Below are 62,922 nucleotides of genomic sequence, written 5' to 3' on the forward strand. Positions count from 1 at the left end.
CTTGATATTTTTCCAAAAAAGCTATCATATTTTAATTAATATATAAAATTATTATTTTTATTGATATTAAAGGCAAAAAGTTGCCCTGCTAGAAACGCTTTAAATATTGCATGGTTCCATCTGTGGAATTAATTAAGGTTTATGGCCACTACACCCCGAAAACAACATAGAAATAACTACCAAAAAGAACTCTTTTTGTTATGAGCTCATCCCCCGTATGGGAGCTCCAATGCTAACAGATGTAAAAAAGTGTAAAACCATTAGAACAAAAGCCAAGAAGATGATGAGAACTTGCCATGACCTGAGATCAGATCATTCTTTATCATGGGAAATCCAAACACCTTGAAGTTGAGAAGACGGATCAAGTCTAATCTGAAATTAAGCCATTATTATAATCTGAAACAAGAAAGAAATGAAAAGAAAAACTTCATGAACAAAAACGCGTCTAATGCTGTCACACTTGCGCCATCATCAAAAGCCCAGAAGCACTATCATTCCTTTTTCCCAATCCCATGAGACATATTGTATATCCCTCGTCCCTGGGCAAAGCACAATACTTAATGTAAGCATCACAAGAAATAACTCGTACGTAAATAATGGGAACTTCGATTTTTTGCCACGAGAACAGAAAAACTCACAATGAGAGCTAAAGATGAAGCTGCCAATGCAAGAGGAATGGCAACTGAGGTGATCCTGTCATATGGTCCTTTCAAATGAGTATATTTTTGTATGTTTTGAAAGTATTGCTGCTTCTTAAGGAGCCTCTCCCTGGGAACGAAAGGTGGTTCTGTCATCCTGCAATGCCCATTTAAAAGATACTAAATGAAAATCCCATCTAAAATGCCCCAGAAGAAGAACTGGATCTTCTCATAAATGCAACTTCCCCTACAAAACCTCCAATCCTCTTGCACACACACTCCACAATTTGGATTGCTCCAATTATTCCTGATTTCCTATGTTGAGGTCACTGGACGTTGAGGGCCTTTTGAAAATTGTGGATCAAGAATCAATTCATTCTCCATAAGCTTGGGTACACCATAACTTTTAGCCCCATTGAGATCCCTTCATTTGGTGCAAGAAGCGGTAAGGAGTAACCTTTATATATCTGTTAGCCTCCATATTGGCATAAGAGGGAACCATATGCAAATTTAAGGAGAAAAAACAAATCCCAAAAGTAATATGGCTATATTGTCAAGTCAATACCTAGAAGGTTACTTTCTTTTTGTAACTATCCACAGGAGAAAAAATGGAGAGAAAATTAAACTGTGATCCATCAAAACAGTCTTCACTGCAAAGGTGGTTTTTTTAGCATCTATCTGCTAAAAAGATAAAATTCAAAAGACTTTTAAACCACACACACTAATGTATAGGGGTGAGTTTGCACATGCATGCCTGTAAGATACAAAAGCTTGTGATGTTAAACCAAAAAAGTTTCTACTCCACACCCAGTTGGCAGCATAATGACATCAATACAGAAAACCAAGTTATCAGCAAAGCAAACTGAAACTGACGAAAGAGTTTTAATCTGGTACCAAAAAATTAAAAAAGAAATAACAAATAAAACAAGCAGAAGGCTTTTGGTTGGGGATATACACAATCAAGCACAATTATGACTTGTAACCAGCATGTCCTAATTCCAGATGATGATGCAACATTGTTAAGGATCAAGAAAAAAAAAATGCTAAAATTGTTTTCACTACCCTAACTGAATAAAATGACATTCTTTCAAATGTCAAGGCTTTTGGTTGGAGATGTACACACTCAAGCCCAATTATGAGTTGTAACTTGTAACCAGGATGTCCTAATTCCAGATGATTATGCAACATTATTAATGATCAAGAAAAAAAATGTTTAAACTGTTTTCACTATCCAAACTTCATAAAATTATATTCTTTCAAATGTCAAATGGATTCAAGAGAGGGTAATGTTTGCCAAGAAGCATTGAATAGAAAATGTAACACTTCATGAATTAGTCCTAAATTATTATTTGCCATTCATTTCTTAGCTGAATTAGTGCTTAGCAACTAATAAAATAGTGTGCTTCACATCCCTTGACATATGCTTCATTTCATGTTCTAGCCTTAGTTCTTTTTTTTTTGAAAGAAGGTAAAGTATGATTATATTAATAACTGGTCCTGTGTACAATGAGTAACTGTACAAAAAAGGACCTCAAAAAAAGTCCACTCTCAAAAAAATATGATCAGAAGTAACATCTTTGAATTCAGTATGCATGCATGAACATGTGTGTTTGGCATTGATAAAGAATTCTCCGTAAATATCAGAACTCCTTGTTTTCCACTGCATGGGCATCATATAGGTAATGGCTCATTTCTGGAGGCAAAAACACATAAGCACCCAATAACTGCCTTACCTATGTTGATACAGATACAAAGCATCACACATCTTGAGAAAGAACATAGATGGTGTATAACCTGACAAATGGATATTGTTAAAAGACTGGTTAAAGTTGTTTTTTCTTTGTGTTTTTATTTCTATTAGTGTTGCAGGGGTACTATTGTAATTCCCCTTGTCTTTATGTTATGTTTGGTCACCCTAATATAAATACTAAAAAGCTGGCGCCGCCAGCATCTTTTGAGGTGCTCTCAAATCTCTCTCCTCTCCTCTTCAGTTCTGGACAAGATGGTATCAGAGCGGGTTCATCTGATCTGAAAGGAGATCGCGTCCTCTATCTTCTTCCCTTCCTCATCGTGCTACTGATATTTTTTTTTTCTGAAGAACCAAGGTATTTTCTTTCGCACTGATCTCAGAAGCTTCGTTCTCCTCCTTTTATTTTTTTCCTGATCGTGTATCAGGACAGATAAAAAAAAAAAGGGAAAAACCACTCAGATGTGAGGTGATCAGCACCTATACCTTCCTTTTTGTAGGATCGAGTGATCCTTGTGGTGTTTGTAGGTCAGGGGTAACCTGTATGTGCTGCGACAGCAGCTTTGTGAAGTGTATGTAGGTCAGAGATGGCATGTGTGTGCAGTAACAGGAGTGCAGTAGGGTAGTTCGTAGGTCGGTGATGACCTGTAGGTGCTGCAACAGCAGAAAAAAAAATTATGGTGACTGAAGTACTGTAGTTGATCTAGAAGGTGGCTGCCTGTGTTTTTTTATTATTCTTGGTGCAGATTTTTTCTTTTAAATAACACAGTGTGCAAAAGGGAAAATAAGTTGGACAGACCAGTTATTTTTTGTTTGGTGAAGATTCAACCTCTTCTAGTGTGATCTAAACCAGCTATCATGAATAGTGAAGACTCAGCCACCTCCAGTGTTTCATCAATGCAGAATGGACTGAGTGGGGGGTATGGATTTATCCCTCCCTATGGCTGTCATACCTCTTGATGGTCTGAATTATTTAGAGTGGTCAAAGGGGATCAAACTATACATTACTGCAAGGGGAAAATAGGCTATATAAATGAAGAATTAAAGAACCTAATCCTGGGAGTGTTGAGCATGACAAATGGAACCAGGAGAATAGCATGACAATGTCATGGCTCTTAGTGTATATGCAACCTCAAGTGAGAAGAAATTTTACATGGGCTAAAACAGCTTATGAGATTTGGGAACAAGCCAAGTCAACCTATTCTGAATTGAGACACCATGCAAAGATCTATCAGTTACAGGCAGAATCCTCTACTTGTAAACAAGGGGAGAGGAGTCTCTCTGTGTACTACTCAAACTTGTCTTCCATCTGGAAAGAGTTGGATCACAATCAGAGTGTAGATTGGAAGTGTGATGAAGATGTGAAAGCATATAAGTCTCTTGTTTCTCAACAGAGGGTCTTTGCCCTTCTCCTTGGCTTGAACCCTATATATGAATCCATTAGAGTGCAGATCCTTGGAAGCAAGGATCTCCCTTCTGTTCAAGAGGTATATGCCCTAGTACAGTCAGAGGAAAATAGAAGGAATCTGATGAATAATTCCGGGGGAGATGTAGTTGTGTTGGCAACAAAAGGAAGTGTTGTTACAAGTAGGGGAAATCCTTTTAAGAAGGGAGACTCTTAGAAAAGAGTGGATGACAAAGAAAAAGTATGGTGCATCCATTGCCAGAAGCCTCGACACACTCGTGACACATGTTGGGACCTTCATGGGAAGCCGAAATGGGCACAGGAATTGAGTAAGAAACAAAGTTCAGATCTGAACAAGAAATTCGGTCAGCAAGGTTCAAGAAAATTCACTACAACACACATGGCTACTCAAGAGAACCAGCCCCCTACTACTAATGCAGTTCAGACATACACCACTGGTTCTGACCCTAGGGAGGATATCATTAATTCCTTTCGTGATCATTTAGAACTTTATGGTAGGGCAATTTTCCAGATGGATGCCCCTCCCCCATCAACTTCATATGCGTCTACATCAGGTAATTCTACCACAACTCTCCATGTATGGTCTCGTTCCTCTAACTCTCCTTGGATTGGCCTGTAAGCGGTATTCGAAAATCCAAATTCAAATCCGAGATTCAGCATAATCGAATTGAATTCGAATATGCATCGATCCGATCCAATAAATATCCGAACCGATTATATATATATATATATATATATATATAATATAATATAAAGATTACATATATTAATATATTATATTATTATATAATATAAAGATTAAAAAAAAGAAAATAAAAAATAACTAATGACTTAATGAATAATAAGTTCAAAAATCTGAAAATCGAACTCTTTCGTTCGAATGAATCCGAACCTCCTTATCACCTCTCTCTCATCTTCTCAAAACCCTAAAGTAAATGTGTAAAACCCTAACACTTCGACCTCCGTCACTCCCTTCGCCGTCACCGGACGCCGCCCGAGCAACCACTGTCAGTCCGTCACCGATCATCACCCTCCACCGTCGTCGCTCATCTCGTCACCTCTATCTCTCTTTTCTCAGTCTCAGTCTCAGTGACAGTGAGAGTGAATCGCCATCAGGAACCCATCACTATTCACCTTCTTTTCCAGTCTCAGTGACAGTGAGACAGTGAATCATCACCAGCATCACCTTCTTGTGCTGCAACCCATGATTGCCGTCGGGAACCCATCATCTTCTTTTCTCAATCTCAGTGTGAATCGCCAACATCACCTTTTCTCAGTCTCAGTGTGAATCGCCAGCATCACCTTCTTGTGCTACAACCCACACCTACCGTCGAGAACCCACGCCTACTGCCGTCTCCTGCCTCTTTTCCCAAGGTAATTTTCAAATCACAATTTTTTTATAGTGATTTAGATAATGATTTACTGGTTTTTTGGTTTTTGGTTATGATGTAGATTCACACCTTAATTGCAAAATGTATACAATGTCTATTTGAACAGAATCGGATTCGAATTCACATTCAAAAAGTCAATCGGTCGAATTCGAATCAAATCGGATATTCGATTTGATAATCGAAATCGAATTCGAATTCAAAGATTTGACATCCATCGGATATAGTCGGTTTCAAATTCGAATCTAGCCTAATTCGATTCGAATTCAATCCGTTTACATGCCTATCCTTGGATAATTAATTCTGGAGCATCAAAACATATGACCAGTAAGTCTACCTACTTTCAGACCTATCATATTCTCTCTAGAAGAGACAAAATCAGATTGGCTGATAGTTCATTCTCTACCATAGCTAGTCAAGGGACTATTTCTCTTCCCTTTGGTCTTACACATTCTAATGTTTTACATGTTCCTCAATTTCCTATTAATTTGTTTTCTGTTAGTAGTATAACCATTTCTTTAAACTGTTCAGTAACCTTTTTCCCTTCTTATTATGTAATTAAGGATTTGAACTTGGGGAAGATGATTGGTAGAGGGCATATGGTGGATGGTGTCTAATTGCTAGAGAATAAGGCTGGCCTTGCAGTCACAAAGTCTAAGAGTCAGTCTATTAAGAGTCAAGCCTATTTATGGCATTGTCGTCTTGGTCATTTATCCTTTGATTCCTTAAAGATTGTGTTTCTAGAGTTGTTTATGTCAGTGCTAGTGCCTGAGTTGATATGTCAAACTTGTCAATTGAATAAACATTGTAGAACTCAATTTTCTTCAAAGAATAATAAATTTGAATTTCCTTTTCATATTGTTCACTATGATGTTTGGGGCCCAATTATCTGAAGGTGGCTACAAGTATTTTATTACCTTTATTAATGATTATTCCCGGTATACATGGGTATATCCCATGCGAGCTAGGGATGAAGTACAAAAAATTATCCAAGATTTCCAAAGAATGACTTCCATAATGATCTTACGAAGTTCTTTGCTTCAAGTGGATCATTGCACCGTAGCTCCTGTGCCCGAACACCACAACAAAATGGTGTTGCTGAAAGAAAGAACCACCATCTTCTTGAAGTAGCTCAGGGACTACTGATTCATATGAATGTCCCCAAGCGTTTTTAGCTTGAAACTATCCTTTGCGCTGCCTATCACATTAACTGCATGCCCTCTCGGTGATTAGAGTACAAAGGCCCACATTAGCTTCTGTTTCCCAAGGCTCCTCTTCTGTCTATTCCTCTCTGTGTTTTTGGTTGTCGTTGCTTTGTTCAAAACATGTTACCCACTCGTGGGAAGTTGGATCCTCGTGCTATTCCTTACATATTCTTGGGGTATCCTACAAATCAGAAGGGGTACCGGTGATTTGATCCCATCTCTCAAAAATATCATGTTTCCTTGGATGTCTCTTTTTTTTTAGAGTGACCATTTCTTCCCTGTTTCTCCTCAAGGGGACTATAGGCATGAGGACAAACAAGTTCAGAATCCTCCTCTACCTAATCATCCTCCCTTTTGTGTTTTCTATTGTCGTCATAAAGGCCAACCAAGTTCAAGAGCTATGGAGCATCGAGAAGTTGTACCACTAATGTCATCAAATTCTCTGGGGGCGGATCCTACCCAACCAGGTAACTTAGTTCCCATTGATATTTTTTACCCTATTGCTATTGATACCTCAAGTGTTGATGATCTTAACCTTCCTATTGCTCTCTGGAAGTGTGTTAGATCTTGCACCACCAAGCACCCCATTTCCCATTTTATTTCCTATGAAAACATTTCACCTTCCTTTTGGGCATTCCTCTCTTCCATTGACAATGTTCCTACTCCTAAGAATGTGGCAAAAGCTCTCTCAGTGCCTGAATGGACATATGCAATGAAAGAAGAGATTAATGCATTATATAAAAATGGTACATGAGAATTAGTGGATTTTCCTGAGGGAAAAGAACTAGTTGGATGTAAATAGGTATTTACAATGAAACATAGGGCTGATGGCACAGTGGAAAGGTATAAAACTCATCTAGTGGCAAGAGTTCACTCAAGTGTATGGGGTGGATTATGCAGAAACTTTTGCACCAATTGCTAAGATGAATTCCATTAGGGTTCTCTTCTCTTTAGCTGCTAACTTCGATTGGGACCTTCACCAATTGGACATCAAGAATGCATTTCTAAATGGTGATCTAGAAGAAGTGTACATGGTACAACCTCCTGGTTTTCGGGCTCAAAGTAACGAACATAAGGTATGCAGGTTAAAAAAAGTCTTTATATGGCCTGAAACAATCACCAAGAGCTTGGTTCAACAGATCCCAGGTAGTTGTACAACAAAAGGGCTACAAGCAATGCCAATCTGCTCATACATTGTTTGTTAAAAGAGGGGAAGGGAAAATTGCATCTCTAATAGTGTATGTTGATGATATAGTTATCACTAGTCAATGGAAAGATGAAATTCAAAGGTTGAAGGGATTTCTTGCTACTCGGTTTGAGGTGAAAGATCTGGGCCCTTTGAAATACTTTCTTGGAATTGAAGTTGCCCGCTCACAAAAGGGTATCTTCATTTCTCAGAGAAAGTATGTCCTAGATCTGTTACAGGTTACAAAAAAGTTGAGAGTGAAACCAATTGATTCTCCTATTGGTCCTCATCACAAATTAAGTGATTGCCCAGGTGAATCCATCAAAGATGTGAAACAATTTCAGAGGCTTGTAGGAAGACTACTATATCACTCCATGAATCGGCCATACATTGCTTATGCAGTGGGTGTTCTTAGTCAATTCATGCATGCCCCTAAGACCACACACCTTGAAGCAACTAAAAGAATTCTCAGATACCTTAAGAAATTCCTAGGTGCAGGTTTATTGTTCCAAAAGCACGAACATCTAAAGTTTGAAGTGTATACTGATGCAAATTGGGCAGGATCGCTAGATGATAAGAAGTCTACCAGTGGCAATTATACCTTTGTGGGAGGAAACCTAGTCACTTAGAGAAGAAAAAAGCAGAATGTGGTAGCTAAATCTAGTGCTAAAGCTGAATATAGAGCAATGTCTCATGGAGTGGTTGAAATAATGTGGTTAAAAAATCTATTGAGTGAATTGGGATTTACAATTGATGGACCTATGACTTTACATTGCGACAACAAAGTAGCCATAAACATTGCCACTAACCCAATACTGTATGATAGAACCAAGCACATTGAGGTAGACAAGCATTTTATCAAAGAAAAGGTTGTCAAAGGGGAAGTGTGCACCCCCCATGTCAGGTCTAAAGATCAACTTCCAGACATCTTCACAAAAGGGCTACATCATTTGCAGCACAATGATCTATGTGACAAGTTGGGCATGATTGACATCCATGTCCCGGCATGAGGGGGAGTGTTAAAAGACTAGTTAAAGTTGTTTTTTCATTGTGTTTTTATTTCTGTTAGTGTCACGGGGGGACTACTGTAATTCCCCTTGTCTTTATGTTATGTTTGGTCGCCCTAATTTAAATACTAAAAAGTTGGCACCGCCAACATCTTTTGAGGTGCTCACAAATCTCTCTTCTCTTCTCCCTTCTTTTCTCTTCAGTTCTGGCAAGAGATATATAATAACTGTCCCCCCCCCATTTTCTGGGCTTTTGGGGAGGGTGCTTCTCTACCAATAATGAGACCTTAACCGTGAAAATCCAACTAAGATCTGCGCCCAACAATTTAATATCTTCATTCCTGATAGAGATCTTAGTATCACACAGATAAGTCAAGAAATCAATAGAGGGAGTTCCATGTCACTTCATTAGCCATCTCATAGAACTCCTATATCCCTAATTCCTCTTTAATGCTGTTGTGAAGTTCACTTGTAATGGATGGCTCCGGATCTGCTACCAACATCTCTCCCCACATTACGCCCAACTGCCACCTGTCCATTAACACAAGAGCCCAACCTCCATGTGTGAAACTAAATGTCCATTCCATTACTTCTTAAACTGAAAACCCAAAACCTCTCTTCTCCTAATTTTCCCCATTCGAACAAGAAACCCTAACATCTTAGGTGTTCTGAAATTGCTTGAAGAAATAGCTATCTCTTCGAATCTGAATCCAAGCTACAGCAGTCAAATTCGCGTTCCCCTTGAAAGTTCAATTTGAGATGCACAGGTAGTGCCTTTTTTAGGCACTGAGAAGACTTTCCGACTTTCAGTATCACTTTGCGGAGCACCGGTTGTTTACTCAACACAATATTTGTTTCCATGGCCTGTTGATGATATGATGAAAAGATTCTCTACCAAGAATCAGAATACATAAGCTGCTACTGTTAACCTAAACCGATGAATATTGAAATCTTGCCAGTGCATTGTTTTTTTGGTAAAAATATTTTTCAATTGCAAACAAAAAAAAAAGAACACCCATTACAGTGGATACAAAAAAAAAAAAAAAAACATTAGTCTGCTTGAAGAAAGGGCAAAGCTCGGCCTAATTGGTGATGACTATGGTCGGATAGTAGTGCAGCTTGGCTGCAATAGCATGAACCACTATATTGGCCTCTCACTAAGTGTGCAAGAAGCAAGATGGAGAGCAATGGTGGCATCAGAGATTGATGTCCGTAGGGCACTGCCCAATGGAGAGGAATTATGCTTTTGTGGATCGTTAATTGCAGCAATGACATCTGGAAATAATCCGCCCATGCAGTTTTGATGTTATCATGAGAGGTGAGGTTTTTGTTTATTCTTCTAATGCCTTTTTACCATAGTTTATATTTTTAGAAACAAGCAAATGGTGGATGTATCAAACACCAGTGAATAGACCTTCAAACGTTGGTGAATGTGTTGTGAGTTGTGAGTTCTAGGGAAGTGCAGGGTGAACAGAGGTTAGGGTTTCTAGTTTGAATGAGACAAACGGGCTATTGTGTTGGTGGAGAGGTGGCAACCGGGTGTAATGTGGTGAGAGAAGTGGGTAGCAGATCTGAAGCCTTAATGGGCAGCTACAACCACAAAATATTCCCAAAATAATAAAATTGGGACGAAATAGAATGGAATGGCAAAACAGAATTCATGTAGCTTCCCATATAGTTGGGAAGGCTTAGGATGATATGTGGTTGTGCATAGTGACCTCCAAAATACATGATGATCAGTGTTGAAGCCCATGGGGCACTTGAAGGACTATGTGTACAAGGTTTGAAGAATTTTTAAATTGTAGGATCCTAACATATCCAACCAGGCATGAAGTTGATGCCAGTTCAAAAACCTTGACGAGAAACTGTAGATTGTCAAGTAGGAGTGGCACCCTAAGAGACCTTACCTTCAGTATCACGGTAGAGAAAAGAAAAGATCTAAAAGTTTTAAAAAGTTATTTTTGGTTTCCAATCTTAAAGGAACATAAAATGGAAAATAGGTGCCAAGGTTATGTTCGTTGATAAAGAGGTCATTGCTTGGTGCCAAGGTAAAATCTCAGGGTGATAAAAGTGAGAGTTTGGTTTCAAGTATGAGAATGGCCACTTCCTATAGAATTGCCGAAAGTGGCCAGAATCCAGTTCACCCCATCCAATGACGCGACCCAGATAACTAGGACCAGCATTGGGTAATGGCTTTTTTATGTGAGCTGAAATTTTATTTAAATGGAAAAGAAAATAAGGGGAAAAAACACATTATATTTCGAATCCAAGAGTATACAATACCAAAGCTTCCTAAAAATGAAAATTTTTGTCAATTATATGGTACAAGATAAGGAAAGGAAAAAGAACCAATCAGTGAGGAATTATAACTAAATAAAAACTGAATGAACAGTAATAGCAGAACGAAAACTATGAAAGGGTAAAATGGATCCAAAATCAACCAGAGTGAACAATGGAAAGACACAAAAGAAACATTCAAGTAAGGATGACTCTGCAAGTTTAGGTAGCTTCATGGATATAAAACCCTAGATTTACAAATCTAACAACTATAAGTCTAATTTTCTGAAAAATATTAAATATATTCTATTCGATAATCTAAGCGAGCGAATTCAGCAGATAAAGAAAACAACCTAAACGACAAAATTAAGATCGGAAAGAGGAGGAAATATACCTGAGATGAATAGAAGAGACCGACTATAAACCGACTGACTGCGAAATTGGGCAACGAGGTTTCGTCAAAGCATCGCGATTTTAGTTGATGGAGGGAACTCAATTATAAGGGTGGGAGCGGGTTTGCAAGTCAACTATTCTACGGGCCAAAGTTACGGCCCTGGACCAACTGGTTATCGCCACGTCACTTGGTCTTCACGCGATGAAAGGAGAAGGGAAAGCGAGGGCACATCTGCTGCGACGAGCGACTCCAGGCTGGGTTTTGCTTTGCACCTGTGACTGTGAGTCTGTGACAAGGGCAATAGCTTGGGCCCCTGGATGGGCCGGGCCGGGCCTGATCTGGGCTTAAAGATTGAAACTTGAAAGTGAGTCCATATCTGTTGATGGGCGTGTGGAAATAGAGAAACATCTGGAAATAGAGAAACAGAATGGTCTTTGAGAAAATAGAGATTAACCCCTCCTTCACCATCGTGGAGGCTAAGAAAGCACAAATCTCTGAACTGAATAAGTGCCAGTGGACTGCCCAGGAGACGAATGGGGAATTCCCACAAGCTGCCAGCAGCCCCGGAAATGGAGAAAGCCCCAACCCCATCAGATGTTCCGAAGAAAGATTACAGACGAGGTGATTCAATGTTGCTATCGTTTTTCCAACCATTAAACAAGTATGGCCAACTGAGTGGTGGCTCGATTGGCACATAAACTGGATAGTCCCAGGCGAGATATGGTTTCGAGCCCCGTTATCGGGGCTCACCGATTACCATCTTTGAGAAGAACTGTTAATGTTGCAAGAAAAAGTGTTGTACTATAGAAAGGAAAATTGAAATACGACTCAGGGCAAGTAATTCAATAAAAAAATAAATATGTATTCTCAGTTTCTCATCCAATTCGTCCACTCTACCACTTAAAAGTACGTCTAAACCATGCACACCTAGCTTGGTCAAAGATAAAAAGAGTATCTATTATAATTTCTAACTTCCTTACAAACGGGGCACCATCTGATTTATGAACTCCAACCTTTTTATGGCCTTTTTCCTTCTTTTTCCTGTCAATGTGAAATGGAGTACATTAGCAGTACACATTTAAGACTGTGCACTGTGCACTCGCATTTAATGGTGGTTCTCAACTCTCAATCCTCCAATTAATGAATTAAGCATCCAAAGTAAATAAAAAACATTCAAGAAAAAACTCTTGATCCTCCGAGCATGACAGCATGGGATATGGAATCTGGAAATTTCAACAGTCTCGTGTTGAGAAGTAGAAACCCAACCTTTAGCATTGTTTTCGCTTCATCTTTTCATTTTTCTTTTTTCAGATTTTGAGGGGAAAAGTTGATCAATAAGATTTTGATTCTCATGGACCAAACAAGGTTCAAAGTATTGACCCGTATCAACCGATACATATTGTGTCGATTGACTTCCCGATATTTCCCTCCAGGAGTTGTATCAGGTCAGACCATGGTTCAAAGGGTAGCCGGACCTTAAACCGACCCCTCTGAACTGGTTTTGAAAAAAAATAAATAAATAAAACTTAAAAACCATGGTTCAGAGGATAGCCAGGCCTTAAACCAACCCCTCTGATCTGATTCAAAGCATCGGCCTATGTCGATACTTTGAACCTTGTGACCAAAAAACCCATATCCTTTTTTAAAATTTATGTGGGTACCAGGAAAAATTTACTTTTCTGGATATCACTTACCACATAAGTGATACCCATCTCCAAAGTGCACAAATAACTTTTCCACCTGGGAGAAAAGTTATTGATACTTGAATGGGGCAAAAATGCCCCTTTTAATATTAGATTTTTATGACTAAAATAATCATTGCCCCTTTTAATATTAAATTTGTATGGCTAAAATAGTCATTACCCCTTTAATATTAACAAAAAACTTGACCAGATAAGTGAATTTACCGGAATAAATAACTTACCGAAAAACGAACTTGGGATCCCCCAATAAAACAAGGACAGGACAACAGTTAGTCAATTACTATAAATTCAATTTTTGAAATTATTTTTTTTCTTTTTGATTTGATCGCTGCGTTCCTGTTAATTGAGTGGTAAAGAATTAATGCTACTCATTTGAACATGTCAATTTCAAGTAATGATCTGTAACACGTTAGTATGCCTATACGAATTTCTATCGTTAAAATACATGGAAAATTTCCAAAAACGTTTTGCGTCGGGAAGAATTCAACTCTGTTAAATCACTACTAGACTGGCTAATGGAGGATCTGACTCTGAGCAAAAAGCCAGAACTAGATAAAGAACGGGACAATGCATAGAAACATTTCTTCAAGCTCCATTCTGCTCAAAGCTACCAATTTGTAAAAAAGAAATAATGTCAATATCAATTTGCCTCCTGAGCCTTGACCCTCTATGCACGTAATAGGCGTTTCTCACCCATCAGGATCTTCCAACTTGCATGTGGACCCTCAGATGTGTCGCGTAATGTCGTATGCCATCCCATGGCTTTGGATACCTCCTGAACTTCATTTATAATGGACAGGGCATCACGGATGTATATACGTCCCCCTGGTCTCAGAATCCGATCCATCTCAAGCATGATTGTAGAGATATTGCATCTGAAACAAAGATCAATAGAATACAAAATGTTATAGTTCTCCCAAGGTTTAAAGTATTGATACTCCCTCATACATAGTTTCCACATATCATACTATTTCAAAAATCAATACTTTTAATTTTTAGTGTTCAACCCATCACCTATTCTAAAAATTGATATTCCCTAAGGAAGACCAAGGTTCAAAGGTTTAGATACTCTCTAATTTGAAGTATTTCATGTATCGCCTATTATAAAAATGATTAAATATCATACCATACAGTATGATATGTATTGATAGTTGATACTTTGAACCTTGAATTTTCCAAGAAAGAATATCAGTGGATAAAATCACAAGAGATCATGCTGTTACTTTCCTCGAGCAAGTAACTAAGAAAAAGAAAAAAGAGGTGTATAATCTATTAATCTTGTTATTATAACTATTTTAGTTTGAAACAATGGTGTACTGGGAACCAGACCTTTTTTGTTCAGTAGAGAAGAGGCCAGATGCATGCAGCAAATCATAAGTTCTTGGATATGTATCAAACGGTTCACACCTGGGATAGAAGTCAGGAATAAGGTTATTTTTCAACCTATCGTTCTAAAGAACAAAACAGACCAAATGGAGTAACATATAAAAGCTAAATAACATGCTTAGTGGGGACATATGATTAACATTCTAAAGAACAAAACATACTCCTGAACCAGTAGACTGGATAGTGAGACATATGATTTAGTTGCTTTCGGCATGGGAAGCTCTTAGATTCAGTTAGATTGCCAAGAAAATGTAATAAATTAAAAGAAAGTTATGTAAAAGATTTCCTGGGTTTTCCTTTTACTCCCAAAAGAAAAAGAAAACCGCATGATGAAAAAAGAAAAATGATAAAAAAATATATATAATCGTTATTTTCTTAAACATGCTTAGTTAGCAAGAGAAAGTAAATATTTTCTTTAAATAGCAGTTAGCATTCCACATAGGGTTGTCTGTGTGCTGGTAAGCATGAAAATATGGGTTTGAATCTGAGAGATGCCACTTCGTGGAAAAAAAAGTGCTGGAGATTAGGTTCTTATCCTACCCCTCCCAAGATCCCAGATACCTGGGACCAACATAGGGTAATGACCCTTTTGTCTGTAACTGTGCCCCATCCACCAATTTTTGCACCTTGCATCAACTTTCTTTTTATTTTCTTAAACAGTAAAATTATCAAACAGACTTTGTTGATAACAAGATTTGAAGTAATCGCCCTGACATTTCCCAGTATGTTGGTATGTATTGAACAGGTACGACAGCAATAAGCTGACTCTAAACATCTCGATCACACAAATAGAAGGAAACATAGATGAGAGTCCCTAGGTTAGTTCCCCCCAAACCAAACAAGTCCCTCCCTCCCTCCCTCCTCCTCTCTCTCTCTCTCTCTCTCTCTCTCTCTCTCTCTCTCTCTCTCTTTCACACACACACACACACGCGCGCGCGCACATCATGTGTTAAACTGTCTAGTTAATAGACCATCTTTATAGTCTAATAGACAGGTTAACATTACCTCCTTTCTGCAGTCACATAGAACTGGATATGTCTGAAGTAAAAAACCAGATTTCAGCACATGCATTCATGTATTGATGTGAAATAGATGATTGACCCCACCAACACAAATCCTTTGTCAATATTTGAGAGCATCACTTTAAGACAATTTTTTATAGTAATAAAAAAGCCATATAACAAAGAAGGCAACAGTTGCCTTGGTATTTTACGTCACTCCTAATTCAACATTGACAGCCTACAAAAAGACAAATTTGGAAATAAAAAGATACAAAGTGCATACACCATACCAATCATGCATAACCCCTATAAGTCCGCGGTCAAATATAACAGGCAAGGTGTTTGGCCCACTAACAGGAACAACATTCAGTACCCAGCAATCAATCTGTTGATCAATTAATGCTGCTGCAAATCTGCCGAAGTTATCAGGTCAGAAAATAATAAAAAGATAAACTCATAAAGATGGTATCAACTGTGAAATTAAAAAGAAAAAAAAGAGCATATATGTATGCAATGAAAAGCTCTTTTTGATAGTAAAGAAAAAAAAAATCACTGAAAAGGAGAGTTAATATACCCTCCAAATCCAGCTCTCATGTCCAGAACATTTCGTAACTTCAATTTTTTCCAGCGGAAGGCACGAACATAACTTCCTATTATCTCATTCCAATATTTCCATTCTGCTTTGAAAAGCTCTTTTCTAGATATGTAGGCATCCATTTGTATGCTCTGGAGCCTATCTGGTGGGTCATGCAGGCGTGCAGGCCACATCGCAACATTTGCTCCATAGCCATTCTCAGGTAGTCGAGTGATGCATGCCTTCAAATCAACATACCTGCAGAGAAAGCATAGTACATAATATAGTTAATATTTTTTCTTTATGCAAACTGCAATATCATGGCATTTTGATGGACATTCTCTAAGTACAAATTTAAAGCAATACCTTAACCATAATTATTGTTAGTTCATAGGGTGACAACTAAGGAGAACAACAAGAGGTGGATCAGATAGCTAGGGGTATCAACCAGTCAGGTTTGGTATAGTGCTGCTCAAGCTCAACCCGAACTTGGCCCAATTAAATGAATTAGGATAACAAACCCAACCTGCTCTGCCACACGCACAGTACACCTATAGTCAATTAAGGCTATATTTACAAATGTTTTAATGCTACAATATAAACGGGCCCAGTTTGGCACAGGTCAGCCTTGACTCAAACTTGACCCATGACCCAATTAAAGCTGACCCAACCCTAACCCAACAGGTTCGGCTAAATGCGGGTTTACTACTTAACCCAACCTATTGTCATCCCTAGGGATAGCAACTTAAAAGCTCCTCATAAAATGCAAATGAACCTATAATATGTATCAGATTAGACTACCTTTACATCTGATTCTGTGAACAAGATAGAATTTCTCATTGGCTTTGTTACCAATAAAGAATGCCTCTAAACTATTTGGGTCAGGGATTACCAAAAAAAACTATTTGGGTAAGTAAAACATGATTCTGGAGTTTAAATGTTACCAAAGCAATATCGATCATTACACATTTCACTTCAAGATTATTCTTCACTACAACAGAGTTCGTGACTTTTGGATCCCCCTAGCACTTTTAGTGCCTTTAACTGCACCAAACCCTCATAGTTCATGCCATCATTAGTCTTTTTGTATAATTTATTTTATTTACATATACATAAGATGTCAAGGAAGATTAGATAAGGAAAAGAAGTTTGAGAAAGTATTCTAAGAAGCATAGTTTTACACCATGGAAAGAGAACTTTACTGTTTTATACTTGTATGTATTTGGCATCCCTGGTGGGACCACAGTAGAGTCCCATCAAGGTTTAAAGTATCAATAAGTATCACATTGTATCATGCATATCATATCGGTATTGAAAGTCACCAAAACTCAAAATACTAAGAGTCTGAAAGTAAGGGACCGTTAATATTCATCCTAACAAACCCATCCGTAAATATCAAACTGAAAAAAGGTTAAAAAAGGAGTATTGGCCAATCGAAACACACGATATGCTTTTTTTTGTATTGTGTGTGCTGATATTTTAAACCCTGGTCCCAACATATAACAAACAGATAAATTTGGTTTTCTTAAGACATGCATTGGAAAAATGGAATTACCAGACATTGTCTGGGTCATCATCTGGATCACATAATGGAGGTTTTGTTCCAGCATCACGATTCACATAGCAGCTGTTGTTTAGAGGTTTTTTCCAAATGGCAATATATCCCTCCTTCTTCACAAGCTCCCAGCAAAGGCGGTCAGTAAGATATACCATCTCTGTCAAAAACAAAGCCCATGCAAGATTGCTAAGCAGAAGGACAATACTCATCCAAGACATTAAGTAATGAAGATTGGAAATTGAATGGTATTTTGCCATTTTGGTTATTTGGCCATGCAAATCAATGTTTTATAGAACCAAGACCCACTTAACAGAGGAACCAGATGCCTTTTTTAAAAGCATTAGCTGCCAGCCTGCCACACCCAAAGTGCCAAAGTCACTCAAAATGATTGCCCATGGGGTTCATTGCTGGACTGTGCAACCCATGCAGATCAAAAGAAATAGATGGGGTTGATGATTTGTCAAAAAGCAAATAAAAATGAAAAAAAAAATCAATTTGCTCTCCTTGAAGATTTTCACAAAACCAACTACTTCTGCTATGATCTCAGAGGCTTCAATTTCTTGTAAGCTTGAGGTTAAAATTCAAGAGCTCAGGGAAAAGATTATAAACTTCTCAAATTACCATTATAAGTTGAAGCCTTGAAAGCTCAGAACTAAGAAGTGGATACCAAAGAAGCATTGGAAATGCACCACATGTTCAACACTGAATTAGTGTTTATTATTGAATAACCAAACCCAATAATGACCAAACCCTTACCCACAAAACAAAATGATGAAGAGGAAGACTGGGGAAGGGAATCAGATAACAATGTTATCACTAAGTAGTTAACAAGGAAAAGGAAACTTCTAAACATGAACGTTTTGACATATAACAAAGTAGTGAATGAACCAGGGAGGGCAAATAGGATACTTGTTGAAGTAGTGAACAAGGGACTTAGAACTCATAATTAAACAGAAGATATGACTCTTGATAGAGTTGAATAATGAAGCAGGATCTCAGTGCTGAGTTAAGGCTTTGTTCAATTGAGTTGGGCATGTATGTAGGTATGCAGGTTAGCTAACAGGGAACTGTATATTGTGCCTGGGATACTTTGGTTGTATATGGGTTAAAAAGATGTATATTCTCTTTTTTGTTTCATTATAAGGCAATACTTTACCTTTTCTTCAAAAAGAAAATGTCAGTTGATAACCTAAAAGGGCTCCATGTGTCACCATCCCAGCGGGGCAACTCTCAGACTAGCAGCCTTGCCATGTGAACAAACTTACGTCCTTTTCTGGGCACTTGTGAAAGTTAAAGTAGAAGCTATGCTAAGGTCAGGTAGGAAAATGTCCAATAAATGATGGGTTAGAATGCTCACACGGACCACAATTTGCATTTATAGCCAATTTACCCACCCCCTACTTGAGAGATGACCTGGTTGACCTCATCATCTCTCCACATGACTGAACTAGTGATTGTATGCTGTGTTTAATGTCTTTCTGACATCATCATCTAAAATGGTCGAACTAAACACTGGGTCAGACTCCCAGAGGCATTGCTGAAGTTACAAGGACCTTGCTTAGCCATGAACAGAGAAAGTATTGATACTGATGAGGGTGTGGATACTGTCAAAATAGTTTATGTTATATAAAGAAAAAAAAAACTTCCAAATTGCAGTTTTGCAATCATAACATGAAAAATAACAACTAAAACTTCAAAATGTTTTTTCTTTATTTGAATTCATGCAGTAATACCTTTCCATTGTTCTTCTAGAATCTCTTCATGTTTGTAAACTGGTTGTGCTGCCCAAGCAAAGTATCCTCCAGCTCTGAGCATCCTGTTGACCTCAAGAAGCAAAATTCCATCTTCATCACAAATAAAGAAGGAATGCAATCAGAATTACAATTCTAAGCAAGTTAACATTTTATAACCAAGCATTGGAAATATTACTATCCATTTCCATCCCACAACACAATTTTGAAGGAAAACAAAATCCATCACATGATAACAATGTTTAGCAACATATAAGGGTGTAAACAGTATCTAGAAGACTGAATTCATATTCAACATCTGAAGTAATAGATTGAACTCGAATAATTCAATTAAAATCATCGGTCAAATTCAAATACAATATTGGTACCAATTATTATTTTATTGAATCAAATTCAAATATGGCCATTTTTTATTCAATAAATGTCTGAACCACTAATAAATATATAAACCTATAAACCATATATTTATATAAATTAATATTTATACTATTACACACACGTAGAGGGAGAAAGAGAGCGAGAAGCCGAGAAAGCAGCTGTCATTCCTCACCCCTGATTTATCCCCCTTGAAACCCTCATCATGTCCTCTACTAATGAATAACACTTCTAGGCCGAATCCATCTTCAACCTATGCAAAGAAGTGAGAAAAGGATGGCTCTCCAACCACAACCTCATCTGGCTTTCTCTCTTGCCAGTTCATATCTCTTTCTCCACATACCATTTCCAATTTCTACCTAGGGTTTATATGAACCCATTTGCATGTTGATTCCTTCCTTCCTGCTAAGTGCTAACTTGTTCAACCGTTTCAGGGGCTTGGTTTTAATGTCAGCATAATGCTTCTTTGTAATTTACCACTGCATCTGAAGAGCTAATAAACCCTTTTTGATCTTCTAAATGTAATCTTTTGGGGATTTTGTACTGGTTATGTTATCTGTATTTTCTTTGGCAGAAAGAACACGTGAGCTTTTTTTCCCTTAGCATCCTATCAATGAAAGGCAGTTTCTGACTGATGCATTGCTTGGTTTCTTGCTCTGAAAAACCCTAACTGCTTGCTCATTTTTTAATCAAATATTAAAATAAATAATCAGTCTAATTCGAATCGAATCAAATATTCAATTAATTAATCGAATTCAATTTTGTTTTTTTTTTTTCAATATCCATCAGATATTGAATCAAATTTGAATCTCAAATTCACTAATTGAAATCAAATTTGAATATTGCTTTATTCAATTTGAATTCACTCTATTTACACCCCTAGTAAAACTTCCCAATTTATCAAAAATTCTTAATCCACCTTAAAAAGGCCAGGCTTTTTTTAACTAGATTAGAGATATGAAAGAAAAAAGCATACCATCACGGGTCCAATTAATTCTGCATCTTGAACAATGTATCAAATCAAAAGCCTGACTTGGATACAATAAACGGTGTGTTGCAAAAGCTGCCACCATGGCAGGGACGCCACGCTCAAGAGCAAACTGAATCTGATTCTCATGAACATCTTTTGGTGCTATGGAGAGAGTGATTACATTGCGGGTAAGCAAGTAGGCACCAAAGCTTGCTACCCCACATCCAACATCCAAAACAACTCGTGTATGATGACCAAATGCAATATCAGGGACCATCTGTATATTTGGGTGTGAAAATGAGAATCAACCTTAGGAAGGGAAAAACAGAGATTTAAAATGACAGATATGCATATCATTAACAACTTTTTTCTATAATTGAATAAAAGGTATTTATTCAATGCTTGATTTGACAACTTTTTTCATATAGATACTTATTTGAAAATAATTACAGTTTTCTTGAAAAAAAAAATACATAAGTAAAAAAGAAAGAACTTTATTCATTGGAAAATTTAACCAAATAACGGTCTTAGTAAGAGAAGTAACTATTAAAGGCATTATCTACAAGTGGTATTTAACAATATAACATTACAGGTTTCTTTAACACTATAAAGCTGCTATTGCATGTTAATTTGTTCCTCTAAAAAACATGAAAGTTTGGCAAAATTGGTTACTTCTTTTTTGTCCATGTTAGCATAAAACAAACCTGTGAAATTTGATCCAAGTATTGATCTGCCCCATGTATAAACTGGGTACCACCTCCAGGGAATTTAAATTTATCCTTGTCTCTTGAAATCCAGTTCTGACCACCTTTATCTTCAACCAAACGTGTATGGGGTACATTATTGAACCATACCTGTGATGACATCTCAGAGCTTAATAAAGCAATTGAGTTTGTACATATGCAAAATTCATTCATCAAATTAAAAGGTTTTAGAGAAGCAGAAGGAAGAAAGGAAACTAACTAGATCCATATTTGTTCACCAAGACCATGCTATCAAATGATACAATGAGCAACAGTTTTAAAATACTCAAAATGTACCATGATATACTTATACGGGGAAAGAAAAGATTTGTCTACCAGCAACCTAACATAGCATTAGTGCTAATATTCTTGCTTCCTTTTGTTCATAATGTAAACTCGAGTTCCACCATAAACTCAAGTATAGCAATTCCAACATAGCATAAGTGCTAATATTCTTGCGTCCTTTTGATCCATTTACTTGTATACCAACCATAAACTCAAGTTCCAATCATAACTGGAATACTTTTCAAGTGGAATCAACGGGTCAACATAAAGAACCATTCTGCAATGTAGGCCATAACCGGATAGAACTGACTAGCTACTGGAACTGTTTTTACGTAAGAACTAAGAAGAGCCTCCAATGTAATTTGCGGGTTTTGGCTCTGCTTCATTACTACCAAATACAATTAAAAGAACTGAATTCCAAATAATTCGTTCAGTTGCTTAAATAATTAAGAACTATCATGTAGTCCACTGATTCCCACAGATAAAGTACATCAATTCTAACCGAGAATTCATACCTAAAAGAAAAGATGAAACTTGGTGATGCAATATAATAAGAACAACGAAATTACCTCATCCCTGCTTTTCGGCCAGGGGATAGGTAGCCTGTAGCCCTTTGGTGCTGGAACCAAACAATTCAAACCCCGACCTTCCCCAGGACAATGCCGCTCATACTTCTCTCCCTTTTCCATCGAATTCAACTTCTGAATCGCCTCCACATTGTCCAAACAAGGTATATACTCTCTCATACGCTCTGAACAAAGAGAAAATCTCTTAACCCTAACCCTAGAACTCTGACTCTGTTCCCCTTCCTCTGTCTCAGTTCCGTTCCCCCAATTCTCAACCAATTCAGGATCAAATTCACCGACCTCGAATTCCTCTGCCATGGTGCCATTCTCATCGATGATTCCAAATCTCTCCACCGACGCCGGTGGCGGAGACGGCGAAGGTGGAGGGGGTGACGGGAGCGCATCGGGAGGTGGAGAATTATCTAGAGGAGGAGTTGTGGATGAAAGATTCAAGAGCGATGTTAGATCCGGAACATTGTCAGTCTTGTTAGCTGTGATGGATGATAGATCGAAGGTCTTGTTAGCGTTGGGAGAGATTGCGACAGAACTGGATTTATCATCGCCGGCGGATTGTCGGCTGTTGTAGAAAATGAGCTGTTGGTAACCGTCGGACCAGTGCTTGCCGAGGTGGAAGAAAGCGAAGGAAATGAGAAAGAAAGCTAAGATCTTTACGACCAATGGAGCTTTGAATAAATCACCACTGCTCAAGGATTTCATGATTTGCGGTGTTTTGAGAACCACTGTGGCATTCTATGACAAAGCTCACATGAGTCCGGAGGCTTAAGATCTCTTTCCAACCGTAAATGAAGCCGAAGAACGGAAACTATGGCCGTCGACTCACGCGACACGTGTCCTAAATATATTTTTTATTGTGTGAGTGAAATATCGAATTCAAACCAATCGAGGGCTGGCTCGTTGGTGTATTAGCTGATCTCGCAATCAACACTTCCGGAAAAAAAAAAAAGGAGTGAAAAGAAAGTTATTAATGCTACATGGCACCGAATAACAAAGAAATAGTATCGAATTCAAATAATACACTTACCACTTAGCGGTCGCCGCACGTCGCTCTCTTTGCTCTTGTTGTGCGCTGAATAGTTTGTCTTTACTCGCATTATTTGACTAGTGTAGGACATCATCAGGAAATGTTACTGACACACGGTTGGGGATGTAGTGTGAGACGTTGTGGAGTGGAGATGTGATATCGTGAAAAGTTTCTTATCGAATCATCAACATCGGGTATTGACGTATTGTATAGGATAATTTATATATGGATACGGATTCTCTTTCTATATGCATGGATATTAAATTAAATATTTAAATACATTGGTGAAATGTATATAATTTTTTGTAAACATACTAATAATATTAAATTTAATCTTAGAGTATTATAAATAATATATAAATATATAAGAAATATATATTTTAATAGTATATATAAAGAAATATATTATAATTAATATAATGGAACACATAAATATTATAAAACTTTATTGAAAAATTAATCAATTAAGAGTTCAAAGGACATATTTTATAGATTTTTATAAATTAATATATGCACAAAATCATTATTATTTTATTTTCTATTAAGTCCAAGGCATGAAACATATACAACTATTATATTTGAATTATTATATTAATTTTTTATTTTCAACATTACAAAAGTAAAAATAAAAAAATAATTATCAAATGTTTGGTAAACAATATTTTCATTTTTTTTTGTAAAAAAAATAATTATGTTGTTATAAAATGTAATAATTTATAAAATATATAATCTCAACTTAAAATATATTTTTATTAAAATTTTAAAGATACATGTCATATGAAAAATCATAAAATTAACTACTAAAATAATGATTCCATTATTAAATAATTTTATTTTTAAACTTTCTAAAATAAAAAATCAATTTTTTGATATCGATGTAGATTACTAGATTTGATAGATTAAATTTATAATATATTCTTGAGTATTTTGTAAACAATACTTTTATTTTTGTAAATGATAAATATGTTACTATTTAATGCAAATTAAAAATATTAATTAATAATTTATAAAATATTTTCATCCAATTGTGTATTAATCCTTTTCCACATATGAGAATAAAATTGTTCCACACAAAATAAGCCCTTTCGAGAAACCCAGTAAAATGAAATTATCACGAGCAGTGAACGGCGATATCCCAACTTAAGGTTCTTAAAATTTGGAGTTTTTTTTTTTTTGTGGGCTTGACATTTAAATAAATAAATAAGTTGGTTTCATAGGTAAAAACCTTATGTGTTACTCAATTGAAATATATGGAGCAACGGGATGTTAAAAAGATAAATGTTTGTTTGTCAACAAGATTTTTTCTGTTGAATATATTATTAAATTATAAAGAAAGACTTAGGCTGTAACCAATTCAATTGTGGGATCATTTAACAACCAATCTGATTCTTTACATGTGCTTTGAATTCATACTTTTAGCTCCTATTACTAATAGAGTTGGTTTGTTGTTGGCATTTTTAATTCTATTTATAATGTTGTTAATTTTTTTAAGCCTAATTAGTGTAAAGACATGTGTATGCTTAAAAAACATGGGTAATAGCATATAAGGGTAACTTTTGGGGTTTAATATCCGTAAAAGTAATATATTTAAAAAAAATTAAAAATAGGTTAACTTTTTAAAAATAATATCAATAAAGGGCCGAAAACACTGTTCATCTTTTTATTCTTGCCATTTGTTCACCAAAGCCACCATCCGCTGCCGCCTCCACCTCCGGCAACATTGTCGGAGGTGGCCGAAGGCAGAGGTGGCAGCGGCGGCGCTGGTGGTTTCTCTGTCCAACGTCACCACCTCCGCCTCCAGCAACATTGCCAAAGGTGGCGGCAACGGCGTTGGTCGTCATTCCTCTACCTGCCACCGCCGCCACCTCTGTCTCCACCCATCTCCGGCAGCGTTGCTAGAGGCGGAGGCGGAGGTGGGTGGAGGTGGCGGCATTAGAAAGAGAAACCATCAGCGCCGTCGCCGTCACCACCTTGCTGGAGGTGGGCGATGGCAGCTCTAATGAACAAAGGGCAAGAAGAAGATGATGAACAATATTTTTGCCCTTTATTGATATTATTTTTAAAGAATTAGCCTATTTTTAAAATTTTTGTAATTATATTACTTTTATTGATATTAAACCGCAAAAGTTGTCCTTATATAATAGAAACCCTAAAAAAACACATGCATATTATACATGTGAGTAAATAAATTGTAAAGATATAAGCTGACATTATATAATCAAGTTTAATTTTTATGACATTCACTAAAAGTAAGACAAGTAACCACTTTATAACAATTTGGATGATACAAATTCTTTGAATAATGTTCAAAATACAAACAACATAACAACAATTGATACTAGAAAAAACAAACAACAATGATGAATAATAACTTAATCGTAAACCTACTTAATTAATAAACAATAAATAAACATGAGCACTATGAATGAACATCAAACAAGCCCTCAACAAAGTCACACCAACAATGAAGGACAAATGGCTTCAACTAGTGGCAAATCCAAGACATTTGATTAATGGGGATAGGGCTGTAAATGGTCCAAGTCTGGTTTGGGATAGGGTAGAATTGTTCAAAACCGATTGTTAAAATCAATAGTACCAAAACCAAACTAGACCGAATCAGTTTTATTATTTTAAACCCAATATATCAATATGGTGAGGGGGTTTACTTCACCCATTCGTCACAACCTTGTGGCAAGATACGCACAGGCGGTGCTTACAAAATCATATTAGTGGTGTAAAATTTGGCGTACATCCATTTCCCCTTCCCACTTAATTCGAGTCATCTGTTTGGATACGCCTCTAATGCTTTCGATAAAATATTAGGATGGTGAGGGGGTTTAATTGACTCATTCGTCGCAACCTCAATGGCGGGATTCACACACACGGCTTGGAAGACACTTACAAAATCAAATTGGTAGTGCAAAATTTGACGTACATCCAGTTCCCCTTTTCCACTTAATCTAATCCCTCTATCATTGATTCACCTCAAAATTTTCCAAGAAGATATAGGGATGGCAGGAGTTTTCTTTGACCCATTCGTCACAACCCCATGATGAGATATGCACGTACGATGGCTAACGACACTCACAAAATCAGATTTACCAATGCAAAAGTTTATGTATATCCAGTTCCCCTTTTCTAATTAATTCGATTGCTCTGGCATGAATATCAGGATGGTAAGGGGGATTACTTGTCTCATTCATCATAACTCTATGGTGGAATACATGTGAACGGTGGCAGACAATGTTCACAAAATCAAATTAACGGTATAAAATTTAACATACATTCAATTCTCCTTTCCACATAATCTAATTATCATGACACGGATTAGCCTCCGATGCTTTGAGAAGATAACGGAAGAGTATGGAGGCTTTACTTGACCCATTCGTCATAACCCTGTGATGCTATACGCATGGACAATGGTGGATGATGCTTACAAAATCAAATTCACAGTGCAAAAGTGTACATACTTCCCGTTACCCTTTCCACTAGGAATGGCAATGGGGCGGGGTGGGGATGGAGAGCCTCTCCCCATCCCCGTACCTGTCCCCATCCCTGCTAACAGGAACAGGGTTATTCCCATCCCCACAGGGATCCCCATTCCTCATATTTTTTTTATAATGTTAACAATTTTTTTTTGTTTTTTATTTTATTTAAAAAATAAAAATAAAATCATTAAAATTTACAATCCTATTAGAAAAGATTTAAAACATATCCAACCATATTTTTAAAAATATTTTATTTAGATGTATGTGTACATATATACATATATATTAATGGGGATCTCATGGGGTGGGGAGTGCTCTCCCCATCCTTGCTAACGGAGATGAAAATTTCCCCATCCTCGTCCCCATGGGGGGAAATCATCCCCATCTCTGCCCCATTCGAGGCAAATCCCCACAGGGATTGAGGAAATGGAGAAAGTTGCCATCCCTACTTTCCACTTAAATTGATTCATTTGGCATGGATTCACCTTAAACACTTTTGAGAGGATATCAGGATGGTATGTAGGGTTTACATTACTAGTTCGTCACAACCCCGCGGCAGATGCATGAACGGTGGCTAACAATGCTCACAGAATCATATTAACGGTGCAAAAGTTTATGTACATCTAATTCCCTTTCCACTTAATTGGATTCCTCTGACATGGATTCCCTTCTAATGCTTTCGAAAAAATTTCAGGATAGTAAGGGGTTTTTTTGACCCGTTTGTCACAATCTCACGTCGCAATATGCACAAACGATGGCGAATGATGCTCACAAAATAAAATTAGCGGTGCAAAATACATATGGTTCCCCTTTCCACTTAATTTGATTCATCTAGCATGGATTCCCCTCTAATGCTTCCAAGAGGATATCAAGATTGTAAGGGGGTTTATTTAACCCATTCTAAACAATCCCACAATGGGATACATGCAGACGATAGTACACTCACAAAATCATATTAGCAATTACATCATATTCCTCTTTCTAATTAATCGCATTCCTCTAACATGGATTTACATCAAATGCTTTTGAGCGGATATCGATTCATCTCCAATGATTCCAAAAAAATATTGGGAGGGCATGGGGGCTTTACTTAACCCATTCATCACAATCCCGCAACACGATACATATGAATGGAGGTGGATGACAATTACAAAATCAAATTAGCAGTGCAAAAAAGAATTATATACTTCTAGATTTCCTTTTCACTTAATATGTTTCCCCTGCTACGAATTTTCTTCCAACACTTCCGAAATGATATCGGAATGGTAAATGGGGTTTACGTGACTCGTTCTCCATAATCCCATGATAAGATACGCACGAACAACACATATAACACTTGCAAAATCATATTAGCGGTGCAAATTTTGGCATACATTCAATTTCTTTATCCATATGATATGATTTATTTGCCATGGATTCATCTCCAATGCTTTCAAGAAGATATGAGGGTAATATTGATAAGTGGGGCTTATGTGACCCTTTCGTCACAATCTCATGGCGGCGGATGACGCTGATAAAATCATATTAGTAGTACATAAGTATATAAACATTCATTTCCCCTTTCCACTTAATATGATTGCTCTTGGCACGGATTCACGTCAAACGCTTCCAAGAGGATATCAGGATGATTAAGGGTTTACTTGACTCATTCATCACAACCCACGATGGGATACATAAGTACGGTGGCAGACAACACTCGCAAAATCATATCAATGGTGTAAAATTCGGCGTACATCCAGTTTTTACTTATTTTTATCATCTACAACGGATTCACCTCTAATGCTTTTGAGAGGATATCAAGGCAATTTCATTTTCCACTCGATTTGATTCCTTTGCCACAGATTCAACTCTAATGCTTTTAAGAGGATATCGAGATAGTAATTGGATTTACATGAACCATCCGCCACAAAACTAAGAACATGTCTCATCATTTCCACTTGTGTTGTCATCCCAACCATTTGGACTCAAGACTAAGAAAACTAATGGTTGACATTGACTCAAATTCTCTTAAATTACATCATTTAGACTCACGAATGGTTCGTGTAGACATATAAAGCGTTTTCATCTCAATGGGGGCAATTGCCCACATTGGCTTCTACATAGATCTTGTCTTCAACAAATAACATATCTCATCCAATACAACTCCTATAGCAATGAAATTTATAATAAAAACCAATGAAATGCTTTTGACTATACCATTGAGACTCAAAACTAAGAAAACCAATGGAAAGATGGACATAAATTGGAGAAGAACCAATAACATATCTTTGAACTTCAGAACTATTGGAGTCCTGCCCATCCCATAATAGTTCTAAACCATAAATTTCAATGAGTAACGCGAGGCAGCTTGAAGCCCACCACCTCTATCCTTTTGGTGATAGTAATATTAAGAATTTGTATTTGCTCCTCACATATCTATCATCAAAACCAACCTCACAACACTTTCATCCATGCATTGGAAACATCATTCATAGGAAATATTTTCAATACACTGATGTGCTGTGATATTGGTGTGCTAGGAGCATTATGCTAGAAGCAGATCCGGTTTCTAATACAAATCTCATCAGTTCCTGCACAGAGTTGCATTCTATTTGTTATCTGGAATATTAAGAGAAGATAATAGGTTTGCCTCGTCATGTTTTACTCTTAATAAGTGAGTTGGTTGAGGGTCCATTGTGGATATTTGTCATGGATAGTGGGCGAGACCGCAAGAGTCCCATTTAGTCCCATTTCAAAATAACTGTTAGTTATGTTTTTTATTTTTTTTTATTTTTTGAGAGTACTATTAGTTATGCTTTAATCTAATTAAAACCATAACCAATATATTTGAAGTGAAAAAAAAAACACTTAACCAATATATATAGTGCATAGCATAGATGTATTCAAAACTTTTTATACACATTTATCATATTTTACTTGTAATAATTCCATATTAGCCATCTAGAAATTTAATTGTAAGGGATTATAAAAGATGGCATCTAAAAAAACTTAGAACCAATCCACTAGTATCATAAAAATAGTAACCAATCCACTGGTATTCATCAAAATTCATAGCAGCTTTTGATATCATACATTTTCAGTATCATAAATTACCCTATAAATTAATAATTTTATGTCAATTTACTAGCTAAAGGCCTAATAGTTATAATAAGATCTTATTGGGTCAAACCTAATAAGGCTGATCGATAATAAGTTGGTTTGGGATCTATTATATTATTTACAAACTCAATGTAGTTTGTTTGAAACTTGGCCTGGTATTTCTTATTGCTTTGAGTTTTTTTTTCCTTATAGCTTTAGTGGGTGTTTGGCATTGATGTCGTTTTTTGAGAAAATGACGCCACATATGCACCACATTAGAAAAAGCGGTGATTCAGAAAATGACTTCTTATTTGATACTGTTTTTTTCAAGAAAAACAAAACATTTCTTCAAACCATGCTTTGGAAATCGGGAAAGTGTGGTCTGAAACAACACGAAATTTAATGTTTTCTCATAAAATAATTCGTTGCTGCCAATGGTGCAAATGATGTGGCATCATCTTGGGCGTTGGATAATATGACCAATGCTGAAAACGGTTCTACATCACTGGTACCAAACAAAACCAATGTTGTTTTCCCAGAAAACAGCCTATGTGGCAGCACCACTTCAAAAATAAAAATAAAAAAAATCACTATTTTCCGAGAAAACGGTGCTTACAACTCACACATGCCCATCACCGATGCCAAGCACCTACCTAATTAATTTGAGATTAGATTTTCTATTCTCACCTGGTTCATACTTTATCATTGATATACAATTAGAGATAATTGAAAAATAATAATCTGCTATATGTGTATTAAAAACCTAGCTCGAGGTAGTGGCTTTAATAGTTAAGAAAAGAGAAGCCAATAATTGCACTTTCATTAAGCTATGAGAACAAGTGAAAAAAAAGGCTGCAATATTTTTGTTGTTTGAATTTATGAGATAATAACAGGGTGTTTGGCACCATAGTGTTCCCCAAGCATTCTATTTCAAATGTGTTTTTTATTTACATTTATTTCACCGGCTTTTATAAGGACAGTCGTATGACATCTCAAAACATATTGCTAGCTTTTACAAATTTTAATGTGCCATATCACCTTGGTGATTCAAGATAACCTAGGTGATTAAGAATCCTAAATTTTGATGATTCAAAAAAATGTCTCCCTTCCCAAATTCCAAAGATAATCGTTCCATCAATGTTTTTTATTCAAAAAGCAATATGCTAACTGTGATCTTTTAGTGTTTTCATTTATTCTTTTATGATGTGGCAAGTTCATGATATGAAACACTTGTAAAGTGATACAATGCAAAACAATCACTAGACGAACACATTAGAAGACTTCGGATCTTATTAGGGGGTGGGGTTGGGCATGGGGAATGGGCCACCCCCATTTGTGTAATGCTACTAAACCTAAAAAAGAAAAGGAAATTGAAAAAAAAGTGAACATATCAATGTTATCATCATATATGATTGCAAAAATTACCCTGCTTACATCATAGCCCTAAAAAATTAAAATCATAGTCGTAAAAAGAAATATAAGACCCCCACATGGTTTAACGAACCTTTTTTTGGGGGGGGGGTGTTCAATGAACCTATTTGATATTATGAATAGAAAAAAGCCACCCCCTCAAGTGTACAAGTCATGTTTGGTGAAAACCTTGAAAAGCCCAAAATGACTATCTAAATGTATGGGTGTTCTGGTCTAATTTGGTTCAATTTGGAGCGGATTTGATATCAAACCGATAAATTATAGTTTAATAAATTCTCATACTAAGACAAACCATTTTATTATGGTGGTTGGGATGACAATTTCCACCCCCAAATATGGTGGTTGGGATGACAATTTCCACCCTACTTTGTTTTTCTTTGAAAACAAATATATGGTGGGAATAGGTTTTGGAATTTTTACAACACATACAAGTAGGAATAAGAGTATAGTACTAGACTAAATTGGTTCATCTCCAACTCATATATTGAATTTATTAAAATACCTATAGTAATTATAATCGAGTTGCAACTATGCTAGGGGATATAAGTGCATTTTAAATTAATAATTTATACATTTTCTATTTGTTTCAATCAAATAATTGAAAATTTTGGCGATTGTTCATGTGCGAATTTTGCGTGGTGTTAAAAAGTTTTTAAAAAGGCGATAAGGGTAAATTTACAAAACACTCACACATAGGGGTGTCAATGGACCAGTTTTGGGTTGGACTTTGTCCAAATCAAAATCCATTTTGACGGATTAGACGAACCAATAAGACATTGAATTTGAATGGATTGGACAGACCAATATGACATATTGGATTGGACCTGATCAATCCATAATGAATTTATATTGGATTGAGCCAATATCTAGTTCATTGATAGAAGATAAGAAAATGGATGTCAATGGACTTGGTTTGAGTTGAAACCAGTTTAAATTAACATGAATTTGAACCAAGGTTTTAAACTTTGATACAATATGCCTGATATGGGATATGGGCATATCTTTGAAAAACAGATATGGGATATGCATGGAAATTGGGCATCTCCTCTTTTTTTTTTCATACGTATTGGACTCTACTGGGGCATATCGGAGGTGTATTGGAGCGTATTAGTAGCGTATGGACGAAAAAGATATGACAAAAAATTGAAAAAAAGGGGGAAAAACAAGCTTCTTTTCCTTGAAATAAGCCTTCTTTCACCCCCAAGTGACTATAAAACTCCAACCTCATTCATAAAGTGATAGATTTGCAAAAAAATTGTAAGAAACAAGTGTGAATCATTATTATTTTTTAAATGTTTCAAATTTTGAAAGAATATGGCAAAAATAGGTAAATTTGTTCAATTTTTTATAATATATTGTTATTTTTTTTCTTGAATCTTTAAATTATGTTAATCTACATTTCTTACATTCAAAAGCATACTTTTTTTGTGTTATTAATAAATTCATGAAAACTTCATGAAGATATTTGGGGAAAATATAAATTAATAAAAAAAATAAAAATGTAATTTTCTTAGTCTATAAAGACTAAATATGTTTTAGATCTATGGATTTATCTATCATATCCATAGAGCAATTGGAATTTCTTATTTAATTTTTTTTATATTTTTAGAATTAAAAACATAAATAATAATTAATTATATTTTATCATTTAATCACAACAATTGAATATATTATAATTCTATGGATGATCTTTCATATCCACAGACCAATTGAAATTTCTTATTTAATAAATACATTGTTGTATTTTTAGAATAAATAAATAAATAAATAAATAATTATATTTTATCATTTGATCACAATGATTAAATATATTATAATTCTATGGATGATCTATCATATCCACAAAGCAATTGAAATTTCTTCTTTAATAATTATTTTTTGAATATATTATATAATGTTTATTTATTTTTATAGTTTTTTAAATAAATAATAAACAATTATTGATTATATTTTTACTTAGAATTTGTGCCAATGCATGTTTTATGGTTGGATAGGAGAATTGAGTTTTTCCCATTTCATAAAACATTAAAACTTAAGAATTATAATTTATAAATTATTGTTAAGCATATGATTTTTAATGAAATTATAATTACCTACAATATATTTCTTCATAAAATCATTAAAATATATTAATTTAATGTATATACACATCATTGAGGTCTTACATTTAGTGTTATTGATGTATTTTTATGATTTATTAAAGTATTTATAGTGTTTCCAAGTTTATCTACGTGTATCTTAATTTTTCTCTGATATACATGAGTATGTAAGTCGTATCCCGATACATCTCTTAAAATTGCTTTTCTGATACCCTTGATGTTTCCAATACTTTAAACCTTAATTTGAACAAATTGAACAATCTCTGAACCGGTTCAAAATATTCATTGAACTGGATTGGACCAAGTCCATTTGTAATGGACTCACATTGTATTCGACCGGATTTGATCAAATCCAATCCAATTGACACCAGTTCTGACACATGACACATCCGGACATCCCCCTCTCATTGTCACCAACGTTACTGAACACATACGAGCTGCAATTAGTTGGTTGGTAGTGGATATTGCCTAAAATAAAACCTAGGTAATACCTTTTAACCGGTTCAGTTAACTCAGAACTCAATCCCTCGCATTAGCAAATTATGGTGAATTCAGTACAGAATTAAGCATATAGATGCACGAATTGCACGAAGAATTCTCTAGTTCCATCGTTACTGTTTTCCAGTATTTCAGAACATGTAAAGAGGCTAGTGCCTAGGGGTTTTTTGATACGATTGACATGAACAGGATCTGCTCCTCACACAGGCATATCCACCATGTTATTCACGGAAGGTGTTCCATGGTAGAATGTACGTGTGAGGTGTTCTGTGTGAGGAGCAGATCCGGTCTTCTATTGACAAACAGTTTGCCAGTGTTGCATAGGTATTAATTTAGTGATTTTGTATAAATGGTGCTCTCTTCTGTTTGCTACACCATTGTTCTGAAAGCGATAAAAATACATACCTTTGAACCAAGATTTAAAAAATTGATATGGAATTGGAACTGTTTTGGCCACCAATTTATCATATGGTTTGAATGAATGGCTTATTCCAACTTAAAAAAACAAAAAAAATAAAAACAACCAAAAATTGTTGTTTGAATTAAATGGATCGATACTAAGTCAATAGGTCATTAATCAAGTCAACCGTTTTTGGCCAATAAACGGATTAAAGATGAAATAAAATCGATTACTGATTCTCAGACAGAATGATCCGACTGTCTAAGAACTTGAAAACACTGCTTTAAGATGAAAAAGATTTACATCGGAGGTTTTCTCAAAAAAAAAAAGAAAACGTTTATTAGAAAACGACAATAATACCAAACACCACGTCTCGGAGATGGCTGACTGGGGCGCTTTACGAGGTAGAAATCCGAATTCTTGACACGTAACGCCTTCGGCTTTGGCGCGGGGGCCGAAAGGCCCACGGCCTTCTATCCATTCCTTACAAAGGTCCTAAAGCCTCAGACCAGAGAGTCTAAAGACGTCTTCAATCATTTACGACGCATTTTTTTCACAGTGTATATATAGAGAAGATCGAATCATTGGACAGAGCCTTACAGTAAAGTGACGCAATAAATAGTGCATACAGTGACGTCGTTCCCCATTCTTGTATCCGTCGGTCGAACACGGTTCAACTGCGCCGAAGCTTCTCGAATTTCCCACTTTGCGCTTCCAATTTTCCAGTCAGAGTTTGCCCTGCACTTTCTTTCTTCTGTTTGAAATAAATTTAGGTCACTGACCATTCTTTCTGCCTCAAGATTCAAGTTCTATAATTTTCTTTTATTTTCTTTTTTCCTGAAACATTTCATTCCTGATTATGTTGCAGCAGAAGTGGGATTAGTCGAGAAATGGTCGATTTTGATACCAGTTCGAAGATTTTTTTAGCAAATTCGAGCTTTCTGTGCTGAGAATTACATGCTAGGGTTTGACCTTGCTGTGCAAAAGTTTAGGAGAAAAAGAAGAAGAAGAAGAGTACAAGAAGAAGGTCGGTTAAGTCGATGAAATCATGACTAAATTCGACGGTGATCTTGTTGAGAATAAGCGGCGATCGTCCACTACCCACCCATTGCAGGATTCGTCTTCTAAGTCCATTAACGAAACGGTGAATGGATCCCATCATTACACAATTAAGGGTTATTCTCTAGCGAAGGGGATGGGTGCCGGAAAATACATATCGAGTGATGTTTTCTCGGTCGGAGGGTATCAATGGGCTATTTACTTCTATCCCGACGGCAAGAATCCAGAGGATAATTCGACGTATGTGTCAGTGTTTATTGCATTGGCGAGCGAGGGAACGGACGTCAGGGCGTTGTTTGAGTTGACATTGTTGGACCAGAGTGGGAAGGGCAAACACAAGGTTCATAGTCACTTTGATCGTGCATTAGAGAGTGGTCCTTATACTTTGAAATACAGAGGGAGCATGTGGTACGCCTCTTATTATACCCCTTCCCCCTTTCATGCAATATCGTCTATCTTTCTTCAATGAATTAAGGTTTAGGATTCGGAGCCTTGTACATGCTCTGGTTCTTCTTTTAGTGGTATTCCTAAGGGAACTTACTGCTCTTAATAAATTTTAAGTGTTCTAAATAACAAGAACGCTCAGGGCTGTGTAAACCTTGGCTCTGTTTTCATTCTTAGGAAGCATTATTTTCTAGATTCTATATAAAGTGCTGTTCTAAAGTAACTTAGCCAATAGAAGACTAACGAAGCTGGAACCTGAATCATGACACGCAGATAAAGAAACTAACCATTAAAAGAATTAAGAAGAATCCAGTGAAACCTCATCATAGGGGCATAAAAGAACAAGAAAATCACAAAAAAATAATCCGAGCTGTTCTACATCAAAGTTGCTTATTTCAAAATTTGTTTATTATGCTAATTTTATTGATTGCTATTAGTTAGTACACATGAAGGACACACAACTCTGGTAGATATTTATGTTAGAATTGCTTATCTGCATATGCTTCAGGGGTTACAAGCGTTTCTTTAGAAGAACAACTTTAGAAACATCAGATTTCCTCAAGGATGACTGCCTTATTATGCATTGCACTGTGGGAGTGGTTAGAACTCGCATGGAGGGGCATAAACAATATAATATTCCCATACCACCATCAGACATGGGTCAGAGACTCAAAGAGCTTCTGGAAACAGGTCTTGGTTCTGATATTGTTTTTGAGGTTGGTGATGACATATTTAAGGCTCATAAATTGATACTTGCTGCACGCTCTCCGGTATTTCGTGCTCAATTCTTTGGACTGATTGGAAACCCAAACACAGATAGAGTAGTAGTTGAGGATGTTGAACCTTCCATATTCAAGGTACCTATTCTGTATCTATTGGTTTCACTGACAAATTTCCCTGCTTTTAGATATGCTTTCTATTCACTGAGATTGCATTGGTTCCCATCTAACCAGAAACCCGCTTGTTGAAATGCTTATGGTTAGTTATAGTCTTCACTTAAGGAAAACTGAATTAAAATCCACTATACTGTGATTTATGCTTTCATACCAATACCATTTCATCATATTTCACGCTGTGAAGTCTTTGATTTGATAGCTAATGAGTTTTCTTATTCATTTAATATGGATTATAGTTAATTGATTCAAGTAAATTTTCTTATTATCTCACTATGATGACACTTTCCTAATGTTAAAACTACTTAATAATGTCAATCACATCATATGGCTTTAGAAAGCTTGCTTTAAGTGGCTATCAGGTAAACCATGTTTACATATTTAAATGTGGTTTAAGAGAGTTATGGTGAAAGTACGGTAAGATTTGTGTGTGCATTAAACTATCATTGGTTCTTCAATTGTGCTTAGATTTGAAGTAGTTTAGCTTGATTCTCAATTTTTCATTTTGTGTTTCTCATGTTTTATGAATTTTTTTTTTTTTTTATCGTTTAAAACCCATGCAAAAACTGATCCAAACAGAACCTGGACAACTTAAGTTATATCTACATTCTCAGAAAAGAAGTTGATACACAAACAGTTCTTCCTTGTTTACTCCTTCAATTGTCCATGCATGCCATGCTTCCTCCTGCTTTTCCTTTCTTCAACTTAATCAGCTCAATTGGTTTAATAAGTGGCACACCTCTTGTCACCTTATATTTTAGTTTATCTCTATAGTTGTCAAGGCGTGTAGGTGATTTTGGGTGACAGCGGGACACCTAGGCAATAAGAATTTCATAAATCATAAAATAAAAAAATCTAAAATTTGCCTAGTTCCCTAGTTTAATATACCATTGAACATGCATATTAATTGGTTAAATAGCAATTCTTTTTATTAAGAACATTATATTTCCTCTTAAAAGACAGCAAATCATCATATCTAGGACAATAGTATTTTAAATATATTAATTTCAATATTTCAAAAATAATATTAATATAATAAGCTTTTAATAGAGCAGTTTCATATCCAACTAACAACTAAAGAAGGCAATAATTTTAATATTTTATATGATAAAATTTAAGATATAAAGGAAAGGGTTCAACTAGGTGGGCGCCTTCCTTGTCATTTTTGTCACCTAGGTGGGTGCCTAGTTGCCATAAGTCAAGGTGCCTAGTTTCCTAGGCAATGCCTTAACAACTATGTCTATCTCCACTACAATATGTGTATATGTTGGTATATGCAAATTTATCTAGCAGTTAGTACATTTAAAATGTAGTTGCACCTTTATTTTGTGTTCAATTACCTTATTATTGGTATCATTGCAAAGATTGTTCAATACCATCCAATGATCTCAAGATTATGCAATTTGAATGACATTTGTGAATAAAATTAATTGAAATTTTACTGATTGGGGCATTGTGCTGTAGCCAGTGCTTACACAGGTCAGTCTGTCATTACTACCTTTGGTGTAGCAAGCCTACTGATTCTCTTCCTGCCCATGCCAAATACTCCTGTCTGATTCCATGGGGTAGGGCCAGGAGCTGGTTTAGGGAATCATGATACAGAGGCAACTAAGTTTTGAAATAGAATGACTGATAGAATTGATATTTCATAGAAGATCTTTTTTGGTCAGTAATAGAAGGTTTATATTAATGCACTTACCCCTTCTCATTGGGCATCCCAATGGCAAGGAAGAAAAATATAGTATATTGCCAATAAAACACTCCAAGTCTTCAAAGAAGACAAATAAAAGCTAGACAATGGCTAATTACTTTTGGGCCTGGAGACCTTCTAACACAGCTGTGTGTTCTCCCGACACCTTCTCTGGCTAATTGATCAGCCAGAGCATTCTCTGATCTAGATGTCCACTTAAAGAAATCCTTCAAAGTGGCAGTCAATGCCTTATCTTCTCTAAAACTAAATCCGATCCAGGCCCCCTTTTTATCAGATAGCATCCACTCAATCACAACATGGCAGCCCCCCTTGAATAGATGGAAAACAAAGGCAATATGAATCTGCCCAAGAGAATTACCATTTGCAGCAAGACCATGAGAATCTTAATATCATCGTTGTTGTTTCTGAATGGACATCCCACCCTGTTATGGTCTGGAGTTACCTAAAACACAACATTAGCTTGATCAATCAATGGTTTGGTGCAACCCTATTAAGCCAAGGATGTCTTGTATGTAGATAGATCCAACAACCATCTGCCAGCTTCTAAGAATAGCATCCATGGTAATTCCTTTAAACCCTTCCAATATGAAATCCAGTCTGCCAACCTCAAGGTGAAGGTCTGTTAAGAAATTTCTTTAATATGAAAATCCATTCTACCTTAAGGTTTGTCCTCCTTGTTTCTTCATCACGGAGCTTCCTCTCCTAAATCCTATCCAGATCCTCAATTTGGTTAAGCATTTTCCTTTCCCTGAACAAACTAAAAAATGAGTTTATTTCATTTCTTAAAAGAAACTTTTATCACATGCAACTTCTTCATGAATTTAGCGTCCTCCCATCGATCTGTCCTGATCTCTCCCTACCAAAGTACCAAGTACCACTGTTACTTTCGAAAGAAGATTCTAGATCCACATGTTCTCAAGTGAAAGGAGTAGGACCACTCCTAATGTCAGCCACCCAGTTGAGTGTTAGTGGAAGTACAAATTATGGGCAACATGTTTGTCTATTATGAAAATTAATATATATTTTTTCGTAATTGTTATCTGTCATAGAAGAAGAAGAGAAAATAATGGAGAGAAGAGAGGAATAGAAAATGAGGCAAAAAACTGAGTTGGGCAGTGCCCACTCTAATGTATTTTAAGTGTTTAACATAATGGGGAAAAGACAAAAATGCCCTTACACCTAATACATAAGAATAAACACCACTACAGTCTTCCCCTTCAAGTAAATCTGCTAACTGCTTTTTAGAGCTTATGAAAGGAAGGAAAATTTCTACTTGGACAAGGTTGTTGGCAGTGTTAATGGCTGCCTTGTTGCAGTAAAGAGACTCTAGTTCCAGTCAACCAGATATTGAAAACCCCAACAAAGTAACAATGTGTTTAGCCATAGCAGTTCAGCCATCCCATGTGCCATGTCACAATACTCTGCGTTTATGCTAGATCTTGCCACACTATTTTGCTTCTTGCTTCTCCATGTCACCAAATTTCCACAAAAAAATATACAATAACTTGTAGTAGACGTAGACCTATCATCCTTCAAGCCAACCCAGTCAGCATCAGTATAAGCCTCTACTTGCGTGCGTCCATGATTAGTGAAGAGAAGCTCCCTTTCTAGATGGGAACCCTCTCTGCAGCCTCAAGGTGAGAAGTTCAAGGGGAATGCATAAACTGACTGAGAGCTCCAATGGCATAGTCAATTTTTACATCAGTCATAGACAAGTACAATATCATCCCTACCAGCCTTTGAAAACTGTCTAGTTTTTTTTTTTGTTTTTTTATTAACTGGTAAAATTTCTTTAAATAAATCACCTAACTACTCACCGAAGTGAGCAGCAGGTGTGTGGAGACATTGCAACTCCAGTAAAGGAGCACGCAAATTGCAAGGTAAAACCGTAAAAAAACAAAAACAAAGTCAAACAACTATTATAGATTACAAGTCGGCCTTGGACAACTCCAAATCACCTGGTTGAGCTCCATTGGAGAATCTGCAGGTCTAAAAAGTGAGTTGGATGACACCCGTGCTAATGTTACATGAAGAGTGTTTAAGCATAATAGGAAAAAGAAAAAAAATGCCCTTGCACCTAATACATAAGAGTAAACAGCACTACAATGGTAATATTCAATAAATAATTTCTGATTTGTTTACCTCTAAGTGCTTTATCAAAAAGGTGCTTTAGAAATTATTTTGTAGAAAGATATAGTTAGAAAATTTCTTGCCTTCAGCTTGAGAAAATAAGGGCCAGATCAGTGTTTTAAAAGGTTTGCCTAGGTATACAAGCAGGGTGAATTTTAAGGCATGCATCTTGCTTGAACCTAGGAGATGCTACTTTTAAGAGGCAAACACATGGCTTGCTTGCCCTGTGCCTTGGCCCAAGTGCATGCCTTTTACAAGTTTGTTTTTTTAGTTTTTTTTGTATGTTATGTCTTTTACATCTTTGTGATGGTGTATTAATTTCTAAATAACCTTTATTGTTGCTTGTGCACTAGTAATGGTCTATTAACATTTAAAAGAAACAAGAACAAAGACCTTATGAAGAAGTCTGTTGTTTCAGATGGAATCTTAGACAGCAAAATTTCCACTAAAGAAGCAACGATAATCTAATTGATCTCTGATCCCTAATCTTCAAATAAAATGAACTTTGGCCCAAATCACAAGCCTTTACATATACAGGCCAAATACTTGTGTCTGCCTTTGTAAAGGTTCCAACTTCCTAGGATTAGGAATGCAAGATATCCAACATCACACTAGCTATTTGAAGTGATGTTACATGGAACAAACAAACACATTGAGAGTTTTACAATCTTGAATCGTTGAATACTTGAGCCCAGTCCTCTCCAAAAAAACAAATTCAGACTACAAATGAGCCCAGTCCAATTATTCCCTGTTTGCTCCTTGCTTTGCTAGACAGTCAGGCAAAGCATTAGCTGATCTCCCCACCCATTTAATATTAACAGTCAAGCTCCTTATCAGCCTCTTAAATTTTTTAATTTCATTCTTGAAGCTCCACACAATAGACTCAGGGTTTTGTAGCCAACCCACTACCACCTTGGAGTACCCTTCTATTAGTAGTTGTTGCACACCTGGCTGAACTGCAAGCTGTACTTCCTGAATGGCAGCTAGCAGCCTAGCAGTTCTTCCCTTGTAGAGTTCCTAATCCCTAGGGGACCTGAGTAGAGAAGGATCACATCACCAAATTTATTCCTCAGTACCCCTCCCATTCCAGAGGGGCTTGGATTACCTCGACTGTTACCATTTTTTATTTTTTGATAAATGAGAGTAGATTTTATTAATTCTGAAGGTATATGCATTACAGGCATCCCTTAGAGAGGCATGAGATGCTACCTCTTTATAAACAACAAAACAAAACATAAACTATTACAAAAATATTACAGGTGAGCCCAAAACAAAGATTGTCTATTCACCCCTTGTTTGGCAAGGGTATCAGCTAACCCATTAGCCGATCTCCTCACCCATTCTATCCTCAAGTTCATATCCTTGGTGATCCATAAAAAACTTTTTTATCTCATCCCTGTAACACCATATTACAGATTCTGGATAATTTAACCAACCCACCAGCAGTTTTGAGTCCCCTTCAATCTTCAATTCATTAGCAATTTGTGTTCCTTGTAAGACAGCAAGTAATTCTGCCTTGAGAGAGTCCCCAATTCCCACTGGGCCAGAGAACAAGGCTAACAGTTTGCCATCCATGTCTCTCACAACCCCTCCTATACCAGCAGGCCCGGGATTCCCCCTGCTGCTCCCGTCAAAATTCAGCTTCACATAGTTTTCAGGTGAGGGTAACCATACAGCACATATCCTTTCCCTTCTGGAAAAACTTCTTGCCACTCCTTCTCAATTTCTCCATAGGTCATCAGGAGACACTTGAGAAAACAGATCCATAGATTTGATCCAATGAATCACTCAAATCATCACACTGTCCCTTATCTGTTCCTTGCTTCTCTCCTTTTCAGAGAAGATTCTCATATTCCTCTCTTCCCAAATAGTCCAAACCAGGGCTGCTCTGACACACTTCCACACTATCTTTCCCCTCTTTTTTGGCCAAGTAAAAATAGAAGGATCAAACAACAAATTAGCCTCCGTTAGTAAGGACCACCTGCACCCAAAAAAAGAAAAAAACCAATTTCATATATCTGCAACATAAGAACAAGAAATCAATAAATGAGAGCAACTCTCATTATCAGATTTGCACAAGACACACCAGTTAGGAGAGACATAAATTGGATTTCCTCTTCTGTAGCATTTCCAAGGTATTAATTTTTCCATGAATTACTTCCCAACAAAAAAACCCTTATTTTAGGGGGAATGGGTTTGCACCAGAACTCTTTCAAGGGGAACAAAGGAGAGGGGGAATAATTACAAAGAGACTTGAAGGAGGCACATGAAAACAGACCCTTAGGTTGAGGGGCCCAAATACGCTTGTCTGAGTTAGTTTCCATGGATTCAGCCACCATATCACCCAATGCAGAATACACTCCTTTTTGATGAGAATTCTTCAGATAGGGAAGATCATTTTCCCTTGACTTTTTTAGGAGATCTGTTCCTGTTGCACTTCTGACCATTGGCCTATCGCTCTAAACAAGAATTGGTGGTTTGTGGGAAGGCTCCGTTCAGGTTGGAAAAGTTTTGGACTGAACATAAAGATTCTCATAAGAGGGTGGCTTTATGGTGGGAGAAATGCAAGATGGAAGGTTGGCCTGGTTATAGGTTTTTGGTGAAGTTAAAGTTCTTAAAAAGGAAACTAAGGAGTTTAAATCTTTTAAGAAACTGAAATTAAAATTATAGACAGAATTAGATGATCTATATCTCAAGGAGTAGAGTGGGCAGATATATGAGAGTGGCAGAAGGAGAAGAACACATTTAAGACAAGAAAGGAAAAGGTGGTAAGGAGAGAAGTGTATTGAAGAAAAAGATCAAGGGTTAGATGGTTGAAAGAGGGGGATAACAACTAGATTTTTTCACATCTATGCTTCTGAAGGAGGAAAAAAATTTTCATTTCAAAACTCAAAGGTGGCAAAGAGAAGTAGAGAGGATCCTGAGGAAAATTTTGAAGCTTTTTTAAATTACTTCAAAGACTTATACTCCAAGGAAAAAGAAAGTAGGAAACCATTCCTAAGCTCTTGGAAAGGATTGTTGATCTCAGAGGAGAACAAAATTTGGCATGAAAAGAGTTGAGGGGCAAGTAATGAAGGGGGCAATTTTCAATATGGATGGAGACAGAGCCTTGGGACTTATGGTTTCCCCATTTTCTTCTATCAGATGTGTTTAAGCATCACCAAATTGGAGTTATTGGAGGTTTTCAAGGACTTTTCTCATTTGGCCATTGTAAATAAGGGGAACAATTCCACTTTTATTTGTCTAGTTCCCAAGAAAGAGGGTACTCTAGAGGCGAAAGACCTTAGACCTATCAGCTTGGTTGGGAGTGTACAAAATTTTAGTGAAGGTTTTGGCTGGAAGATTGAATGAGGTCTTAGGAGAGGTCATTTCTCCAAATCAATTCACATTTGTAAAGGGGCAGAAAATTGTTGACAACATTCTATTACCAAATGAATGTGTAGAAGAGAGAAGACCTAATGGCAAGCCAAGTGTGATTGTGAAGCTTGACTTGGAGAAAGCTTACGATAAAGTGGATTGAGAGTGTCTCTTGAAGGTTATGAGGCTAATGGGGTTTGGTAGAAGATGGATACAATGGTTTTTTTGGGTCTATAAGCTCCACATGGTTTTCAATAGTGATTAATAGGCAACCAAAACCAAAAGGCTACTTCAACGCTAGTAGGGCATCAAGACAAGGATGCCCCCTTTCTCCTCGCCTTTTCACTCTTGTGGCTGGAATTCTTAGTCAACTTGTGAAGAAGGCTAATTTCTTGGGTTTGGTGAGAGGCTTTGAAATTGGTAGAGAAGCTATTAGATTTTGCACCTCCAATTTGCTGATAACATTATTCTGTTCTTGGAGGCTAATGAGGAGAACAATTCAAATCTAAAAAGGGTCATCATTTGCTTTTAATGGGTTTATGGATTTTGAAATAATTTTTCCAAGAGCAGCATAGTAGGCCTGAATATAGCAGATGAGCACTCCTTGAACAGATTTAAAGTTTTGGGGTGCAAACTAGAGAGCTTCCCCATGATGCCTTTTGAAGGTAAGCTGGAAAGTTAAAGCTTATGGGATCCAATGCTGGAGAAATGTGAGAAGAAATTGGCCACATGGAAAAGGAACCATCTTTCCAATGGGGTAGGTTTACCCTTATAAAAGCTTCTTTGGACAACCTGCCTATTTATTACCTATCTTCTTTTTGTATGCTCTCCAAAATCTCTGATCAGATTGAAAAACTTTTGAGAAACTCTTTTGTGGCATAGAGGTGGGGAGAAGAGATCACATCTTGTTAGTTGGGATCAGGTGTGCAAATCTGAGGAAGTAGTGTTTTAAAAGTGCATGGCACAAAAAAAAGTGCAAGGGCCATTTTGTGCCCAAGGTGTGAGGCGCAAGGTGCAAGGCAAGGTGTGCACCTTTTTGAAGCAAGACATAAAATTGCAAAAAATGCTAAAAATTCAAAAAATGCAAATTACTAAAAATATTGAATACGATATTAATTAAAATATAAACTTCAATTTTAAAATTAATGTTTTAAAAAACCTATTGTCTCAAATTGAAATACATAAACATATTAAGGGTGCGAGTTTTAGACAAGCCTGTGATTAGTGGGAAAGCATTATGTGGATCAATGATGTTATCTTTTGATGTTTCTTTTTTGTTATTTTTTCTTTCTCTTGTAGTTGGTGAGGAAATCTCTCTCTCTCCAACATTTTCTCTCTTATCTTAATGAAAATTTCACCACTTTTTAAAAAAGAACCTGTAAAACATATTTATAATGAACATTTAAAAATAAAATCAAGCATTCCATATAAAACATGTTCAGGCATGTAAGCTCTTAATCTCTTTATTTTTTCCCAATTGCATTACTTCAAATAGCTAATGTGATGTTAAACATTAAGCACTCCTGATTCTATGAGCCACCTTTGTACCGAGCCCCTCGAGGCAAGCCCAAACACAACTCCATATCAGGGTCTTAAATTCTTAATCCCTATAAAAAAGGTTTTATAACTTTAAGTGTCTTTTAAAAACATATTTGATTAGAATGAATGAAAGAGCAACATTAGCAAATATGGGGTTTTTGGAAAGGTGCGCTTGGGCTGAAGCACAAGGCACACCAGGCATGCACCTTTTGAAAGCAGTGTTTTAAAAGGCGTGGGAGGCGTACACCTGGAGGCGCTGGCACCTTTGAGGCGTACGCCTTAGGTGCAAGAGGCGTACACCTCATGCACATCTTATATAAAAAGACAGAAAAAAAGAAAAGAAAAAAAGGAAAGGAAAGGAAAGGCAAAGAAAGAGAAGGGAAAGAAAAAGAAAAAGAAGAAAAAAAAAAGAGAAAAGAAAAGGAAAGGGAAGGGAAGAAAAAATAAGGGGAAAGAAAGTGGTTTGCTCCCTACCCCTTTTGGTTGGGGGGCTTCGCCCCCCTAGATCCCCCTGCCCCCCTTTCTGATGTAGCCCAATTTGTTTTTTTGAGTTAGGGGGGGGGTCTTGCTCTGCTTCGACAAGACTCCCCCTTTCAACTAATGTTATGCATCTTTATTCTTCTTAACATAAAAGATTTTTATTAAAAATAAAGAAAAAATGAGATCCCCCTTCCTCTTCGTCCTCCTCCCCTTCCTCCTCCTAACCCCCATCCTCTTAAGGAAGCTTATGCTTCCTTGTGTTCGGGAGGCTTACGCCTCTTGCATTTTGGACTACGCTTCACGCCTCTAGGTTGTGGAATGCCTCGTTTCACGCCCCCACGTTTTAAAACATTGCTGCGCTTGGGACCTAGGTGAGATGCATGCCATAAAATGCATCTCGCATGTGCACTTGGGCATGCCTCGGGCGTGCCTTTTAAACCACTTAGAGGAAGGAGATCTGGGAATAGGTCACCTAAAGGAAAGAAATACAGCTCTTTTCATTCATGGTTGTGGAGGTTCCCTCTAGAATTAAATGCACCTTGGACCGTTGTCATCACCAATAATTATGGGAAGCATGCCAATGGTTGGGATAGCAACATTCACTTGAACTGGGTCAAAGACACCAACTCTTGGAAAGGTTTAGTCTCCACTTATAATTTCTTCATCTCTTTCATTAGATACAAAGTGGGCAATGGGGATAAGATAAAGTTTTGGACTGACTTATGGTGGGGTGACTCTACATTGGCAATTTCCTTCCTTGTCTCTTCAGCCTTACTCTAAACCAAGATGCTCACATTTTCCTTTGTTTATCCTCTGCCCTCACTCATCTCAACAAACCTGAACCTTAGAAGACTGCTAAGTGACATAGAAATCAGTGAAGTTGCTAATTTCTTTTACACCCTAGAGAGGTCTACCTCCCCCTTGGTGCTTCTGAGCTCCATGTTTGGACCCTTCATCCGGCAGGCAAGTTCTCAACCAAGTCTTGTTTCAAGGCTTTGATTGCTGAAGATCAGACATCTGGTTAGTGTCCTTCCAAGAGAATTTGGTGTTCTCATATTCCATTCAGGGTCCGGGTTTTTTTTGGGGTATATGTGTGTGTGTGTGGGAAGCCAGCTTGAAGAGAACTACTACTTACGATCTTCTTATGAAAAAGAATCTTGGAAGAACTTGTTTCTCCCCACATGTTTGTTGTTTTTGTTTAAAAGATGGGGATCGACTAATCATATTTTGCTTCATTGCAAGGAAACCAGGAAGATTTGGTACTGTTTTCTTAATTTGTTTGATCATAGCTGGGTTTCTCCAGAACATGTTGTGGATTTATTAAGACAGTGGATAGGAAGAGGTTTCGGCAAAAGAGGAAAGACACTGGCAATCTCTTGCTCATGCTTTTTTTTTGGAGTGTCTGGGAAGAGAGAATTAGCCATGTCTTTAACAAGAAGACTAAAAACAGGGAGGACTTCATTTCCATGAGCTCCCACAGATGCTTCCTTTGGGCCACCAGTTCAGAGTATTTTAAAGTAATTTCTATTTCTGATCTTCACAGGAATGCAGTGAACTTTTTATATTCCCAACACAAGTCTTGCTCTGCACCTTGTAGTTTAAGACTTTACTGAGGAAGGGGAGATGACCCTGTACTTTGATGGGTCAGGTCAATCCTCCCTGCCCATGTTTGATCAAAGGGCCCAAATTAAAACCAAGGTGATACAGGTAGATAGAAAGCTAAGCACATAGTCTGCCAACCTGACAGCTGGTGGCTTGATGTGAAGGAAGATTATACAATTGTTTTTTTGGGGTGCTGGATGTGGCCCCTGGTCTGCTTAGAAGTATGAAGGAGCGTACTCCAGCTTGCCCAATGTGATTGGGCAAAACCAGGGGTTATTCATGAAGCTAATCCAGACCAGGCTCAAGTGGTATGTTAGGTTTGGCAATTACTCGAGTCATTGGAAACTTGAAAGTTGCATAACTGGAAAAGGAAATTAAAAGCTAGTTGATGACAAAATGCCAACCTTGTGTGTGAACACAGTCAAGGCCCCCTCTTCTAATGATTCTTGGCTGCAAATCTGCAATGAAAGTTTGGGAGTTGTGTGGTGGTTCATATGGTTGAGAAGGTAAATACAAATAACGAGTCAAAAGAAGGTGTGGAATTGGAAAAATGGACAAGGTTGGATAAATTGCATGGAAGAATCATCAATGATAACTTGCTATACTACTTCTTAGATGATTTGGACTACAAGGAATGTAGGATGGGCAAGCACACCATTATGGGGTTCTTCTAGGGGAATAATAACGATGCAGAACATTGCTATTTATGATGGATGATTTGGAGGAGCTGATGGGAAGGTATTCAATCTCAGTAAATTTTAAGTAATCAGAATGACAACTTCGAGTGGGTGGTAATAGATGTCTATGATGCAACATCATTGGGAAAGAAGGGAGTTATGGGAAGAGCTGTTTGCTATGAGAGGTCTCTGGGAGGGCCCTTGGTGTAGTGGAGGGGTTTGTAACATTATTCCCTTTGCTCATGAACCCTACTAGTATGAGCAGATTTAGCCAGTTCATAAATAGCTTTTAACTGAAGAAGCTGCCATTGTTTCAAGCTAGTTTTACATGGACCAACTTTCAGAGTATTTTAATTTGTTCCAAGTTGGATAGTTTTATCCCCTTTTTTTGTGGGCTAGGAGGTGTGTTGGTCAGGATTGTCACATAGAAATCGCCCATTTGGGATCAATATATGGTCCTATTCCTAAGACCTGCCTAGAGGAGGAGCATCACCTTTTAGGTTCAAAAATGAGTGGCTGATACACTCTTCATTCAAAGGAAATATCTTTTGGTGGGGAGAAAGGGTGGATTCAAGATAGAGAGGTTTCATGTTCCAGTAGAAATTGAATAATATAAAAGGATAGGTAAATGTATGGAATGAGGAAGTGTTGTTTGGGCTAGTGGTTCAAAAGGCATGCCTATGCGCACAGGCAAGGTGCATTTCAAGGCCTGTGCGGCTGTGCCTCACCTAGGTCTAGGTGCAGTCCTTTTGAAAAAGCATGGTGTGCTTTGTGCCTAGTTAAATTTGGCGTTGCCCCTGAACCCTGACAAAGCTCTTTAACGCAAGCCTGAAAAGTCTGTGCTAGGGTCTTAAATTCTTAATTCATACTTGCTGACTGAAAAAGGGGGTTTCTACAAATGTGAGGGATTAACTGGTGATAGTCGTAGTGGTCTTATTGATCAGGGATAAAGTCTTTGATGTAAATTGGCTGTAAGGTGGTTGGCTGAGGCTAGCTTCCATTAGAGGATGTAAACTTTGATATTCTTGTCTCTGTTAAATAAAATTTTAATAGTTATTGGTAAGAAAAAGAACTGAACAGAATGACAAAACAGGGTTCATGTAGCCAACCCCATATAGTTGGGCTAAGGTTAGGATGTTGATGATGATAATGATTTAAAAACTGAAGCCATCAATCTCAAAGATTTTAAAACTATTAGTTTGGTTGGAAGATTCTACACAATAATATCTAAGGTCCTTTCCCTTTGCTTCAAGGGGAGGTATAACCATCAATTGTAACCCAATCCCAAGGGGCCTTTGTTCAAGGCATACAAATTCTAGTACAAAAAGTCTACGATATGGTGAATTGATCCTTCTTGGATTTGGCCTCAGAGAAGAGTGGCATTGGAGAAAGATGAGGCTCTTTAGAATCTTGTCACTATTCACTTTTGGTGAATGTATTTATGGAAGACTTTTTGTAGCCTTAAGTTTTTTTTTTCCTCTTTTTGATGAATAACAAGTTTGAATTTTATTAATATTAAAGCGTATAAGGAGTATGTCTGTATTTGGGAGAGTTAAGAGAGTTTATTTCTCCCTTTATTTAATTTTTACTCTCTCTTTATTAATCTAATAAATCAGTTTCTGTTATTCATAAAAAAGAGTATAAGGAGTAGTTCTGCTTTCCTTACAAGGTGGCTAGCCTCAGGTGACCACCTCTGATCTAGATTCATTACATTCTACCCTCCTTTTTCCAAACTGCCTGCAAGTTCATTGGCCGAATGAGGTAGCCAAGTGACCCTTCTTTGGATTAATATGTCCTAAATCATCTCATTTCTTAGGCAAGGGGATCCCTTGTCACCCTTCCATTTTACTATTATTGCCATGTCTTTTGCAGACCCATTTCTAGAGTGGATAGATTGAATCCTCAAAGTTCATTTTAATTTGATAGAAAGGAGGTGGAATCCATAATGCATGTGCTATTCTCCTTGGGGATGACAAGTTAGCCATAGTGTTTGTCAAATCCACAGAGGGTGAAACTACCTTCATATTGCATGTGCTATTCTCCTTGGGGATGACCAATTGGCCATAGTTTGTCAATTCCACAGTGGGTGAAACTACCTTCAAAAATAACTAGTGCATGTATTCCTCTGGTGTCAAACTATTCTACTATGTTTCTTCTTACTGCTTTTGCAAATGTTCTTTCAAACAAAATAATAGACTGCTTTCATTGTTACTGATAAGAAAAACCAGAACCACCACCAATCTATTCTTTTTAAGGCATGTCTTGGTTTGTTTACCGTCAGAATTTTGTGTATTATGGTTGTTTGCTGATGGTTTAGTGAGCCTTTTTGGCCTGTCTTTTTTAGAACCAGGTGTGGTCCCTCTCATAAGTGTCTGGTGATTTACGTACACAGCCCAAAATAGCTTTTTGACATCCATGCAAACATGTTGTTGTGGGTTTTTTTGGTTGTCTAAACTTCTAAGAACTTTCCGTGTTGTATTGCAGGCCATGCTCCTGTTCATGTACACGGATGAGCTTCCTGATGTATATGAACTCACAGACTCGATTTCTACGTGTACATCAACAATCATGGTGCAACATCTATTGGCTGCAGCAGATCGGTTTGGTTTGGATCGTCTGAAATTGTTATGTGAAGCAAAATTATGTGAGGAAGTAAATGCTGACACAGTAATGACAACCTTGGCCCTAGCAGAGCAACATCATTGTTCACAGCTGAAGATGATCTGTCTGAAATTTGCTGCATCTAACTTGGGAGGTGGGTGCTCGTAGAATCTGAAAGATGCAATTTTCAGGTTATGAGATGTCTATAGGTAATCTGTGAAAGCATCTTTGTACTTTTCAAATGCACCCCTGGCATGTTGAAATGTGCTACCCATCTTTCATCCTTGTGTCAGTGGGTGATGTTGGGCAGAACTGGGTACCCATGACCACTGTGCAGAAAATCAATCAGTTCAGCTGCCTATTGTTATGAAACTTTGGGTGGCTGCAATATTGAACTGAGTAAATTCTGGGATGAATTTACAACCAAATATGATATGGCCTATGGGTTTTTTCTCTAGCTATTTCCAGTTTTATGTTGTCAATTATTGGGTGGATATGTGATGATGGATTTCTGTTAAATGCCAAGTATTAGGACCTTATCCAGTCCCCAGTCCTAAGATCCCAGATAGCTGGGACCAACATTAGGTAATGGCCTTTTTTAATGTGATGACAGATTTTTCTCTTATGTTTAAGAGGGGAAATCAGGGTTTTGGAGAAGTAATTATTCTGTTAAATGAATATAGGAATCAAGTTCTAGAGTTGGTCTGATTTGTTACCTAATTGCATGATTCAGAATCATTTAAAAGTTGATTAGATTTGTCAGCAACCTTAATTAAAAGAAAGGCTGAAGTTCTAGAGTTAATACTAAATGGCCAAAGTGAAGATTGTATCTCTTACAGATACTGTAAGAGCTTCTGTAGATTCCTAAAGTTCTATTCTCTTTTTTCCCTAATCTAAGATTCCTAAAGGCACCGAGATCATACTGTAGTTTGAAGATATTCAGTACTGAATCGAACTCCTAAAAGCCTTTAAAGAACTCTTGATCCATTATATATATATGTATATTTCTAAAATAGTATTTTACCAAAATAGTAACTCTTAAAATAGTATTTTACCAAAATAAATCCTGAAACCAATAAAACTCCTCACTGACTCAGCCACAACACAAATTTGTTGGTTGTCTGTAATTGGATCAAACACATTGTTCATGTCTTAATTCACATGATCTTGGGCTTCTTGGATAGATATCTAGACATCTTTCCTAATGACAGAAAGGATCAACCAAAAGGAAGCAAGTTTAGCTACAAGTGTAGCGACTTAACTCTGATAACTCATTCTGGCTTCAGGTTGAAGCCAAATAATTCATGATTTAATTTGAATATTAGCTATTTTGCATTTCACATCATAATATCAGTCATGATTATTTTCATTTTTTATATTGTTATAACATGAAGTGATACAGATTTTCCTTTCTGGGGGAAATAACTATACATATTCTGTATTCAAGGATTAAAATCTCATTTTTTTTTGCAGAATGGGACTAGGGAACTTGACTTAAGTAGTGACAGTTTCTACCAAAAAAAAAAAAAGGATTATTGACAGAACTTAAAACTCTATGATGAGTATCCAAAGAATGGAATAATCCCAAGGGGGTTCTATTTTGGTAGTGAAATTTATACAAGAGGTGGGAGTGGATAATGCTATTATGTGTTAATATCATGGCATTTCTTTTGTCAGGAAATGGTTGTAATGATCAATGAACAATAAGTTCTAAAAAATGAAACTATATTTGTGAAAGCAAGGAAAAAAAAACTGTACGAGGGAAGTTGTCACCAGAGGAGATTTAAAGATAAATATTTTGTAATGATTATGGTAATATTTCTTCTGGATGATGATTCAAGGTACAATATACATTATTGATAAAAAAAAAGGTTCAATGTACATTTTTTACTTTTAAATATGCAATTCTACAAGAATGAATGTCTTATGGAAGAGCACAAGGGGCTCTTTGATAATGGCAAGGTGGCTGAGCTAAATGAATTATTTCCATTTCTTTTGGTGGATTAAATAGTCCCATGGTACATACTTAAGGGTATAGCGATCAACCCAATTTTCAGCATAGAGTTGTTCTTCCTAGAGACAATGACCAGTCTTCTTTCCAATGGTTTTCCCAGTGAACTTGCATTATTTGTTTTTGAAATAATGACTTATTTCCATTATTTGCATTATTTCCTAGAGACAAGGTGGCTGAGCTAAATGACTTGTTTCCATTTCTTTTAGTGGATTAAATAGTCCCATGGTACATACTTAAGGGTATAGTGATCAACCCAATTTTCAGCATAGAGTTGTTCTTCCTAGAGACCATGACCAGTGTTCTTTCCGACGGTTTTCCCAGTGAACTTGCATTATTTGTTTTTGAAATAATTTAGAAAACATGACATTGATAGGCATATTCTTCTGATGGCAGTGGTAATGCATTCTGAAGGGTTTGGCTACTTGCAAGAGAGCTGTCCTTTGCTGGTTTCTGAGCTGTTGGAAACGGTTGCACTAGCAGGTGAGGACTCAAGTTTGCTATTGAGCAGGAAGAGGAGTGGCAGCAGTAACATTGGCATTGGGATCAATTTAGCAGCTGAAGGGACAGTAGCAGTTTTTGATCCTAATAGTAGGCACATGCGGAGGCGACTCTGATCATCTGATTCACTAGCACCTTGGGGTTGGGGAAGGTGGTACTCTTTAGTTGAGCAGCTGCTTATTGTATTCATTCCTTTATGCTAACTGCTAAAAGAAGGAAAAACCAGCGTGCCAGCCATGAAATCGTAACCAAATGGTGAAAATGTAGTTTAAACATTACGGCATGCCCGGTTTGTTTGACCCTCGAGCACTTTGCCCAGTTGGCAAGGCTTATTTAGCTCCTAACTCTTGATCTCCTTAACTATCTCTTAACTATTGGGTATAGTGTTCCCTCCCCTCTCTCTCTCTCTCTCTCTCTCTCTCTCTCTCTCTCCTTTTAACTGTTTTTCCCCCAAAAAAATTTGTTTTGGAAGTGGACTAGTTGTTGCAACTCTAGATGTTGGAAATAAGTGTTCTTCCATTGGTATTTTGTTTCTTTTTATTAATTAAACTAAATGGTGTTTAACACAAATTCGAAATTCGAAATGAATCTTGCCCATTCATTCAGATCGGAATTGGATTGGAATCAGACAAAGTGGTGTTTTGGGGTCTAACCGGATTCAGGGGATGGAGCTTAAACTGGCCCCTCTAAACCATGAAAAAAAGACAAAAAAGGTGAAGTGACACGATATAGTCCGATATACCCCTACCGGCATATTGGAGTGTATCAATTTTGAACCTTGGAGTCAGATAATTGAATTTCATTAATAAATAAAATTGAAAATCATTATAATATTACAAGATTAATCTGGGACTTTGAACATACAATATATAATCCCACTTGGGTTACGGATAAATTTTTATTCCATCCAATTATAGATGGAACTATGGGAGTAATTCATATATTTTGCAGCTCTAGATGTTTTGATAACGTCTGACTCGTTTAATAACAAATGACCTGTTAAGACATTTGGGGTAAAGTGATCAATCTCAATATGCTATTCAGCAAATTTAGGAGGTTGTAATTGCTTATTCACTCAAAGACAAGCCAACGAGCAATTCAGCCTTTGCCAGCGGGCTCTTAGTGAAGATTAACCCAAAGGAGGAATATCGATCAGATTATAAGCAAAAAATGATAACGCAATCTTTACGATCTCTATTTACATGAACAAAATAAACTGATTGAAATGAAAGCTTGAGTCTGTTCGTACGAACCCGCCCAGTGAAGCTGCTCTGTAATCTGTCCATATGGTTGGCTTCTCCTTTTAATTTCCAAAGATATTATATATTAGCTGCATACTTGGTGATGAAGCTGCTTCTAACCTAAGTGAAGCTGTTATGCATTGTAGCTCCCAGTTTCATGGCATGCGCTTCCTTCATGCAATAGTGATGCCGCTACGGGAACGAGGAAGAACCCTCGTCGTCTTGCAAAACCTATTTCAGGATCATACGAACTTTCAATATATGGAGAGATGCATAAGCTAAATGAGTTGCGACATTGATGGGTTGCTGTGCTGCTATGCTTATCTAGCTGATTAATTAAACCGAGTCAGTCAACAAATAGTGTTGAAATTTTTGAAGGATGCCAGTGGGCAGCATATGCTAATTTTCATGGATTTTCTTGTTCCTGCCTTCCCATATGAACTAAAATAGTACGCAAAACTTGCTGAAATATAGACTGAAACTTCGTGTTTATTGAAATGATATTGCAATGTTTGTAGTTGCAGCCACTGTTGGACTATAACATGTAGAGGCTTATGTTCCGGTGAATCTGGGTTTAGTAGGGGCGACGAGGATCGATCACCATTCACCAGAACACTTGGTCAAACAGACTCTGATACCATGTGAAATATCAGATATGGATAGAAAGAATTGCATTAAATGTGAGAATTACATGACAATTATTTATAGATTGAAAGAGACAAACCCAAATGACTCAAATTCTACTCTCCTAAACTAACTCAAACACGAACCTTGTCTTATCTCAATTCAACCACTTCCAATCCAACGGACAAATAAAAAAAGGTGATGAAAATTTCATCTTGAGATCTGCAAAGGCAACAAATTGTCAAATTCGATCCTGTTGCTAGCCCTCCCAAATGGGCCCTAAGAAGATGAGCTGATGATTCTGAGACCTTCTAAGCACCAAACGAAACCTCCATGAAGCATTGAGAGAATTATAAGACTGATTGCGATATATTCAATCTTGCATGGCTTTGATGTCAGGTACACTCATGAGTACAGGGAGATAAATCAAGTGTGTTCAAACAATGCTGTAATTTCTAGGGATCTCTGGTATTCTTCTTGGCTGGATTGTTGGAAATCGCGGCCACCCGCCCGTGTTGTGTAGTCTGTGCCATTCATTCCTTTGTAGTCTTCATATCATCAACTAGGTGTGAATCAAGCTCTACTCGAACACGATTGGTGTCCAAATTCTCTTATTCTCCTATTAAAATGCTACTGGTGAAGATTCCAATGCTCGGTCATGTTTTGAATCGCTTTTTTTTTTCGGCTTCAGAGTGCAGAGTAGATAAACACGGAGTATATTAAGAAGTGCCGCCATTACAGTGGGTCTTAAAATCAATCATGAGAAGTCCATAACAGTAGTTTGGTCTTAGTCCTCTGCTGAGAGGAAGAGCAGCTTTTTCTAGTTATTTTTTTGTTTGAAATGTTTGCATTTAAAGGTTTGTCTGTTAGGCTCAGTTTGGATTCTGGAAGTAGTACAAATAGAAATATGTAGATCGTAAAACCTTGTATTTTGTATTAACTAATTCTTTTGTATGCATTTGTAATTTACGTATTAGTATTTGTATTCTTTCCAAACTGAATGAGTACAAATAAAAAAATATACAGTGTATGGGAAGAAAACAAATAAAACTAAACTTATCCATCAAGACAATGGAGAAGATTTCGTTCTACTGGCTAAATACATCTATAATTATAATTTTCTCTCTCCTATCTAGTATGGAAAGTTGATTTCTCCTAAAAAAGTAACGGTCCATTTGGTTCACATAGGAATCAGAACCAAAATTCATTAGAATTGAAATTCTCATAATTTGTTTGGTTCATACAGAAATTAGAATGGGAATTGAAATTAACTGGAATGGGATTTCATTCCCAAGGGAGGGGGAGGGAATGACCATTTTCTAAAATGGGGGAATACCATTTCACTAGGAATGAGAATAGAATTCCAATTTGGCCCAACCAAACAGTTGGAATTGGAATGGACAATTCTAGACCTCTATTTCTATGAACCAAATAGATCCTGAATCCTTGAATTTTTTTATAATTGCACCCAGGAAATTAAGCTCATTTTAGAAAGAATACAAATACAAATATGTACAGAATAAAACCTTGTATTTACAATGTACATATTTGTATTTATACTCTTCTCAATCTGAACCTTAATTTTACTTGGGCCTCTTGGAAATTTAATAATTGATCAATCCAGGCCTACCCAAAGTGCACCTTGTACTCTCATTTGTGCTTATGACAATTTTACATCTTGTGGCTACGTTCGTTTCTCTATTCTATTTTTTTTTTACGCAAATGGGAAAGAAAACAACATGGTAAAAGAGCAAAACATACCCAAATGTATTAATCTTGAAAAAAAATCGCCCATTTTATAAAAAAAAAAACAGAATTTAGCTAAGGTCAATGATGCAAAAAGCTAAAATGTTGCATTCTATTCTAACCATATTGTATCCTTTCTTGTAAGCAAAATTTCATTACTAAGGATCAGGATCATCAGAGGATGAAATTTAAAAATTTAGATAAATAATATGCTTTTCTGGGGGTGGACTAAACAATAACCCCCCCATTTTTTCTCAAAAGAAGTTTAATTAAGCATAGCCTCATAAATCTTGATACCGTCAGAGGAATTAATAACAGGATGGGCCCCACGTGTTGTTTTTTTTTTCCGCTTCAGCCCACGTGGTGTTCCTTCTGTCTTTGGTTTTTAGTTAGTAGATAAGCTGATAAGATAGTTTAATTGAGGAATGAAGACTCAAAACTCAAAAGCTGAGTCAAATGGGGAAATTAATGCCAAAGCCAAAAGATTTGTGGGTGGACATGGACCCATTTGACCAATTAAGTTGATGAATTATGGAGGAATTGAAATTGACCTTTTGTTTCATTGATGGTGATTATTGATTAATTAGGGCACAAACCAGTTTTGATAAACAGGGCACTTCCCTAGCTAATGAAAGACAACTGTTTTTGCCTTTTCCAATATATATATATATGATGATGATGATGATGGCGGGAGAGAAACAAAGAAATGAAGAAGGCATTCCATTTTCTGACAATCTCTGACTCTAAGTGCTTGCACTGCACTGAAGTATATGAGTTGTAGGAAGAAGTAGAAAACATAAACATGTTGATGAACAAGAAGGTAGCAACAAAAGACTAAAGTGGTTCAGAACCATTCTTCAGACCGTCTTCTTCAGAAGAGAATTAGGCCTCCAAGGAGCAAAGCATAGCATTAATTTTGAGGTGGGTTTTGAACACCAGGAGGCCAGAGGAAGGCTCCCATTGCAAACTCCCTTTTGTAGGCTACATCGCCGAGCACCGACAATCCATATTCAGCGAGGAGTTTATCCAGCTGCCACTCAGGCATGTCCTCATAATCCTCCTTCGTGTACCTTGGGTAATGAAGTGGCATTTGGAACCACTTCACAGCATTTATCTTCTTCTTTCTTACCATCTCCATCTTCTCTCTCTCTCTCTCTCTCTCCCCCGGCTGTTAATACATACTGCGATATATATAATCAATAGTTCAGTGAAGTTTGTTTGAACTGTGGTGGCTTTTATGGACTCAAAGGGCGCCCCTCCGGGAGGTTGTTTCAGATGTCACACAGATGAAATGGAGTACCTGTACCTTCTCGTGCAATTAGTTAGGTGAGAGAGAGAGGGTTTGAGAAAACAGAAGAGAAAAAGCTGTGGGCGAGAACCACTGGTGACTAGTGTTGTTAATTCCCGATCGTCGTCTACAGTATCGATTATGGTACGTATACCATGTCAACTCCGTACACGTAGACCATATGACAAGCTGATGTGGAATATTTTGATTGGGTAGACTCAAAAGAATTTGATCAGCGTATGAGTCATAAAAGAACCCATAGATTTTTTGTTTTCGGTAAATAGCTAGAACGAATCCATAGATTGGACTGCTCTTTTTACAGTGTACAAAAAAACCGTACGTACGTGATATTCGTTGGGAAATAAGTAATGCTGGCCTGGTTCTGGACCGGCTTGGTCCATTCCACCTGATCCCACACCCAACCTGTTACTAGAACGGTAGCGGTGGGATTCAGAAATCCTTTTAGTTACTGTATGGGGATAAGAAAATTATTACCTTGTATATGGAACTGGAGGGGAGAGTTTCAGCCTCTCTTTCGTCTATTCTAAAATTTTCACCTATTAGCAAAGCAAAAACTCATGAAGGTGTCAGAAATAATCATTCTGGAAGGATATGATACCAGAAGAATTTTGACAATCAAAGCTCCAATTGAATTTTGATGAATGTTAGCATAATTTATGATTGTATACTATTGTTCTTTCTACCTTTAGATTGATTAAATACTAATTGATGGTGAGAGATACATATTGTCATATATCATATAAGGCTGCAACTTGAGCCGGTTGGCCTGAACCCAACCCAAAAAAGCTGGGTTGGGTTAGATCGGATTGACATTCGAGTTAAGGTTAAGATTGAAAATTATGAACTTGGTTTTATTTTGGGTTGGATTAGGGTTGATATTTCAAGCAACCCGATCCAACCCAAACCCAAATACATATCATATATAAATATATGTTATATATGATATATCATGCACTGATTTATTTAAATGTATAATAATTATATAGCCCCCATCACATACTATCACATATTATCATTTATATCGAACGACACAGGCTGATACGTATCGATACTTTGAACCATTCTATATCAAAACAAAATATTCATCATTCTTTGATCAATCAACCTTCCCACCCATAAAAGATCTTGGTCGCTACACAGGGTAATGCAGCTATCGCTTGTATCAATAAAATAAATGGTTGGGATTGGATTTTGGAGATGTTAAAACCCTAAAGCCCCACTAAGGCCTCAACCCAATTCAGCCACAAGTATAGTTGCCTTTGCATTCCTAACAAATAATAAGTTAGTCTCTATAGTTCTATATATGCATGGTTTCTAATAATTGGCCTGTAACAAGACGTACACCAAGATGTGACAGTCTCTTCCTATTCCTACATATGTGCATGTGCTGCCAAATAAGGCAGGATTTGAGAGGATGCTTCAAATGAGACGATGAAGCTCTCATTCATTCTACGAATAAATAATAAGCTCTTCTGAAGTTTGTCTCTTGAAAGCTAGCTTTTTGCATGTGTGACTCAGAAAGCTTCTGGGTGTCATTGTAATACGTGAAACCAATACCAGCCGTTAAAGATTGGTTCTAATTGAAACACATCCTGCCCCAACACAGCTGACCCCATTTAATGATTATATATAGCTAGCCCATCTAGCTAGTTATAGCTACTTGAGATGAAGCTTATAGAAGGGCCCATTCAGTGTTAAATGGTCTCTAGCTTTAACACGTAGTTGAAGGCTCAGTTTGATAGAGATAGGATTAAAGTGATTCATCATTAGTGGCTCAAAAATTATTTGCAGTTTAATGTATTTCTGTATTTTAATTTCAATTCCTTTTACATTTACATATAAAACAACTTTACATCTTCATCATCCAATGGCATATTATATATATATATAGTTTCATTATTAACTGTTTATTAAAATTTGATCTTCTATTTAGGAGCTAGCTCTTATATATCTGTGGCTTTTGCTTTCCAAACTATCGTATATATGTGGTAGCCATGTGCTGTGTCCATCACGAAATTGAGCTTAACGTGGCTATGTATGAATCTCTGGTCAAGCATATATTTATATTAATTGGAAAAGATTGACTAATTCCCCTGTCTCCGTGGTTGTTGATTAATTCTGCCTTAAATTTCTCTTAGATTGCCATGGAGAGAATGGAGTCTATTGAGAAGCTTCTTCTGGACTTTGGAAACCTTTGAATGGTTGGGACGCAATTCATGTTGGTCTAAGGATAAGACTATTTCGTTATTAGCTATGTAATTGATACAAATTAAATTTGTGTCGATCCTAATAATAACATTACGTATACAAGTTACACATATTATCAATGAGAACGTACGCCTCTGGATGTATCCATTGTAAATTTTGATCCATGCATATAGGTTGGAGGATTTTTCCCTGTTTGAATGACATTACTCAGATCGGTTTGGGGCCCTAAGCGTTTGATTATGATCTCAAATTGGAATAAGGGATATTTGCAGACTAACCGTGCAAAATTTCTACTACATCATCATGCCATAACCATAAAACTATGTTCTTCAGGCTGTGTTTGATTGCAGTACAATTTTATTTGTATTAGCTAGTACAAATGCATGGAAGTGTAAATGAAAAGAATGTAAATTTTGACTTAATTTTATTTTGGGTTTTATTGTATACTGTTTCAGGTCTTATTTTATTTTATTTTTATTATAATCAAATAAAATAAGATAGATTTTGAAATAAAAATAAACAACAATTTGCACCAAAATCATTTGCACTACCATAATTTTGCATCAGTACAAATAAATTCGCATTACAACCAAACACAGCCTTTGCGGATACAATGGATCATTGGGATGTGTTTCTCAGCCTGATTCAATTGGTGTATTTTGCTGAAGCAAAAATGGGTGCCCTCCCCACAAGCTTCAAAATATCAATAAGTATTTATTGATTTTTTGAGGTTGTTGATGCACAAAATACAAGGAATTAATTAGGGCTAATATAGATTTTCAAAAGGTTAATATCCTTTCTTTTTAATGTGAATAAATTGATATGTGAAACCTTTTACTTCTGGGAGTATCGATGCTATGTGAAAAGTCACTATCAGTGAGTTGATACTACAAGGTTCATTGGATGCGGGACTAGACTTCAAGCTGATACTAGCTGCAAATATAAAAGGATTTTACAACACATTTCTAAGGCAGTCTTTTGGATGCTTGTAGTATTTTTTTTCTTTTATATGTAATTAGTAATTATTGTAATTAATCATATTGAATACTATGTTTGTGACAGAAATGTGAATGTTGAGATGGGATGAATGAAAAGGAAAAGGACTAGAAATAATGGGGTTAGTGGTTTCTATAGGTGATCATGAAATGAGGGAAAATAGACTGGGCGATTTGATTATGTTCAAGGAAATTTTAGAGAATAAATCTATCCAAAGATCTCACATGACAGATTAAGCCTTTAAGTTGAATGGTTCCTTTGAGATGGTATCATAACTTATTTAGCCAAGCGATCTAATGCTTGATCCTTTTTGTCATCCCCATTAATTATAATTAAGCAAATTTCAACACAAGGTATGAGTGGGGTTGTGATTACTTAAGCCCAATGGACTTTTGCATTATGGGGTGTGTTAGAAAATAAAAACCTATTCAAAGACTTCACGTAATAGTTTAAGCTTTTAAGTTGAATGGCTCTTTGAGAGGAAGGCCATCTATATGCCCATAAGAAGGGACCAAGGTTCAAAGTATCAACATGGCATATTGGTACTTTTTATGTTTTATTTATTTTTTTTTAAAACCATTTCAGAGAGATCGGTTTAAGCCCTGACTACCCTCTAAACCGTGATCTGACCCGATACAACCCCCATAGGAACTTATCGGAAAGCTATCGGCACGATATGTATCGATCGGTACATATCAATACTTTGAACCTTGAAAGAGACTATAATAATATTAGGGTAGAATAGAAAACAAAGACTGGATTTATAATTAATTAACAATAGATATGGCATTGAATAGAAGAAAATGGTCAAACAGGATTAATGTAACTAGTCCATGTGATGATGATATTGCACACTAGGGCTGTAGCGAAAGGAAGTATTCATGACATTTTAGGTTCTCTGGACGATGTGGTTTATGTATATTCTGAATGCTAAGTATATTAATTGCTTATAGAAAAAAATGGACACCATATTCTGAATGCTACTTCCCTAATTAAAGTTGAGGCTGGGTTGTCGGGTTGCTATTTCCCAGCAGCAGCACCAGGCCAAGGTAAACCTATGGTCTAAAAGAACACCACATAGGTACAAACAGGTTGGTGGTCTATATCTAGCAGATTACACCATCATATAATTCAAATCAGAGAAGCTTTTTGGTTTTTGCCTTTGATCGTTTGGGATAAAAGCTAAAGCTGCAGAGCTTTTCTATTTCTCCTAATCATTTAGAAAAGTACAAAAAGATGTGAAGGTCTCGTAGGGCATCGTGTATGGTTTCCCTGCAATTAATCCCTTGTCGCGCTAGCTAATATATACTAATGCACGAGTGGTCATGGTAGAACTGAAGGGAGTCCTCATCAAATGATGAGACGATGAAGCTCCACCTGTGGTTCTTACAAATTGCTTCATATTGAAAGCTAGCACTGTTTTGCTTGCAAATGTGACGATTCCAGGTAGCCAAGCTCTCTCAAGTCTCAACTCAATGTATATGTGGGTGCATGTGATAGCTCTAGCTAGCTTTAATTTCCTCTTGGAAAAAGACAAGGAAATAATAGATTAAATGACTCTAAGTCCGAGATTGATG

The 62,922-nt window shown here is 36.7% G+C and overlaps 4 protein-coding genes across 15 annotated transcripts; 2 read left to right on the forward strand and 2 right to left on the reverse strand.

Moving 5' to 3' along the window:
• Positions 1 to 281: 281 nt before the first annotated feature.
• LOC148868775 (uncharacterized) lies at positions 282 to 11,426 on the reverse strand. The gene is made up of 3 exons (XM_088968258.1): positions 11,269 to 11,426; positions 639 to 795; positions 282 to 539 (listed from the first exon to the last, which is right to left on the reverse strand). Exons 2-3 carry the CDS (start codon positions 792 to 794, stop codon positions 492 to 494), a joined length of 204 nt encoding a protein of 67 aa, XP_088824384.1. The 5' UTR covers position 795; positions 11,269 to 11,426; the 3' UTR covers positions 282 to 491.
• On the forward strand, positions 3,483 to 4,007 carry LOC148868776 (uncharacterized). Its single transcript, XM_088969878.1, has one exon. The coding sequence runs from the start codon at positions 3,483 to 3,485 to the stop codon at positions 4,005 to 4,007; it is 525 nt and encodes a 174-aa protein (XP_088826004.1).
• A 1,903-nt stretch (positions 11,427 to 13,329) lies between the features above and the next one.
• Positions 13,330 to 23,181, reverse strand: LOC148868777 (S-adenosyl-L-methionine-dependent methyltransferases superfamily protein). Its single transcript, XM_088969866.1, has 9 exons — positions 22,184 to 23,181; positions 21,291 to 21,440; positions 20,593 to 20,863; positions 19,224 to 19,334; positions 17,488 to 17,647; positions 15,933 to 16,190; positions 15,649 to 15,771; positions 14,301 to 14,378; positions 13,330 to 13,846 (listed from the first exon to the last, which is right to left on the reverse strand). The coding sequence occupies exons 1-9, from the start codon at positions 22,895 to 22,897 to the stop codon at positions 13,639 to 13,641; spliced, it is 2,073 nt and encodes a 690-aa protein (XP_088825992.1). The 5' UTR covers positions 22,898 to 23,181; the 3' UTR covers positions 13,330 to 13,638.
• Positions 23,182 to 34,643: 11,462 nt separating this feature from the next.
• On the forward strand, positions 34,644 to 53,615 carry BPM3 (BTB/POZ/MATH-domains containing protein). Of its 12 annotated transcripts, none has more exons than XM_088967279.1 (5): positions 34,644 to 34,941; positions 35,085 to 35,683; positions 36,228 to 36,576; positions 50,593 to 50,918; positions 53,117 to 53,615. In XM_088967279.1, exons 2-4 carry the CDS (start codon positions 35,265 to 35,267, stop codon positions 50,875 to 50,877), a joined length of 1,053 nt encoding a protein of 350 aa, XP_088823405.1. In that variant the 5' UTR covers positions 34,644 to 34,941; positions 35,085 to 35,264; the 3' UTR covers positions 50,878 to 50,918; positions 53,117 to 53,615. The 12 variants fall into 12 exon arrangements, with proteins under 12 accessions (XP_088823405.1, XP_088823406.1, XP_088823402.1 ...); XM_088967280.1 differs by having other exon boundaries at positions 34,645 to 34,941; positions 35,088 to 35,683; XM_088967276.1 differs by having other exon boundaries at positions 34,645 to 34,941; positions 35,088 to 35,683; positions 50,593 to 50,863.
• The last annotated feature ends 9,307 nt before the right edge of the window (positions 53,616 to 62,922 follow it).

This window comes from Nelumbo lutea, chromosome 2 (assembly GCF_056320005.1).
Source record: "Nelumbo lutea isolate HS-2025 chromosome 2, American lotus-T2T, whole genome shotgun sequence".
Classification (NCBI taxonomy): Eukaryota; Viridiplantae; Streptophyta; class Magnoliopsida; order Proteales; family Nelumbonaceae; genus Nelumbo; species Nelumbo lutea.

What these genes read in the sequence shown, in the direction of transcription:
- LOC148868776 (XM_088969878.1), top strand. Translation starts at nt 3,483, where the DNA reads ATGACAATGTCATGGCTCTTAGTGTATATGCAACCTCAAGTGAGAAGA.
- LOC148868777 (XM_088969866.1), bottom strand. Translation starts at nt 22,897, where the DNA reads ATGAAATCCTTGAGCAGTGGTGATTTATTCAAAGCTCCATTGGTCGTA. An exon ending in TCTAGAAGAACAATGGAAAG is followed by an intron (nt 17,648 to 19,223) that starts GTATTACTGCAT and finishes TGTTTTTGACAG; the next exon opens with AGATGGTATATCTTACTGAC. An exon ending in TTCTCTACTGAACAAAAAAG is followed by an intron (nt 13,847 to 14,300) that starts GTCTGGTTCCCA and finishes TCTTTGTTTCAG; the next exon opens with ATGCAATATCTCTACAATCA.
- BPM3 (XM_088967276.1), top strand. Translation starts at nt 35,265, where the DNA reads ATGACTAAATTCGACGGTGATCTTGTTGAGAATAAGCGGCGATCGTCC. An exon ending in TTGAACCTTCCATATTCAAG is followed by an intron (nt 36,577 to 50,592) that starts GTACCTATTCTG and finishes GTTGTATTGCAG; the next exon opens with GCCATGCTCCTGTTCATGTA. An exon ending in TGCTGCATCTAACTTGGGAG is followed by an intron (nt 50,864 to 53,116) that starts GTGGGTGCTCGT and finishes TTCTGATGGCAG; the next exon opens with TGGTAATGCATTCTGAAGGG.
- LOC148868775 (XM_088968258.1), bottom strand. Translation starts at nt 794, where the DNA reads ATGACAGAACCACCTTTCGTTCCCAGGGAGAGGCTCCTTAAGAAGCAG. An exon ending in CTTCATCTTTAGCTCTCATT is followed by an intron (nt 540 to 638) that starts GTGAGTTTTTCT and finishes TGCTTTGCCCAG; the next exon opens with GGACGAGGGATATACAATAT.